We start from the raw sequence: 61,086 nt of genomic DNA on the forward strand, positions 1-61,086 counted from the left end.
CTGCTCCGCTGCACCAAAGGGGCTCCAAGAAGAGCTGGGCATCAAACAAACTGCTCCTCCGGCGCTCCCTGCTAACCACTGCTCTGCTGCGGCGGCACAAAGCCAACCTCTGGGGAGGCGCCAAGACACGCTCCTCCGACGGGGCGACAACAAGGACGCCTGCGCAACGGCACTAGCACGGGCTCCTCCAGCGCAAAGCAACAAATGGCTCCTCCAGGGCGCTGCCACCATCGGCTCCTCCTCGGCAGCGTAACAAAGGGCTGCTCCTCTGCGGCACGACGAGGGGCTCCCGAGGCGCTTTGCCACCAATCGCTCCCCTGCGGCGCTGCGCTACAGGGCTGCTCCGGGGCGGCGCCACTGGGGGCTCTCCAGGAGCAACGCTATCAGCATCTCCTCTGGGGTGGTGCGAGCGCAATGCAACACGACTCATACCACGCTGGAAAGAACAGACTTGAAATACAATACGTCATACCACGTATTACAAACAGCCCAGCAGAAAACACAAGACGTACCATAGGATACAAAATACAACCCTACGCACACCATACCCACTAGGCCGGAAATACAAGATACAGCTCAAGAGACCCTCAGTACAATAAGCACTAAACCACGCAAAACCAAAACAATACATACAGCACAAAATACAGTCCAGATCAGATCATGCAATACTCAGTAGGCACAGGACGACGCACTACGGAACACAAAACCAACTACAGTACGCTCCACCATGTACCCCCCGCCCTTGCTACAGCCCATCCCCGACAAAGGACATTGTACAGACCACTTAAGAGACACAGAAGATGCCGTACAATCAAATACACCAAACCAAACGCCATACAAAAGAGCAAACGCAATGATGCGGCGATGACAGGCTCCTCCGGTGACATCTGGCAAAGGGCTCCTCCGGGGTGCCGCCATTCAGGGCTCCTTCAGCGCGGGGCGACGAAAGGCTCCACAGAGACGGCCTGGGCTGTGTGATGAACATGTCCTCTGGGGCTGGCACGATGCAGGGCTCCCCAGGCTAAACAACCCCAGCTCCCTCAGCCTCTCCTCGAGACACACACCACCGAAGAAATCGCAGGAGCCAGTACATTACAAACCATAGCGCATGTCACAAGACACTTCCAGAAACAGCGCACAAAACCAGACGCAAAAGACAAGACAGGAAACAGAATCTGGGCGGGAAATACCTCAAAAGACAATACGTACCAGAAAATACAGGCAAAACAAGACAAAACCCAGTAAACGACACACAACAGAAGGTACTATGCAACACATATAACATACAACAGAAAACAAAACACGAATACATACCATCAAAATCATCCTGCACAATAAAAGACAGCACAAAGAATACACAGAATACTGAACAGACAGTAAAAAATACTCTACAGAAAACAAAATCCATCCCATGCAATGTATACCATACAGCACACACTGTACAAGAACTACGACTCCATACACACAATACATATGCTACAATACAAAATACAAGTACCACAGTAGAAAAATACAGGCCAACTACAATGCGACACCATCCCAGACCGGACAGGAGATACCACAGGCAGGGACCAGACCCACAGTACCTACCCTAGGGTACGTACCAAATCACCAGCGTCAGGAAGATCTCCCGTGGGGCACTGCGATGCAGGGCTCCTCCAACATAAGTTGACACAGGTGCCCTAGCAGGCCGCACGAGAAGCGGCTCCTGCGGGGCGGCACAAAGAAAGGCTCCTCCTGGGCTGCGCAACCAAGGACTCCTCCAGAGCGGAAAGACAAAAGGGCTCCTCTGCCGCCAAGCCATCAGGGGCTCCTCCAATGCTGCACCACCAAGGGCCCCACCAGCATGGCACCACCAACAGCTGCTCCGCTGCACCAAAGGGGCTCCAAGAAGAGCTGGGCATCAAACAAACTGCTCCTCCGGCGCTCCCTGCTAACCACTGCTCTGCTGCGGCGGCACAAAGCCAACCTCTGGGGAGGCGCCAAGACACGCTCCTCCGACGGGGCGACAACAAGGACGCCTGCGCAACGGCACTAGCACGGGCTCCTCCAGCGCAAAGCAACAAATGGCTCCTCCAGGGCGCTGCCACCATCGGCTCCTCCTCGGCAGCGTAACAAAGGGCTGCTCCTCTGCGGCACGACGAGGGGCTCCCGAGGCGCTTTGCCACCAATCGCTCCCCTGCGGCGCTGCGCTACAGGGCTGCTCCGGGGCGGCGCCACTGGGGGCTCTCCAGGAGCAACGCTATCAGCATCTCCTCTGGGGTGGTGCGAGCGCAATGCAACACGACTCATACCACGCTGGAAAGAACAGACTTGAAATACAATACGTCATACCACGTAGTACAAACAGCCCAGCAGAAAACACAAGACGTACCATAGGATACAAAATACAACCCTACGCACACCATACCCACTAGGCCGGAAATACAAGATACAGCTCAAGAGACCCTCAGTACAATAAGCACTAAACCACGCAAAACCAAAACAATACATACAGCACAAAATACAGTCCAGATCAGATCATGCAATACTCAGTAGGCACAGGACGACGCACTACGGAACACAAAACCAACTACAGTACGCTCCACCATGTACCCCCCGCCCTTGCTACAGCCCATCCCCGACAAAGGACATTGTACAGACCACTTAAGAGACACAGAAGATGCCGTACAATCAAATACACCAAACCAAACGCCATACAAAAGAGCAAACGCAATGATGCGGCAATGACAGGCTCCTCCGGTGACATCTGGCAAAGGGCTCCTCCGGGGTGCCGCCATTCAGGGCTCCTTCAGCGCGGGGCGACGAAAGGCTCCACAGAGACGGCCTGGGCTGTGTGATGAACATGTCCTCTGGGGCTGGCACGATGCAGGGCTCCCCAGGCTAAACAACCCCAGCTCCCTCAGCCTCTCCTCGAGACACACACCACCGAAGAAATCGCAGGAGCCAGTACATTACAAACCATAGCGCATGTCACAAGACACTTCCAGAAACAGCGCACAAAACCAGACGCAAAAGACAAGACAGGAAACAGAATCTGGGCGGGAAATACCTCAAAAGACAATACGTACCAGAAAATACAGGCAAAACAAGACAAAACCCAGTAAACGACACACAACAGAAGGTACTATGCAACACATATAACATACAACAGAAAACAAAACACGAATACATACCATCAAAATCATCCTGCACAATAAAAGACAGCACAAAGAATACACAGAATACTGAACAGACAGTAAAAAATACTCTACAGAAAACAAAATCCATCCCATGCAATGTATACCATACAGCACACACTGTACAAGAACTACGACTCCATACACACAATACATATGCTACAATACAAAATACAAGTACCACAGTAGAAAAATACAGGCCAACTACAATGCGACACCATCCCAGACCGGACAGGAGATACCACAGGCAGGGACCAGACCCACAGTACCTACCCTAGGGTACGTACCAAATCACCAGCGTCAGGAAGATCTCCCGTGGGGCACTGCGATGCAGGGCTCCTCCAACATAAGTTGACACAGGTGCCCTAGCAGGCCGCACGAGAAGCGGCTCCTGCGGGGCGGCACAAAGAAAGGCTCCTCCTGGGCTGCGCAACCAAGGACTCCTCCAGAGCGGAAAGACAAAAGGGCTCCTCTGCCGCCAAGCCATCAGGGGCTCCTCCAATGCTGCACCACCAAGGGCCCCACCAGCATGGCACCACCAACAGCTGCTCCGCTGCACCAAAGGGGCTCCAAGAAGAGCTGGGCATCAAACAAACTGCTCCTCCGGCGCTCCCTGCTAACCACTGCTCTGCTGCGGCGGCACAAAGCCAACCTCTGGGGAGGCGCCAAGACACGCTCCTCCGACGGGGCGACAACAAGGACGCCTGCGCAACGGCACTAGCACGGGCTCCTCCAGCGCAAAGCAACAAATGGCTCCTCCAGGGCGCTGCCACCATCGGCTCCTCCTCGGCAGCGTAACAAAGGGCTGCTCCTCTGCGGCACGACGAGGGGCTCCCGAGGCGCTTTGCCACCAATCACTCCCCTGCGGCGCTGCGCTACAGGGCTGCTCCGGGGCGGCGCCACTGGGGGCTCTCCAGGAGCAACGCTATCAGCATCTCCTCTGGGGTGGTGCGAGCGCAATGCAACACGACTCATACCACGCTGGAAAGAACAGACTTGAAATACAATACGTCATACCACGTATTACAAACAGCCCAGCAGAAAACACAAGACGTACCATAGGATACAAAATACAACCCTACGCACACCATACCCACTAGGCCGGAAATACAAGATACAGCTCAAGAGACCCTCAGTACAATAAGCACTAAACCACGCAAAACCAAAACAATACATACAGCACAAAATACAGTCCAGATCAGATCATGCAATACTCAGTAGACACAGGACGACGCACTATGGAACACAAAACCAACTACAGTATGCTCCACCATGTACCCCCCGCCCTTGCTACAGCCCATCCCCGACAAAGGACATTGTACAGACCACTTAAGAGACACAGAAGATGCCGTACAATCAAATACACCAAACCAAACGCCATACAAAAGAGCAAACGCAATGATGCGGCGATGACAGGCTCCTCCGGTGACATCTGGCAAAGGGCTCCTCCGGGGTGCCGCCATTCAGGGCTCCTTCAGCGCGGGGCGACGAAAGGCTCCACAGAGACGGCCTGGGCTGTGTGATGAACATGTCCTCTGGGGCTGGCACGATGCAGGGCTCCCCAGGCTAAACAACCCCAGCTCCCTCAGCCTCTCCTCGAGACACACACCACCGAAGAAATCGCAGGAGCCAGTACATTACAAACCATAGCGCATGTCACAAGACACTTCCAGAAACAGCGCAAAAGTTTTGTAACCAGACGCAAAAGACAAGACAGGAAACAGAATCTGGGCGGGAAATACCTCAAAAGACAATACGTACCAGAAAATACAGGCAAAACAAGACAAAACCCAGTAAACGACACACAACAGAAGGTACTATGCAATACATATAACATACAACAGAAAACAAAACACGAATACATACCATCAAAATCATCCTGCACAATAAAAGACAGCACAAAGAATACACAGAATACTGAACAGACAGTAAAAAATACTCTACAGAAAACAAAATCCATCCCATGCAATGTATACCATACAGCACACACTGTACAAGAACTACGACTCCATACACACAATACATATGCTACAATACAAAATACAAGTACCACAGTAGAAAAATACAGGCCAACTACAATGCGACACCATCCCAGACCGGACAGGAGATACCACAGGCAGGGACCAGACCCACAGTACCTACCCTAGGGTACGTACCAAATCACCAGCGTCAGGAAGATCTCCCGTGGGGCACTGCGATGCAGGGCTCCTCCACATAAGTTGACACAGGTGCCCTAGCAGGCCGCACGAGAAGCGGCTCCTGCGGGGCGGCACAAAGAAAGGCTCCTCCAGGGCTGCGCAACCAAGGACTCCTCCAGAGCGGAAAGACAAAAGGGCTCCTCTGCCGCCAAGCCATCAGGGGCTCCTCCAATGCTGCACCACCAAGGGCCCCACCAGCATAGCACCACCAACAGCTGCTCCGCTGCACCAAAGGGGCTCCAAGAAGAGCTGGGCATCAAACAAACTGCTCCTCCGGCGCTCCCTGCTAACCACTGCTCTGCTGCGGCGGCACAAAGCCAACCTCTGGGGAGGCGCCAAGACACGCTCCTCCGACGGGGCGACAACAAGGACGCCTGCGCAACGGCACTAGCACGGGCTCCTCCAGCGCAAAGCAACAAATGGCTCCTCCAGGGCGCTGCCACCATCGGCTCCTCCTCGGCAGCGTAACAAAGGGCTGCTCCTCTGCGGCACGACGAGGGGCTCCCGAGGCGCTTTGCCACCAATCGCTCCCCTGCGGCGCTGCGCTACAGGGCTGCTCCGGGGCGGCACCACTGGGGGCTCTCCAGGAGCAACGCTATCAGCATCTCCTCTGGGGTGGTGCGAGCGCAATGCAACACGACTCATACCACGCTGGAAAGAACAGACTTGAAATACAATACGTCATACCACGTATTACAAACAGCCCAGCAGAAAACACAAGACGTACCATAGGATACAAAATACAACCCTACGCACACCATACCCACTAGGCCGGAAATACAAGATACAGCTCAAGAGACCCTCAGTACAATAAGCACTAAACCACGCAAAACCAAAACAATACATACAGCACAAAATACAGTCCAGATCAGATCATGCAATACTCAGTAGACACAGGACGACGCACTACGGAACACAAAACCAACTACAGTACGCTCCACCATGTACCCCCCGCCCTTGCTACAACCCATCCCCGACAAAGGACATTGTACACACCACTTAAGAGACACAGAAGATGCCGTACAATCAAATACACCAAACCAAACGCCATACAAAAGAGCAAACGCAATGATGCGGCGATGACAGGCTCCTCCGGTGACATCTGGCAAAGGGCTCCTCCGGGGTGCCGCCATTCAGGGCTCCTTCAGCGCGGGGCGACGAAAGGCTCCACAGAGACGGCCTGGGCTGTGTGATGAACATGTCCTCTGGGGCTGGCACGATGCAGGGCTCCCCAGGCTAAACAACCCCAGCTCCCTCAGCCTCTCCTCGAGACACACACCACCGAAGAAATCGCAGGAGCCAGTACATTACAAACCATAGCGCATGTCACAAGACACTTCCAGAAACAGCGCACAAAACCAGACGCAAAAGACAAGACAGGAAACAGAATCTGGGCGGGAAATACCTCAAAAGACAATACGTACCAGAAAATACAGGCAAAACAAGACAAAACCCAGTAAACGACACACAACAGAAGGTACTATGCAATACATATAACATACAACAGAAAACAAAACACGAATACATACCATCAAAATCATCCTGCACAATAAAAGACAGCACAAAGAATACACAGAATACTGAACAGACAGTAAAAAATACTCTACAGAAAACAAAATCCATCCCATGCAATGTATACCATACAGCACACACTGTACAAGAACTACGACTCCATACACACAATACATATGCTACAATACAAAATACAAGTACCACAGTAGAAAAATACAGGCCAACTACAATGCGACACCATCCCAGACCGGACAGGAGATACCACAGGCAGGGACCAGACCCACAGTACCTACCCTAGGGTACGTACCAAATCACCAGCGTCAGGAAGATCTCCCGTGGGGCACTGCGATGCAGGGCTCCTCCAACATAAGTTGACACAGGTGCCCTAGCAGGCAGCACGAGAAGCGGCTCCTGCGGGGCGGCACAAAGAAAGGCTCCTCCAGGGCTGCGCAACCAAGGACTCCTCCAGAGCGGAAAGACAAAAGGGCTCCTCTGCCGCCAAGCCATCAGGGGCTCCTCCAATGCTGCACCACCAAGGGCCCCACCAGCATGGCACCACCAACAGCTGCTCCGCTGCACCAAAGGGGCTCCAAGAAGAGCCGGGCATCAAACAAACTGCTCCTCCGGCGCTCCCTGCTAACCACTGCTCTGCTGCGGCGGCACAAAGCCAACCTCTGGGGAGGCGCCAAGACACGCTCCTCCGACGGGGCGACAACAAGGACGCCTGCGCAACGGCACTAGCACGGGCTCCTCCAGCGCAAAGCAACAAATGGCTCCTCCAGGGCGCTGCCACCATCGGCTCCTCCTCGGCAGCGTAACAAAGGGCTGCTCCTCTGCGGCACGACGAGGGGCTCCCGAGGCGCTTTGCCACCAATCGCTCCCCTGCGGTGCTGCGCTACAGGGCTGCTCCGGGGCGGCGCCACTGGGGGCTCTCCAGGAGCAACGCTATCAGCATCTCCTCTGGGGTGGTGCGAGCGCAATGCAACACGACTCATACCACGCTGGAAAGAACAGACTTGAAATACAATACGTCATACCACGTAGTACAAACAGCCCAGCAGAAAACACAAGACGTACCATAGGATACAAAATACAACCCTACGCACACCATACCCACTAGGCCGGAAATACAAGATACAGCTCAAGAGACCCTCAGTACAATAAGCACTAAACCACGCAAAACCAAAACAATACATACAGCACAAAATACAGTCCAGATCAGATCATGCAATACTCAGTAGACACAGGACGACGCACTACGGAACACAAAACCAACTACAGTACGCTCCACCATGTACCCCCCACCCTTGCTACAACCCATCCCCGACAAAGGACATTGTACACACCACTTAAGAGACACAGAAGATGCCGTACAATCAAATACACCAAACCAAACGCCATACAAAAGAGCAAACGCAATGATGCGGCGATGACAGGCTCCTCCGGTGACATCTGGCAAAGGGCTCCTCCGGGGTGCCGCCATTCAGGGCTCCTTCAGCGCGGGGCGACGAAAGGCTCCACAGAGACGGCCTGGGCTGTGTGATGAACATGTCCTCTGGGGCTGGCACGATGCAGGGCTCCCCAGGCTAAACAACCCCAGCTCCCTCAGCCTCTCCTCGAGACACACACCACCGAAGAAATCGCAGGAGCCAGTACATTACAAACCATAGCGCATGTCACAAGACACTTCCAGAAACAGCGCACAAAACCAGACGCAAAAGACAAGACAGGAAACAGAATCTGGGCGGGAAATACCTCAAAAGACAATACGTACCAGAAAATACAGGCAAAACAAGACAAAACCCAGTAAACGACACACAACAGAAGGTACTATGCAATACATATAACATACAACAGAAAACAAAACACGAATACATACCATCAAAATCATCCTGCACAATAAAAGACAGCACAAAGAATACACAGAATACTGAACAGACAGTAAAAAATACTCTACAGAAAACAAAATCCATCCCATGCAATGTATACCATACAGCACACACTGTACAAGAACTACGACTCCATACACACAATACATATGCTACAATACAAAATACAAGTACCACAGTAGAAAAATACAGGCCAACTACAATGCGACACCATCCCAGACCGGACAGGAGATACCACAGGCAGGGACCAGACCCACAGTACCTACCCTAGGGTACGTACCAAATCACCAGCGTCAGGAAGATCTCCCGTGGGGCACTGCGATGCAGGGCTCCTCCAACATAAGTTGACACAGGTGCCCTAGCAGGCAGCACGAGAAGCGGCTCCTGCGGGGCGGCACAAAGAAAGGCTCCTCCAGGGCTGCGCAACCAAGGACTCCTCCAGAGCGGAAAGACAAAAGGGCTCCTCTGCCGCCAAGCCATCAGGGGCTCCTCCAATGCTGCACCACCAAGGGCCCCACCAGCATGGCACCACCAACAGCTGCTCCGCTGCACCAAAGGGGCTCCAAGAAGAGCTGGGCATCAAACAAACTGCTCCTCCGGCGCTCCCTGCTAACCACTGCTCTGCTGCGGCGGCACAAAGCCAACCTCTGGGGAGGCGCCAAGACACGCTCCTCCGACGGGGCGACAACAAGGACGCCTGCGCAACGGCACTAGCACGGGCTCCTCCAGCGCAAAGCAACAAATGGCTCCTCCAGGGCGCTGCCACCATCGGCTCCTCCGCGGCAGCGTAACAAAGGGCTGCTCCTCTGCGGCACGACGAGGGGCTCCCGAGGCGCTTTGCCACCAATCGCTCCCCTGCGGCGCTGCGCTACAGGGCTGCTCCGGGGCGGCGCCACTGGGGGCTCTCCAGGAGCAACGCTATCAGCATCTCCTCTGGGGTGGTGCGAGCGCAATGCAACACGACTCATACCACGCTGGAAAGAACAGACTTGAAATACAATACGTCATACCACGTATTACAAACAGCCCAGCAGAAAACACAAGACGTACCATAGGATACAAAATACAACCCTACGCACACCATACCCACTAGGCCGGAAATACAAGATACAGCTCAAGAGACCCTCAGTACAATAAGCACTAAACCACGCAAAACCAAAACAATACATACAGCACAAAATACAGTCCAGATCAGATCATGCAATACTCAGTAGACACAGGACGACGCACTACGGAACACAAAACCAACTACAGTACGCTCCACCATGTACCCCCCGCCCTTGCTACAACCCATCCCCGACAAAGGACATTGTACAGACCACTTAAGAGACACAGAAGATGCCGTACAATCAAATACACCAAACCAAACGCCATACAAAAGAGCAAACGCAATGATGCGGCGATGACAGGCTCCTCCGGTGACATCTGGCAAAGGGCTCCTCCGGGGTGCCGCCATTCAGGGCTCCTTCAGCGCGGGGCGACGAAAGGCTCCACAGAGACGGCCTGGGCTGTGTGATGAACATGTCCTCTGGGGCTGGCACGATGCAGGGCTCCCCAGGCTAAACAACCCCAGCTCCCTCAGCCTCTCCTCGAGACACACACCACCGAAGAAATCGCAGGAGCCAGTACATTACAAACCATAGCGCATGTCACAAGACACTTCCAGAAACAGCGCACAAAACCAGACGCAAAAGACAAGACAGGAAACAGAATCTGGGCGGGAAATACCTCAAAAGACAATACGTACCAGAAAATACAGGCAAAACAAGACAAAACCCAGTAAACGACACACAACAGAAGGTACTATGCAATACATATAACATACAACAGAAAACAAAACACGAATACATACCATCAAAATCATCCTGCACAATAAAAGACAGCACAAAGAATACACAGAATACTGAACAGACAGTAAAAAATACTCTACAGAAAACAAAATCCATCCCATGCAATGTATACCATACAGCACACACTGTACAAGAACTACGACTCCATACACACAATACATATGCTACAATACAAAATACAAGTACCACAGTAGAAAAATACAGGCCAACTACAATGCGACACCATCCCAGACCGGACAGGAGATACCACAGGCAGGGACCAGACCCACAGTACCTACCCTAGGGTACGTACCAAATCACCAGCGTCAGGAAGATCTCCCGTGGGGCACTGCGATGCAGGGCTCCTCCAACATAAGTTGACACAGGTGCCCTAGCAGGCAGCACGAGAAGCGGCTCCTGCGGGGCGGCACAAAGAAAGGCTCCTCCAGGGCTGCGCAACCAAGGACTCCTCCAGAGCGGAAAGACAAAAGGGCTCCTCTGCCGCCAAGCCATCAGGGGCTCCTCCAATGCTGCACCACCAAGGGCCCCACCAGCATGGCACCACCAACAGCTGCTCCGCTGCACCAAAGGGGCTCCAAGAAGAGCTGGGCATCAAACAAACTGCTCCTCCGGCGCTCCCTGCTAACCACTGCTCTGCTGCGGCGGCACAAAGCCAACCTCTGGGGAGGCGCCAAGACACGCTCCTCCGACGGGGCGACAACAAGGACGCCTGCGCAACGGCACTAGCACGGGCTCCTCCAGCGCAAAGCAACAAATGGCTCCTCCAGGGCGCTGCCACTATCGGCTCCTCCTCGGCAGCGTAACAAAGGGCTGCTCCTCTGCGGCACGACGAGGGGCTCCCGAGGCGCTTTGCCACCAATCGCTCCCCTGCGGCGCTGCGCTACAGGGCTGCTCCGGGGCGGCGCCACTGGGGGCTCTCCAGGAGCAACGCTATCAGCATCTCCTCTGGGGTGGTGCGAGCGCAATGCAACACGACTCATACCACGCTGGAAAGAACAGACTTGAAATACAATACGTCATACCACGTAGTACAAACAGCCCAGCAGAAAACACAAGACGTACCATAGGATACAAAATACAACCCTACGCACACCATACCCACTAGGCCGGAAATACAAGATACAGCTCAAGAGACCCTCAGTACAATAAGCACTAAACCACGCAAAACCAAAACAATACATACAGCACAAAATACAGTCCAGATCAGATCATGCAATACTCAGTAGACACAGGACGACGCACTACGGAACACAAAACCAACTACAGTACGCTCCACCATGTACCCCCCACCCTTGCTACAACCCATCCCCGACAAAGGACATTGTACACACCACTTAAGAGACACAGAAGATGCCGTACAATCAAATACACCAAACCAAACGCCATACAAAAGAGCAAACGCAATGATGCGGCGATGACAGGCTCCTCCGGTGACATCTGGCAAAGGGCTCCTCCGGGGTGCCGCCATTCAGGGCTCCTTCAGCGCGGGGCGACGAAAGGCTCCACAGAGACGGCCTGGGCTGTGTGATGAACATGTCCTCTGGGGCTGGCACGATGCAGGGCTCCCCAGGCTAAACAACCCCAGCTCCCTCAGCCTCTCCTCGAGACACACACCACCGAAGAAATCGCAGGAGCCAGTACATTACAAACCATAGCGCATGTCACAAGACACTTCCAGAAACAGCGCACAAAACCAGACGCAAAAGACAAGACAGGAAACAGAATCTGGGCGGGAAATACCTCAAAAGACAATACGTACCAGAAAATACAGGCAAAACAAGACAAAACCCAGTAAACGACACACAACAGAAGGTACTATGCAATACATATAACATACAACAGAAAACAAAACACGAATACATACCATCAAAATCATCCTGCACAATAAAAGACAGCACAAAGAATACACAGAATACTGAACAGACAGTAAAAAATACTCTACAGAAAACAAAATCCATCCCATGCAATGTATACCATACAGCACACACTGTACAAGAACTACGACTCCATACACACAATACATATGCTACAATACAAAATACAAGTACCACAGTAGAAAAATACAGGCCAACTACAATGCGACACCATCCCAGACCGGACAGGAGATACCACAGGCAGGGACCAGACCCACAGTACCTACCCTAGGGTACGTACCAAATCACCAGCGTCAGGAAGATCTCCCGTGGGGCACTGCGATGCAGGGCTCCTCCAACATAAGTTGACACAGGTGCCCTAGCAGGCAGCACGAGAAGCGGCTCCTGCGGGGCGGCACAAAGAAAGGCTCCTCCAGGGCTGCGCAACCAAGGACTCCTCCAGAGCGGAAAGACAAAAGGGCTCCTCTGCCGCCAAGCCATCAGGGGCTCCTCCAATGCTGCACCACCAAGGGCCCCACCAGCATGGCACCACCAACAGCTGCTCCGCTGCACCAAAGGGGCTCCAAGAAGAGCTGGGCATCAAACAAACTGCTCCTCCGGCGCTCCCTGCTAACCACTGCTCTGCTGCGGCGGCACAAAGCCAACCTCTGGGGAGGCGCCAAGACACGCTCCTCCGACGGGGCGACAACAAGGACGCCTGCGCAACGGCACTAGCACGGGCTCCTCCAGCGCAAAGCAACAAATGGCTCCTCCAGGGCGCTGCCACCATCGGCTCCTCCGCGGCAGCGTAACAAAGGGCTGCTCCTCTGCGGCACGACGAGGGGCTCCCGAGGCGCTTTGCCACCAATCGCTCCCCTGCGGCGCTGCGCTACAGGGCTGCTCCGGGGCGGCGCCACTGGGGGCTCTCCAGGAGCAACGCTATCAGCATCTCCTCTGGGGTGGTGCGAGCGCAATGCAACACGACTCATACCACGCTGGAAAGAACAGACTTGAAATACAATACGTCATACCACGTATTACAAACAGCCCAGCAGAAAACACAAGACGTACCATAGGATACAAAATACAACCCTACGCACACCATACCCACTAGGCCGGAAATACAAGATACAGCTCAAGAGACCCTCAGTACAATAAGCACTAAACCACGCAAAACCAAAACAATACATACAGCACAAAATACAGTCCAGATCAGATCATGCAATACTCAGTAGGCACAGGACGACGCACTACGGAACACAAAACCAACTACAGTACGCTCCACCATGTACCCCCCGCCCTTGCTACAACCCATCCCCGACAAAGGACATTGTACAGACCACTTAAGAGACACAGAAGATGCCGTACAATCAAATACACCAAACCAAACGCCATACAAAAGAGCAAACGCAATGATGCGGCGATGACAGGCTCCTCCGGTGACATCTGGCAAAGGGCTCCTCCGGGGTGCCGCCGTTCAGGGCTCCTTCAGCGCGGGGTGACGAAAGGCTCCACAGAGACGGCCTGGGCTGTGTGATGAACATGTCCTCTGGGGCTAGCACGATGCAGGGCTCCCCAGGCTAAACAACCCCAGCTCCCTCAGCCTCTCCTCGAGACACACACCACCGAAGAAATCGCAGGAGCCAGTACATTACAAACCATAGCGCATGTCACAAGACACTTCCAGAAACAGCGCACAAAACCAGACGCAAAAGACAAGACAGGAAACAGAATCTGGGCGGGAAATACCTCAAAAGACAATACGTACCAGAAAATACAGGCAAAACAAGACAAAACCCAGTAAACGACACACAACAGAAGGTACTATGCAATACATATAACATACAACAGAAAACAAAACACGAATACATACCATCAAAATCATCCTGCACAATAAAAGACAGCACAAAGAATACACAGAATACTGAACAGACAGTAAAAAATACTCTACAGAAAACAAAATCCATCCCATGCAATGTATACCATACAGCACACACTGTACAAGAACTACGACTCCATACACACAATACATATGCTACAATACAAAATACAAGTACCACAGTAGAAAAATACAGGCCAACTACAATGCGACACCATCCCAGACCGGACAGGAGATACCACAGGCAGGGACCAGACCCACAGTACCTACCCTAGGGTACGTACCAAATCACCAGCGTCAGGAAGATCTCCCGTGGGGCACTGCGATGCAGGGCTCCTCCAACATGAGTTGACACAGGTGCCCTAGCAGGCAGCACGAGAAGCGGCTCCTGCGGGACGGCACAAAGAAAGGCTCCTCCAGGGCTGCGCAACCAAGGACTCCTCCAGAGCGGAAAGACAAAAGGGCTCCTCTGCCGCCAAGCCATCAGGGGCTCCTCCAATGCTGCACCACCAAGGGCCCCACCAGCATGGCACCACCAACAGCTGCTCCGCTGCACCAAAGGGGCTCCAAGAAGAGCTGGGCATCAAACAAACTGCTCCTCCGGCGCTCCCTGCTAACCACTGCTCTGCTGCGGCGGCACAAAGCCAACCTCTGGGGAGGCGCCAAGACACGCTCCTCCGACGGGGCGACAACAAGGACGCCTGCGCAACGGCACTAGCACGGGCTCCTCCAGCGCAAAGCAACAAATGGCTCCTCCAGGGCGCTGCCACCATCGGCTCCTCCTCGGCAGCGTAACAAAGGGCTGCTCCTCTGCGGCACGACGAGGGGCTCCCGAGGCGCTTTGCCACCAATCGCTCCCCTGCGGTGCTGCGCTACAGGGCTGCTCCGGGGCGGCGCCACTGGGGGCTCTCCAGGAGCAACGCTATCAGCATCTCCTCTGGGGTGGTGCGAGCGCAATGCAACACGACTCATACCACGCTGGAAAGAACAGACTTGAAATACAATACGTCATACCACGTATTACAAACAGCCCAGCAGAAAACACAAGACGTACCATAGGATACAAAATACAACCCTACGCACACCATACCCACTAGGCCGGAAATACAAGATACAGCTCAAGAGACCCTCAGTACAATAAGCACTAAACCATGCTAAACCAAAACAATACATACAGCACAAAATACAGTCCAGATCAGATCATGCAATACTCAGTAGACACAGGACGACGCACTACGGAACACAAAACCAACTACAGTACGCTCCACCATGTACCCCCCACCCTTGCTACAACCCATCCCCGACAAAGGACATTGTACAGACCACTTAAGAGACACAGAAGATGCCGTACAATCAAATACACCAAACCAAACGCCATACAAAAGAGCAAACGCAATGATGCGGCGATGACAGGCTCCTCCGGTGACATCTGGCAAAGGGCTCCTCCGGGGTGCCGCCATTCAGGGCTCCTTCAGCGCGGGGCGACGAAAGGCTCCACAGAGACGGCCTGGGCTGTGTGATGAACATGTCCTCTGGGGCTGGCACGATGCAGGGCTCCCCAGGCTAAACAACCCCAGCTCCCTCAGCCTCTCCTCGAGACACACACCACCGAAGAAATCGCAGGAGCCAGTACATTACAAACCATAGCGCATGTCACAAGACACTTCCAGAAACAGCGCACAAAACCAGACGCAAAAGACAAGACAGGAAACAGAATCTGGGCGGGAAATACCTCAAAAGACAATACGTACCAGAAAATACAGGCAAAACAAGACAAAACCCAGTAAACGACACACAACAGAAGGTACTATGCAATACATATAACATACAACAGAAAACAAAACACGAATACATACCATCAAAATCATCCTGCACAATAAAAGACAGCACAAAGAATACACAGAATACTGAACAGACAGTAAAAAATACTCTACAGAAAACAAAATCCATCCCATGCAATGTATACCATACAGCACACACTGTACAAGAACTACGACTCCATACACACAATACATATGCTACAATACAAAATACAAGTACCACAGTAGAAAAATACAGGCCAACTACAATGCGACACCATCCCAGACCGGACAGGAGATACCACAGGCAGGGACCAGACCCACAGTACCTACCCTAGGGTACGTACCAAATCACCAGCGTCAGGAAGATCTCCCGTGGGGCACTGCGATGCAGGGCTCCTCCAACATAAGTTGACACAGGTGCCCTAGCAGGCAGCACGAGAAGCGGCTCCTGCGGGACGGCACAAAGAAAGGCTCCTCCAGGGCTGCGCAACCAAGGACTCCTCCAGAGCGGAAAGACAAAAGGGCTCCTCTGCCGCCAAGCCATCAGGGGCTCCTCCAATGCTGCACCACCAAGGGCCCCACCAGCATGGCACCACCAACAGCTGCTCCGCTGCACCAAAGGGGCTCCAAGAAGAGCTGGGCATCAAACAAACTGCTCCTCCGGCGCTCCCTGCTAACCACTGCTCTGCTGCGGCGGCACAAAGCCAACCTCTGGGGAGGCGCCAAGACACGCTCCTCCGACGGGGCGACAACAAGGACGCCTGCGCAACGGCACTAGCACGGGCTCCTCCAGCGCAAAGCAACAAATGGCTCCTCCAGGGCGCTGCCACCATCGGCTCCTCCTCGGCAGCGTAACAAAGGGCTGCTCCTCTGCGGCACGACGAGGGGCTCCCGAGGCGCTTTGCCACCAATCGCTCCCCTGCGGCGCTGCGCTACAGGGCTGCTCCGGGGCGGCGCCACTGGGGGCTCTCCAGGAGCAACGCTATCAGCATCTCCTCTGGGGTGGTGCGAGCGCAATGCAACACGACTCATACCACGCTGGAAAGAACAGACTTGAAATACAATACGTCATACCACGTATTACAAACAGCCCAGCAGAAAACACAAGACGTACCATAGGATACAAAATACAACCCTACGCACACCATACCCACTAGGCCGGAAATACAAGATACAGCTCAAGAGACCCTCAGTACAATAAGCACTAAACCATGCTAAACCAAAACAATACATACAGCACAAAATACAGTCCAGATCAGATCATGCAATACTCAGTAGACACAGGACGACGCACTACGGAACACAAAACCAACTACAGTACGCTCCACCATGTACCCCCCACCCTTGCTACAACCCATCCCCGACAAAGGACATTGTACAGACCACTTAAGAGACACAGAAGATGCCGTACAATCAAATACACCAAACCAAACGCCATACAAAAGAGCAAACGCAATGATGCGGCGATGACAGGCTCCTCCGGTGACATCTGGCAAAGGGCTCCTCCGGGGTGCCGCCATTCAGGGCTCCTTCAGCGCGGGGCGACGAAAGGCTCCACAGAGACGGCCTGGGCTGTGTGATGAACATGTCCTCTGGGGCTGGCACGATGCAGGGCTCCCCAGGCTAAACAACCCCAGCTCCCTCAGCCTCTCCTCGAGACACACACCACCGAAGAAATCGCAGGAGCCAGTACATTACAAACCATAGCGCATGTCACAAGACACTTCCAGAAACAGCGCACAAAACCAGACGCAAAAGACAAGACAGGAAACAGAATCTGGGCGGGAAATACCTCAAAAGACAATACGTACCAGAAAATACAGGCAAAACAAGACAAAACCCAGTAAACGACACACAACAGAAGGTACTATGCAATACATATAACATACAACAGAAAACAAAACACGAATACATACCATCAAAATCATCCTGCACAATAAAAGACAGCACAAAGAATACACAGAATACTGAACAGACAGTAAAAAATACTCTACAGAAAACAAAATCCATCCCATGCAATGTATACCATACAGCACACACTGTACAAGAACTACGACTCCATACACACAATACATATGCTACAATACAAAATACAAGTACCACAGTAGAAAAATACAGGCCAACTACAATGCGACACCATCCCAGACTGGACAGGAGATACCACAGGCAGGGACCAGACCCACAGTACCTACCCTAGGGTACGTACCAAATCACCAGCGTCAGGAAGATCTCCCGTGGGGCACTGCGATGCAGGGCTCCTCCAACATAAGTTGACACAGGTGCCCTAGCAGGCCGCACGAGAAGCGGCTCCTGCGGGGCGGCACAAAGAAAGGCTCCTCCAGGGCTGCGCAACCAAGGACTCCTCCAGAGCGGAAAGACAAAAGGGCTCCTCTGCCGCCAAGCCATCAGGGGCTCCTCCAATGCTGCACCACCAAGGGCCCCACCAGCATGGCACCACCAACAGCTGCTCCGCTGCACCAAAGGGGCTCCAAGAAGAGCTGGGCATCAAACAAACTGCTCCTCCGGCGCTCCCTGCTAACCACTGCTCTGCTGCGGCGGCACAAAGCCAACCTCTGGGGAGGCGCCAAGACACGCTCCTCCGACGGGGCGACAACAAGGACGCCTGCGCAACGGCACTAGCACGGGCTCCTCCAGCGCAAAGCAACAAATGGCTCCTCCAGGGCGCTGCCACCATCGGCTCCTCCTCGGCAGCGTAACAAAGGGCTGCTCCTCTGCGGCACGACGAGGGGCTCCCGAGGCGCTTTGCCACCAATCGCTCCCCTGCGGCGCTGCGCTACAGGGCTGCTCCGGGGCGGCGCCACTGGGGGCTCTCCAGGAGCAACGCTATCAGCATCTCCTCTGGGGTGGTGCGAGCGCAATGCAACACGACTCATACCACGCTGGAAAGAACAGACTTGAAATACAATACGTCATACCACGTATTACAAACAGCCCAGCAGAAAACACAAGACGTACCATAGGATACAAAATACAACCCTACGCACACCATACCCACTAGGCCGGAAATACAAGATACAGCTCAAGAGACCCTCAGTACAATAAGCACTAAACCACGCAAAACCAAAACAATACATACAGCACAAAATACAGTCCAGATCAGATCATGCAATACTCAGTAGACACAGGACGACGCACTACGGAACACAAAACCAACTACAGTACGCTCCACCATGTACCCCCCGCCCTTGCTACAACCCATCCCCGACAAAGGACATTGTACAGACCACTTAAGAGACACAGAAGATGCCGTACAATCAAATACACCAAACCAAACGCCATACAAAAGAGCAAACGCAATGATGCGGCGATGACAGGCTCCTCCGGTGACATCTGGCAAAGGGCTCCTCCGGGGTGCCGCCATTCAGGGCTCCTTCAGCGCGGGGCGACGAAAGGCTCCACAGAGACGGCCTGGGCTGTGTGATGAACATGTCCTCTGGGGCTGGCACGATGCAGGGCTCCCCAGGCTAAACAACCCCAGCTCCCTCAGCCTCTCCTCGAGACACACACCACCGAAGAAATCGCAGGAGCCAGTACATTACAAACCATAGCGCATGTCACAAGACACTTCCAGAAACAGCGCACAAAACCAGACGCAAAAGACAAGACAGGAAACAGAATCTGGGCGGGAAATACCTCAAAAGACAATACGTACCAGAAAATACAGGCAAAACAAGACAAAACCCAGTAAACGACACACAACAGAAGGTACTATGCAATACATATAACATACAACAGAAAACAAAACACGAATACATACCATCAAAATCATCCTGCACAATAAAAGACAGCACAAAGAATACACAGAATACTGAACAGACAGTAAAAAATACTCTACAGAAAACAAAATCCATTCCATGCAATGTATACCATACAGCACACACTGTACAAGAACTACGACTCCATACACACAATACATATGCTACAATACAAAATACAAGTACCACAGTAGAAAAATACAGGCCAACTACAATGCGACACCATCCCAGACCGGACAGGAGATACCACAGGCAGGGACCAGACCCACAGTACCTACCCTAGGGTACGTACCAAATCACCAGCGTCAGGAAGATCTCCCGTGGGGCACTGCGATGCAGGGCTCCTCCAACATAAGTTGACACAGGTGCCCTAGCAGGCCGCACGAGAAGCGGCTCCTGCGGGGCGGCACAAAGAAAGGCTCCTCCAGGGCTGCGCAACCAAGGACTCCTCCAGAGCGGAAAGACAAAAGGGCTCCTCTGCCGCCAAGCCATCAGGGGCTCCTCCAATGCTGCACCACCAAGGGCCCCACCAGCATGGCACCACCAACAGCTGCTCCGCTGCACCAAAGGGGCTCCAAGAAGAGCTGGGCATCAAACAAACTGCTCCTCCGGCGCTCCCTGCTAACCACTGCTCTGCTGCGGCGGCACAAAGCCAACCTCTGGGGAGGCGCCAAGACACGCTCCTCCGACGGGGCGACAACAAGGACGCCTGCGCAACGGCACTAGCACGGGCTCCTCCAGCGCAAAGCAACAAATGGCTCCTCCAGGGCGCTGCCACCATCGGCTCCTCCTCGGCAGCGTAACAAAGGGCTGCTCCTCTGCGGCACGACGAGGGGCTCCCGAGGCGCTTTGCCACCAATCGCTCCCCTGCGGCGCTGCGCTACAGGGCTGCTCCGGGGCGGCACCACTGGGGGCTCTCCAGGAGCAACGCTATCAGCATCTCCTCTGGGGTGGTGCGAGCGCAATGCAACACGACTCATACCACGCTGGAAAGAACAGACTTGAAATACAATACGTCATACCACGTATTACAAACAGCCCAGCAGAAAACACAAGACGTACCATAGGATACAAAATACAACCCTACGCACACCATACCCACTAGGCCGGAAATACAAGATACAGCTCAAGAGACCCTCAGTACAATAAGCACTAAACCACGCAAAACCAAAACAATACATACAGCACAAAATACAGTCCAGATCAGATCATGCAATACTCAGTAGGCACAGGACGACGCACTACGGAACACAAAACCAACTACAGTACGCTCCACCATGTACCCCCCGCCCTTGCTACAACCCATCCCCGACAAAGGACATTGTACAGACCACTTAAGAGACACAGAAGATGCCGTACAATCAAATACACCAAACCAAACGCCATACAAAAGAGCAAACGCAATGATGCGGCGATGACAGGCTCCTCCGGTGACATCTGGCAAAGGGCTCCTCCGGGGTGCCGCCATTCAGGGCTCCTTCAGCGCGGGGCGACGAAAGGCTCCACAGAGACGGCCTGGGCTGTGTGATGAACATGTCCTCTGGGGCTAGCACGATGCAGGGCTCCCCAGGCTAAACAACCCCAGCTCCCTCAGCCTCTCCTCGAGACACACACCACCGAAGAAAATCGCAGGAGCCAGTACATTACAAACCATAGCGCATGTCACAAGACACTTCCAGAAACAGCGCACAAAACCAGACGCAAAAGACAAGACAGGAAACAGAATCTGGGCGGGAAATACCTCAAAAGACAATACGTACCAGAAAATACAGGCAAAACAAGACAAAATCCAGTAAAAGACACACAACAGAAGGTACTATGCAATACATATAACATACAACAGAAAACAAAACACGAATACATACCATCAAAATCATCCTGCACAATAAAAGACAGCACAAAGAATACACAGAATACTGAACAGACAGTAAAAAATACTCTACAGAAAACAAAATCCATCCCATGCAATGTATACCATACAGCACACACTGTACAAGAACTACGACTCCATACACACCATACATATGCTACAATACAAAATACAAGTACCACAGTAGAAAAATACAGGCCAACTACAATGCGACACCATCCCAGACCGGACAGGAGATACCACAGGCAGGGACCAGACCCACAGTACCTACCCTAGGGTACGTACCAAATCACCAGCGTCAGGAAGATCTCCCGTGGGGCACTGCGATGCAGGGCTCCTCCAACATAAGTTGACACAGGTGCCCTAGCAGGCAGCACGAGAAGCGGCTCCTGCGGGGCGGCACAAAGAAAGGCTCCTCCAGGGCTGCGCAACCAAGGACTCCTCCAGAGCGGAAAGACAAAAGGGCTCCTCTGCCGCCAAGCCATCAGGGGCTCCTCCAATGCTGCACCACCAAGGGCCCCACCAGCATGGCACCACCAACAGCTGCTCCGCTGCACCAAAGGGGCTCCAAGAAGAGCTGGGCATCAAACAAACTGCTCCTCTGGCGCTCCCTGCTAACCACTGCTCTGCTGCGGCGGCACAAAGCCAACCTCTGGGGAGGCGCCAAGACACGCTCCTCCGACGGGGCGACAACAAGGACGCCTGCGCAACGGCACTAGCACGGGCTCCTCCAGCGCAAAGCAACAAATGGCTCCTCCAGGGCGCTGCCACCATCGGCTCCTCCGCGGCAGCGTAACAAAGGGCTGCTCCTCTGCGGCACGACGAGGGGCTCCCGAGGCGCTTTGCCACCAATCGCTCCCCTGCGGCGCTGCGCTACAGGGCTGCTCCGGGGCGGCACCACTGGGGGCTCTCCAGGAGCAACGCTATCAGCATCTCCTCTGGGGTGGTGCGAGCGCAATGCAACACGACTCATACCACGCTGGAAAGAACAGACTTGAAATACAATACGTCATACCACGTATTACAAACAGCCCAGCAGAAAACACAAGACGTACCATAGGATACAAAATACAACCCTACGCACACCATACCCACTAGGCCGGAAATACAAGATACAACTCAAGAGACCCTCAGTACAATAAGCACTAAACCACGCAAAACCAAAACAATACATACAGCACAAAATACAGTCCAGATCAGATCATGCAATACTCAGTAGACACAGGACGACGCACTACGGAACACAAAACCAACTACAGTACGCTCCACCATGTACCCCCCACCCTTGCTACAACCCATCCCCGACAAAGGACATTGTACAGACCACTTAAGAGACACAGAAGATGCCGTACAATCAAATACACCAAACCAAACGCCATACAAAAGAGCAAACGCAATGATGCGGCGATGACAGGCTCCTCCGGTGACATCTGGCAAAGGGCTCCTCCGGGGTGCCGCCATTCAGGGCTCCTTCAGCGCGGGGCGACGAAAGGCTCCACAGAGACGGCCTGGGCTGTGTGATGAACATGTCCTCTGGGGCTGGCACGATGCAGGGCTCCCCAGGCTAAACAACCCCAGCTCCCTCAGCCTCTCCTCGAGACACACACCACCGAAGAAATCGCAGGAGCCAGTACATTACAAACCATAGCGCATGTCACAAGACACTTCCAGAAACAGCGCACAAAACCAGACGCAAAAGACAAGACAGGAAACAGAATCTGGGCGGGAAATACCTCAAAAGACAATACGTACCAGAAAATACAGGCAAAACAAGACAAAACCCAGTAAACGACACACAACAGAAGGTACTATGCAATACACTATAAGTGCAATAAGCACTAAACCACGCAAAACCAAAACAATACAGCACAATATACAATTTTGACAAAGGTCGTGGAATACATACCCATGAACACAACACATTCTTTAGAATACACGCAAAACGCCATACAAAAACTACACTACACTACATTACATATGATGGAAGATATAATACAGGACATATACTACAGATTTCAAAATAAAATACTAAATACAGAATGCAATACGAAATACTACACATTGCATAAGATAAACAAGAGACTGTTATAAATCATTAGGGTAGAACACATTATTGCACAGTAAATACCATATTACACAGCATACAATAAAACTCACCCCACTCTACAAAGGACACATAGAACACAGGAAATACATTGCATAAAGAATTCTCTACAGAAAGCACAATCCATTCCATTGCATGGATACTACATAGTACATGCAGTACAAAACCTACAGTTCAATACACATAAGACATCCACTACAATACAAAATATAAATACAATAGAAAATACAATACATACAAAATGCAATACCTTACCATATGATACCATAGATACCGGACTTAGATTACATACCACACAATACATGCTAAGTTATACCACACCTGCTAAAAAAAAGGCATGCATACCATACATTACAATGCATACCATGCAATACATACCAGACCGTTCCCCACACCATCGCCTAAATACCACAGCATACCTGAAATACCCTGTAATAGCATACCATGCCATCCTACAGCATAAAAAAATGTACCTTCCCATACTAAAAAAACCCACCACTATACATACCATACTGCAAATACAGGAAAGGCAATACAAAATGCAATATCACGCTTAACGTAAAACAACGCAGACCACACAATACCATACCCAATGCCAAACCACATCCCACACTACAGCCAATGCTTCTGGGGCAGCACAGCGAAGGGCTGCAAGGAGGCCTGGGCAGCACGATGAACAGCTCTGAGAAGGAGGCAAAATATAGGGCTCCTCAGGCATGGGGCAACAACGGGCTCCTCCACGGCAGCGTGATGAAGATCTCCTCTGGGGCGGCGCAAGGAGGGGCTCCTCCCGTGCAAAGCTAATAAAGGCCTCCTCAAGGGCACTGCAATGAAGGGCTCCTCTGCGGGGGTGCAAGAACCAGCTCCTCCGCTACCAAGCGACTAGGGGCTCCTCCAGGGTCACATGAGGTCACATAATTCCACCGAGCTATACAACCCCACTTCCCTCTGCCGCTCCTCAGACAACTTGCAATACACACCCCAGATACAATACAAAACAAGATACACACCAGACATTCCATACCATACCCGACATACAAAACGTACAGTACAATTCCTAGAATAAACATAATAAATACCATACAACCTATAGAATACAAGAAAGCCAACAGATTACATACATAAATACCATACAATACAGAAAATACACGCTACAACACAAATAACCGCACACAAGATGGCACAAACTGAAGCACAATACAATACATATGAGACAATGCAAGAGCCCTACATAAAATACAGTACATACAAAACATACCAAACAACACAGGAAATCATACAGCACCACACATACCACACAATTTATGACAAACCACACCATACAAACCACAACACAATACACGTCATCCTAAAACACACATCACAACACAGAGAGAATACAACACTACACACAAGAGACGGGAAATACTAAGTGTCAAATACCATGCAGACAGGGCATTACAAACCATCCAACAGAAAATACAGGGCATACCCCAGAATACAAGACTATACTATACATACCATACACGCAACACACACAGAAGTGCATGACACACAACACAAAATACAATCTATGCAATACCAAACCATACAACGGGAAACGCATGCAACCCAAAATACAGTCCAATACAAAATACAACCCATACCACGCAATAAAATACAGACCACAAGAAACAATACATACATATTACTGTGCGTGTAATACTATGCCACACAACACAATGCATAGAATTCTGCACAACACAGGCAATACACAATACAATATACAATCCAAAACAACCTGCAGTACAATATGGTACATACTGTATGGTCTGTCTCACAGGGTATCTACTACACCGTACGTACCATGCAACACAATACAAGAAAACACAGAATACAAAACACAACACAGAATGGAAAAAGTAGTATACAATAGAACACAAAATACAATAAAACACACAAGAGAATACAGTACATCTAACAACAAAATTCCCACACAATACATACAATAAATATACAACACATACAGTAGAAGTACTACACAACACAATGCACTAACACACTAACAGAAAAAATATAAAAAGAGTACATACGATCCAATATGATACTACACATACAATACATACAGATACACACAACACAGTACATAAAACCAATACACAGAATACATACAGTGCAATACAAAATATAAATACCATACCATAGAATAGAAAATACAATACATACAATAGAAAATACCATACCGCACTATACCATACCATACAATGGATACCATACATGCAAGACATATTATATTCCATACAATACATGCCAAACAATACTATACATGCTGTACAATACAATGCATACCATGCGGTACATACCATATAACTAAACACCATACCCTAAACACTGTACACTAGCATAACCTACCATAGGCACAATACCATACCACACATACTATACCATACAAAATACACCTTACCATCCAAACCAAAACACCATACATACACTAACGGCAATACAAAATGCAACACAACGGTCAAAGTAATGCATAGAACACAGTACCACAGCCAGTTCCATACCATATCCCGTACCACACCAATACCTCTGGCACAGTATGCTGAAGGGCTCCAAGACCACCAAGAAACACAATGGAACTGTCAAAAAACACCAACTGGGGAATCACCCCAAAGAAACTAGGAAGAGAATGGCTCCTCCAGGGCCATGCAGCGAAGCCCCTCACCAGCGTTGTGTGGTGATGCACTCTAATAAAAGCTGGATGATGAAGCACTACTAAACAGATACACAGTGAATGAAGCTCCCCAGAAAATCCAGGTGGTGAACTCCCCAGGAAAGCCAGGCAGTGGAGGAACCCAACAAAGCCACTCTGTGAAGGACTAGCTGGGCATTCAAGCATCCTCCAGGACCTCATGCTGACGCACTCCTCACATGCTTCAAAACCCTTGTGAGCACTTCTAGAAAACAGCACTGAAATAGCTGTTCTTATCCTCAGTCAGAAATACCCAGCCAACAACCGTACAGAGATAATTCCTAGGAAGCTGCAGGAAAGTTCCTGAATGCATCCAAATTCATCACCTCCTAGGCCTTCCTGGGAAATTCCTCATTTCTCACTGGTTTTACTGTGCTAAAGAACTGCACTACACCATTCCCAGAATGGAAATGCTGCCTGCGTTTAGCCAGGCTACACCTCACAGGGACACAAATGCCGCATCTCTTCCCAGACCACTGCTGTTGCACAGGGATCAGTCAACTTTGTGGGCAACAGAGTTGAGAAGAAGCTATCCTCTTCAGTCTTTATGTTAAATATATACTACCTTTACAGGGGACATAGACATTCTCAAGGCCAAGGGAGGAAGGGCTTGTCCCTGCATGGCATTTAACAGTCTGTTCCAGAAGAAAAATAAAGTACCGAGATTAATTTCTGGGCCCCAACACCACAATCCAGCATATCCTGTAAATGCAGACTTAAAGGGAAAGCAGTGAGCAAGCCACTGCACTTTAGACACAATCCTGCAACACCTTCATGCATACGAGGGCAGGGGGGTCTCCCTGGCAGCGAGTTACCTCCTCCCCCTGCCAGCAGCAGGGACAGAAGAGCGACAAGCACTCACACCATAAGCAAAGACATGTTTCTGACACTGCTTGGAAAAGACCACTCCACACCACCTACTCACACACACGGAGCACCACAAAGCTGGGCAGCACTAAATTCAGCCTGCTCAGGCAGCTCCTGCTTGCCTCGGGGGTGATCCACATACCCTTCTCCCCACAGCCAGCACAGGAAGACTGGAGCTCCCTGAGCACAAAACCCTGGCATCGTTTCTACATGCACCCCAGGGTGTAGCGCAGGGCATGGGCCAGGCTTCATTTATTCCACATGAAGAACTGCCTGAAGAACAGGTTCTGAATGGACTGGTGCCCATGAACCATCTTAGCTGCCCCTCACGTCAACAGCACATCCATAACCAGCTCCGTTTAGTTTTCAAATGCCAAGGGGGGTGTGCGTTCAACGGCCTCTTTTGAGGTGGAAACTGGCAGCACCAGAGGTCCCCGGTCCCTATCTCCAGTGCTCAGCCTCTGAACCGCGGGGCCTGATGCTAAACCACCCGGCGTGACACAGCGCCACAGCCCGGCGCACACTCGGGGCCTGTCACCGTGCCGGCTCCTCACGGCAGGGCCGGGCACAGGCTCCAGACCCGCAGGCAGGCTGCCCGCCGCCCGCTCCGGGGGAAAAGCGCCTTTCTCCCCTCGCCAGTCCCGCCGGACAAGGTGTTGGCTCACCCGGCCGTCCTCCACGAAACTGCCGCCGCCGCCGCCGCCTCAGGGCGCTGCCGCCTCAGGGCGCCGCAGCCGCGTCCTAACGACAGCTCCGCGCGCGGCAGGACCCGCCCCTCGCACCGGCCGGTGCCGCCCGAAGTTTCCCGAAGCCGCGCGTGCTTCGCACCCACCAATGGGAGGGGAGGGGAGGGGAGGGGAGGGGAGGGTGCCGACAGCCCCGGCCGGAGGCCAGAGCAGCCCGCCCGCAGCTCTGGCGGGCCGAGGGAGGGGAGAGACAGCGGCGCCCGCGGCAGAGCCCGCCTGGCAGGGCTCGGCTCGCCCGCCCGCTCCTACCCAGCCCCCGTAACCCCGCACCTCAGCCCCGGCCCCGGCCGAACCCCACCTGAAGCCAAGCCTGGGGCGAGCCCCAGTCCCAAGCCGCAGACCAGCTCCTGCCTGTCCCGGGGAGGACTCGCTGAGGCGGCTCCGTCCCGACACAGCCCGGCTCCGATGCCTCGCTGCGGCAAGAGCTCTGGCCGCGGCAGCTCCCCGCCGAGGGCAGCTCCCCCCGCGGGCAGGGGCGGCTCGGCCACAGCGGCGGCAGCAGCGCCCGCCGGCCGCAGCCGCCCGCGGGGAGGCGCTGAGGCGCAGTGCCCTGGCAACAGGCAGACGCGCTCCGGGGAACCCCTCAGATTCCCTCTCCTGTGACAAGGCGCCACCCCATTGGCCGGCGGCCCCGACGCCTCTGGGCCCAGCCAATGGCGAGCGCCCTGGCCCCCCGCCCGCCCGCCCGCCCGCCGGCAGCCCCGGGCCCGGCCGGGCCCAGCACAGGCCCAGCGCGGGGGGCGGCAGGCTCAGGGCTGCGGAGGCCGCGCACAGCTCGGGGCGGGAGCAGAGGGGCCCCCTCAGGGCCCGGTTTGAGTCCCCCTCGACTCCTTCCCCGAGAGGAGCCTGGTCACAAGGGGACGGCCACACGAGCTGGTCAAAGAACACAGCAGGGGTGTTGCAGAGGGCACCGCGTCCACAGAGGCCTCCTCAGGCGGCCACAGGGAGGGCAGCGGGCCTTCACCCCACTGCAGGGAGAGGGGACTCAGCCAAGCCCTGTAACGTGCTTCCCTGTCAGCATCAACACCGCTCACGGTGACTCCCTTGAGCAAAACTATTGGGGGACAAACTTGGAAGAAACCTGCAATAAACTTTGTCAGAATCCACGGCTGAGCCTATGGAAAGCTCTTACTCCTTTGCTGTCTGCCCAGATGTCACGGCAGGATGGTAAAGAACTAAGAGGCAAGAAAAGCAGAGAAAAATCAAATTCAATTGAAAATAAATTCCTTTAGTTTAAAAATGAAATCACATTAGTTTAACTAAAGAACTCCTTTTCAGGTCCCACTCCAAGATTAAGTCATTATCCCAGAGTTACGTGTATTCGGGCCACCACAACAAAAAATGGCAATAAAGAGAGGACTGTGCAACAGGAGCAGCAGAGCAGCTCCCTCCTCTAAGCCCCTGTCAAGGGCAGGTACCTGGGCACGGACCCCAGACGGCCTCCGCGCCCCCTCACCTGCCATGCCCATGAACAGGCCAGCAGAGGTTTGTCTCTGCAATCACTGACCGTCGGTGGAAAACCCTTCCCAGGATCATGCCTGGGCTGGGGTCTCCTGTCATTCTCACCCGAAACAGTGTCTGTTTCTGAGGATCACTCTTCCAGAAAGACATAAGCCAAGGAGAAAGCAGCCAGAGGCTATGGTTAAGAAGGGTCAGGGCTTCAGGAAACAGGGTCTCACAGGATTAATCATAGGGTGAATGGACTTGTTTAACATCAGCATCTTCTTAACAGAAGAGCTGTCTAAGGGCCTTTAAATATTTAAAAGGATGCTACAAATCAAAAAGTAATTAACTTCTCCCCATGCTCTGGGTTGAGGGCACTCCGTGTTGACCAGGCTTTCAGTGAAGCAAAGGAAATGCATTTGAGGTGTTACAGAAGGAGAATTTGGGGGCAGTTTGAGAGCAGTCTGTAGCACCACAAGATAAAAGGAGGGAGGAGTTACGGTCTGCGCCCCATCACACAAGGAACAGAGGCTTGCACATCTTAGCCATATTATTAAAACAGATGGGTACCCTCTCAGGTGGCAGCTGGAGAGAAGCACTTCCTACTCACTTCATTTGAAGTACAGTATTTCAAAATGGATTTTCTGGGGAGGAGGCAGGGGGGTAAAGATTTCACCAGTTGCTTTTTTTCAGAGCAAATAAGCATGTATTACAGGGTAATGTGATGCAGAGTCTACGTGGTGAAACGTTACCCTCTGCCTTTCTGGGTAACTTGAAAATTTTCAGGGTCTCCTGAGTGCCCGGGTACTCTCATCTGTATCTCCAACAGAGTAGTTTCAATCAGTATTCCAGTATCCTGGAGTTACCAATTCATCCTGCCAGAAGAATAAAAATGCATCCTGCTCTTAAGGAAAGAATACAAGAACAGGGAAATGCACTTCAACAGAGAGAACTTCAACCTACCAGCACAGAGCAGCTCACAACGGCTTTGACTGTCCCAGTGTGCTGCTTTGGTCATACCCAAGTTTTTCAGTCCCGATGTATCAGTAATAAAACTTGATCTATCATGCAACATCAAAATTTACTTCCAAATGTGCTTTTGTGATTACAGATCTGACTGGGAGCCTCCAGCAATAAAAAGCTATTTCTGCTTTCAAAATAAAGGCTAGTAGCTCCTGTGAGCAGCTTAAATAGCCATTCACAGACTAATGCTGTGATACAGAATGCTTTAGCTTGAGGAAGGTTATGGTCACAGAAATCACTGTACAAAACACCAAATGGATTCTTTCTGTATGGAATAACTTGAGCAAACAGTAAGCCGTTGGCCAACAGAAGCTGATGTTCTCCAAATTCGCAGGAGTTCCCCATCATAAATGTTTGTATTTTTGACATCTACAATTTTTGAGAGAAGCTTCTGACACACAATTGGCAGAAGATGGTCCCCACATCCAAAAGCACCCAATGCCAGCTTGCAGCAACAGCCATTTCATTTTAAGCAGAGCACACTGAGCCACACAGCTGAAAAGCTTGAGCGTATTTGGATGTCTGTCTCCAGCTCCCAGGGGAGCCAGAGCCACACAAGAATAATTCCCCTGCAGAATTTCCAGATTTGGCACCTTTTTGGACACAATTCACATGGCTCCAGTCACCTGCCCTGAAACACACTAAAACTTTTACTTTCTTGAAAGCTCAGGCGTGCTGCAAACACACAGAAGGCAAGATCCTTCAACAGTCTTTAGAAATCACAGAGACACAGGCAAACGTTTTTCCCGCAGTATGTTACAAGTTTAATTGTGCAAAAATACAGTCATCAAGACTTAAGCTTTGTTGTAAACTGAATGTAATTCCAGTGAGGTACAGGCATGGAAAGAGGTCCTACTGTAATTACAGCAAATACACCATAGTCACTGTGTGTATGCGGTTCGATACACTGATATACTGTTCTCAAGTGATTTACACATTCTGTATTTAACTGTATTAATCTGTATTTAATCTGTATTAATCAAGAGAACCAAAGAAATGACACCAAAGAGGAAAGCCAGTAGCACTGCACTAACTCAAAAGAACGTTAACAAAATTTAGACAAACTCCCCAGTGATGGCCAAGAATTAATCTGTGATATGGCAGGTGGGCAGTGTAACTCCCCTTCATCCAACACAGTATATACTGTGCTTCAGCAAAAGAAAAGGCTTTCCTAATGCCAGCATTTATTTCAAGCACAGGAAGATGAAGCATTAACAACCTTTAAAACTGTGTTTCAAACCATGAAATACCAATGGTGTTGCATAAGAACATAAGAAATAGATGGGGGGGGGGGGGGGGGGGGCAGGAAACACAAAAAACTTTCAGAGCTCAGTTCTCTGGCTCCACCACTTAATAAGACAAAAAACCCATATGGAAAAGACAGACACTGCTGAATCCCCTCGCTGACTAAAATCCTCCTGCAGTGCCTACATCACTGAGGAAAAAATAGCTTTCAAAGCAATTCCCCTCCTTACACATTCATGTTTTAACATAACCAGCTTGGGCATTCGTAATGCTGTCCCCCTATGGCTACTTTTTGGTTCTAACAAATCTAGACGCTTCTTGCAAAAGCATTTCAACATCTTTGTTATCCTTGTCTTCTGAACTTGGTTCCCAGTCAGAGTCTTCATCGGTAGGTTTGCACACCTCTTCCTCATCATCTCTAAAGCCGCCATTAAGGTCATACTCATGTGGTTCATCTTTCTGCAGGAGCGGGCTGGAAACCAGGACCATGCATGGCAATCAGTTAGCTGAGGGGAATGTGCTCAAGCTTGTCTAGACAACAATTAACATGATGAGACGTGTTTACAGAGCACAGGGGAGTGGGAGACGGATGGCGCCAAGGATGGCGCCAAGGAAAGGTAACAGCTTGCTGTTAATTGATGGCAGTTAACCACCAGTCAGGGATTGCCTAGGATGCAATGCTTAGCTTCAAGAACCAATCTGTTTAAAACGCGCAGCTTCTGAAAGTGTATATAACCTCGTGCTTCTGTACAATAAACTGACATTTGCTTGCATCAAGCTGCGTCCCGTCTCTTCATTCGCCGCATCTTTCTCCACAGCCCTTTCTCCTGTAGGGACAAAAATGCCATATATTCATGAATAATAAATACAGAACGAAAGAGACCTTGCAGGGGCCATCTAGTTAGCCTCTCTCCTCAGCAGGAGAAAGGCTCAACTAAAGCACTCTATCCAATGCTGACAATTTTGTGTTTGACTTTCAAGACTCTCATGTAAAGCTGTACCATCCCTCTCTGACCACTACTGCAGGGCTTACCAGTCTGATCAATTAAGAAAGTTCTCCTTAGTGGCTTTTCTTCCAGCACTTGGAAAACAGTTGCCAGGCCTCTTCTGATAACATCTTCTGATATCAGAAGAAAACGGTATCAGATAACATCTTCTGACAACTCTCCTTTCCTGAAGGAGTGGCATACACAATTTTCCTGGTCATCTTCCTGCTACTTCTATACCTAAACAAGGCATCTTTCTTGCCCTTTAGCCCCTAGCTCTTGCTAGACAGCTATTCCGACTCTAAATTTTCTGCCTTCACCCACCCATATTTACTTAGGGCTACTTTATACTCTTGCTCTTTGGAATCTGACATGGCTTTGAATTCCCATTCACTTCTTTCCTGAGCTTCAGGTCAGCAAAGACAATCTGCTAGATCACTCACCTCCTACGTTCTCAACTTCGATCTGTGCTGTGTAGTCTGTGCTTCCTTTCTGAACACACGTTAAGGAAACAACAAATGCTGAACACTTCTTTCCTGAGCTGGATGCAGCCTACCCCTTTCCCAGTTCAGTCTGTTCTATCGCGCTGCTGTCCAATCTGCTGCCTATCCATCTTCTGCACAGCTCACACTTTGTGATTAAATTGCCTTCTCTCTTCCCAGTATGTCACAATACTCTACATTGGCAGGAGTCAAAACTTGGAAACCTCTATTCACAAGAAATGGATGCTGCTCGCTGCATGTTCCTAAACTTTTTTAGGCAGCTTGTCTTGCAGTAGTCTTTTAATTGCTCAAATATGTTGACATATATAAACCAGTTCCCAGAGACAGGGCAAGCCTGATTTTTGAAGAAGCCTTATCTACCTGACTTGGTAGCATCGATGCAAAGCTGCTGCCATAGCAGCATTGCATTCTCCTTTTACTTATCGGTAGCTGTGAACCTTTAACAAGTTTATTTCCACTGCTTTGGGACTTTGGCAGATGTGCACGACCATTGCTCTACCAGCCTACGCTACCTCCCTTTTTCTTACAGGCCCACAATTCCTAACTAGCCACAGTCTGTTAATATTCCAGTCATGGTATGCTGCCCTTAAGTCACACCCCCGAGTAAAGCTGTATTTGTTCCTTTTCTTCCCAGCCTCCAGTTTCTGCATTCTTACCTCATTTGGAGATAACCTGTCAATGATCTCATAATGATTTATCTGTTGAGCAGTTCTTATCATCTTTTATATGAAACTAGAAATGTGTCTTCTCAGCTACACAACCCAGTCCAAATCATCCATGTTTATATTAACCTCAGGTATTTCTTAGCAGCTTCTTGAAACCTCAGGTCAGAGCTCCAGACACTCAAGCTGTGCGTGTGGTGAACAAGCAAGAACACCAGCGCCTGGTGTAGTCAGATCACATCCTCTGTCAGTTACATTTTTCTGCTAGTGGGAATGTTACTATTCCAGAATCATCTTATGGTCTGATTAACATTTTATACTCTATAGCAAGGTTTTCAAAAGCACTTACAGCAGCAGTCAATTCCCTCAAAGGTACACAATTTTATGGGTGAACTGTGCTACAGAGGCACCCAATGACTTCCTAGAATAAAGTCAGCCATGCGTGACACAGCCAATACTACAACTGAGAAATATCCTATGGCTAGCAACCTATATAGCACCTAGCAGAAAATCCTGAAAATATCAGCTGTCAATTTCGGCTGTAATCCCATCCCATATGATGCTTGCTAGTTTACTGTTTACCAGACTTTAGAGGAAAGTAATTATGCCCATGTTTACCCATAACAGCAGAATTTTTTCTAAGAATCACAGACTATAGTCGTGCAGAAGGAATTATGTCTGGAGGGAGAAGTCGAAACAAAGATTCTAAATACCTTAAGAACAAAATCTCTCTTCTCAGCCTAAGCCTGTGAGAATAATAAACCCAAGACCGGATTAACAAAGAAAAACTGCTCTTCACTTTCACAGCACTGCAGGTGGTATTTTACAACAGAAATAGGAATTCTGGAAAAATACTGATTACTTCCATATTTCTCCTACAAATGTATGAGGAACATACGATGTTGGTTTTCGTCCACCAGTGTTTTTAGATTTCAGCAGTGAATGATGCACTTCCTTCCATGTCTTCCCACTCCTCTCTTTCTGCTATAGTTTAATTCAGCTCCACAGCCCCTGAAGCTGCTCATTAAGCACAATTCTGCCTTTCCCCTAGTACCATATTTATAAATATGACCTTGAAACATTCCCTGGAAGTATCTCCTTCACATGGGGAGAAAAAGCTTGCTGACCACCCCTTTACAAAGGGTTATGTTTGGAAGTGAGCCGATCAGCTTGCTAGAAAACATACACAGAAGCGTGCAGGAGAACTCTCAGACTCCATAGCCACAGCAGGTCATTCATCTAAGTAGCAACAAGGCAGTGAAGTCATTCACTAGTGACAATTTAATGACAACACACATTCCAGCCTTTCTTTTTTTTTCCCCTTCCTCCCTTACAGCTATTTCCCCAGTAATTAGCCTTAGACTGTTTCTCAGAACATAGACCACATTCTCTATTGGCAATTTGTAATCCATCTCGCAGCAATTAGACTATCAATGTTAAAAACTAAACATGGCAAATGTCATGTAGATAGCACCCTTCTTTTCTTGGCTGGTGGAGTTTCAGTGCACTTGAACAGAAATTAATCCTGCTGTGCTTAACAGTGCAGTTGTGCCAAACAGCACGAAATAAAGGCTAATGGAACCTTGCCTGTGTGATCTTGCATGGCTCGGTACGACTGCCTCAGACGTGAGCTTGCTGAGTGCAACCTTTTACAAGCTTTGCCCTCAAGAGAACGAAGCAAGCCAGTCAACAAGATATTGAGGGGAAAAAAGAAATTTAAACAATCATTAAATATGAACAGAACTTTAATTAATGAATTCCCTTCTTCCCACTGTGCATGGAATATCATTTTTTCCCTGGTTCGTTCTTAGGATGAGGAGTTGAATTTAACAGATTGAATTTCACTTCCATGTCAAAGATTTACACATTTACAAGAGAAGCACTTTTCCATCCATAGCCATGCCTGGCTGACCACCTGCCATGAGCTGCACACACAGGATCTACCATTCTGGTAAGGAAGGTCCTCTTATGAAAGACACAGCTACAATTTTAAACCTTCAAGATTAGCTTTAAACTTCAGATATGCACACAGTCCAGCTTGCTTCATTATTAAAATTTTAACCGCTCGCTGCACTTACAACGCTGCTTACAACTCTTGCCACTCTTTAATGCACATTTCTGCAAGGGAGCGGTGATCAAGATGGGGCTCATACTTGCATCATGGGATGTGGCAAAGCGTACAGCTAACAAATATGCCTCAAAATATGCTAGTGCACAGATACACCCATATCAAGCATTCAGTGACAGCAGAAGTACACACACATGATAAGGAAATGGGATGGGAAAGACATTCCCGAGTGGAAAGTAGGTCGCAGAACAGAATGGAGGCCAAAACACTTTGTCTAGAAAACTACAGCTATTTGCACTTTACTTTCTCTAGAAGGCAGATCTCTGTTTTGAAGATTTCTGTAGGAAATGCCCAGCCACACCTTGGTGATCTCAAAGAAGACAAGTCAGTTCCCACCTCCACTCGAGATGCAGCAGTTCCACATCCTCATGCCTTGTTCAGGCCAGTGAAAGTAAAGATGGCATATCATCAGGCTTTCAGACTGCTCTTCAACGCTCACTTTTAAATTATTTTAGAAATAACAGGAAGCTTCACATTTGGAAGCCAAACTGAGATACAAGAGATGCCTTGAAACAGAGCTAAAGGATATTTAAAACTGGAGCCCATGCACCTGCCACATGTAAGTTAATATTATTGGCAGCAGCAAAGCAAGCTAGGTGTACTACTGGTAAATGGAGGAGATACTCATACACAGTATTACAGGTTACATTATCAAGAGAGACTACAGCTTGCCTGTGATACTACACAATCCTCACTGATTTCTAGAAACTAAAGTTCGAAGGATACATACATAGTTCACAGGGAACACTGCCCCAGCTGAAAGGCATTACCCTTCTTCGACACTTCAGTCCTAACAAGCCTGTAACATCAATACCTCAGAGTAAATATAAGAAAAGCTCATCACCACATCCGCAGATATCTTTTGACATTTATTTAGAGGTCAATGCAATGCAGAAGGAGTATCTCAATGTTTCAAGAGCAATCAGTCTTCATGGGGTAACCTTAACTAGCTGTGGATGAACTATTGGCTCCTTTCATCCTATTATGAACCCTGTTCAAGGAAGGAAGAATTGACTTGGTCACACATGTCTCTCAAAACATTTGTTTGTTTCGCTGCCTGCTTCCAGGGAAGGACAGGTGTGCTCAGCACACAGGAATTCAATTCCAGCACTATTACTTGCAAAAAAGGAAGCAGAGTTTTACTAAAATAATGACTACCTTCTTCTCAGGTAAGTATTATCAAGCATCTCCAGCACCACTAAATGCCCCAAAACCCAAAGCAGATCAGTTGCATCCCATGCTGATGGGCCCATTCATAACATCAGAACATACCATTTTTTGAAGTTTTTGTCGTGTTCTTCTTTCAGGTACTAAAGAAAGAAATGTTATTAGCCAGGACAGAGTACAACCTAGCAATAAGGTTATTCGGAGAGGTTGCTACAACAGAAGACTGACTTATTAAAAGAAATGCTGCAATGGTTGTGCTGTATTTACAAGTATAAAAACTACTCTGCTGCCCCCAAAAACCTTTTTTTTTGTATTAAATGATTCTTGAAAGATTACCCAGATGAACTGTTCTTACAATTATGAACCATGCCATCTGTAGACAAACATCATCGGTACTGTTTGGGGTTTTTACAGCAGACAATTGCAGTATTTCAAAGCATTTAAATATTTTACGCCATTGTTTCCATAAATGCAATTTCTCCTTAATAACCATAGAATCATAGAATGGTTTGGGTTGGAAGGGACCTTAAAGGTCATCTAGTTCCACCCCTCCTGCCATGGGCAGGGGTAATGTCATAATCCTGATTTTTTGAAGTAAAATGCATTATCATTACATTTCCCTAACTGTTCTGCTCTAAAGTATTGTCTTTTTGCATTGGGAATTAAATTGGGGAAAAAAACCCCTCCAAGTCCAATAATTAAGAAAAAGCACAAAAAGAATGCAAAGTACATCTTTGAATTCTCTAAGAACAGACAAAATATAAACAGTATATTCCCCTGTGTTTTTCAACAAGTCTAGTTACTGGAATACAAAAAGACTTTTAGAATAGAATCTCAGATTCAGTTTTAATTATATTCCCTCCAAGCCTCAACAGAACATACATGCTATAGGGATATACACATTTTGCTGTGGGGATGGGAAAAAAAGCTACAGAAAAAATTTACTGCAGTATCCATTTGAAATGTTGAGAAATACTTCAGTATATTCCCTGTTTTCACTGTAATACTCCAGCTCCAAATGGAGGAAGCAGAATAGAGAGATCTGGTAAGACCATGCTATACCATGCTTAGTTTTCAATAAAACCTGTTAAACTCATGAAAACAGCCACTTGCCACCTGGCATTTTTGTCAAATCCTAAGATACAAAGCATACAAACTATGTCAGCGGTGTCTGACCCAGACCATCTTGTTTCAGTTGAAAAACATTTGAAAAAGTGAATGTAAGTGTGCAGCGGCCAAGCAGCCTTACCTTCCTTATCACAGACAACGGCAACACCGCATGCTCAAGAAGAGCAAGGGTGCAGGGCAATACAGAGCAAGCTGCAAATGCAATGTTACTTTCTCACTTAAAGCATTTTATTCCAAGGTGTTGGCATCCATTACTGGGTTTGGGGGTTTTTTCCCCCCACTTTGAGCTATACTGAACAACTTGGCTTACCTGGAGGTGCACTGTGCTTGTATTCTAGTTTATGCTGTGGATTCTTCCTGCAAAGAAAACAGTAAAAGCTTGATTTGCCACCTTGTTCCACACCTAACAAGAACCTAACAAGTTCCCAGAACTCCTCTGTATTTTGTGAATAATTTTCACTTCTTTTTAAAATAAAATTCTGTGACCAGTGCCTTACTGCAGTGTCTCAGCTTACGTAATGTAGGGTGGAAGAAAAAAAGGGTTCCATAAGAGTTCCTTTTGTTTCAGCCTTTTAAAAAAAAATAAAAAAGACAGCTGACCAAAACCAAGAGATGAGATAGTTTCCAAACTTGTAAGATGAGATGCATTTGTTCAGCATAATAAGAACTGATCCAATTATTTACTCTCACTAAAACCAAAACCAGAACATAACCTCTGGTGCACAAAGTGCAATGCACACACAGTGCATCACAAGTCTGAGATACCCAGCCGTAACTTCCATATTCTGCAACATAAGGCTAAAAATCAAATAGTTTGGGAAAATTAAAGAAATTGAAAAGAATTGCCTGTCTCAAAGTATCACAGGGAAAGGCCAAAGAAGGACTGTTAAGAGAGTTTACTCATTTCTGCAATATGCTGCTGCAATCTGGGAAGTTCAATATACAAGTGTGTATGTCTTCTATTAAAAAACAGCATCAATGCAATGAAAATTAAAAATTTAAAGTCAACTTACTCTTTGATCTGCAATAAATGCTCCCCTCATTCAGGCTGCGATCCAGGTCATGAACACACTGATTTATCCCACCCCCTAAAGCAGTTATCCAATGCTGTTCTAATGTTTTAACTTGGTCCCACTTACACCGTGCTGATCTGTTGTGTTAGTGTATTAGAGCGGCACGTTAAAATTGTTTCAGCTCAATTTACTTCTGTGCAGAAAATTAAAATTAAAAAAAATTCTAACTTTGGAAGAAAACTGGTTCAGTTGTCCTAATTTCTCCTTCTGAAAAAGAATCAACAATTAAAGCCCACTATTTAAGAATGACATACCATTTGACATTGCTTGAAACACAAGATTAATTTCTATAACTGCAGAATTTTTTTGATATTTTACAAAATACCCTTGCTGTGAAGACTGCCTTGTAAAACTAGTTGCTTATGTTTTCTTATTCTTCAAAAACAGAATACTCTTCAGTAAGAAAATCTTATTTTTACATCAAATAACTTGTTACACATTCACATACTTGAAGCTGATTTACAGTTTTATAGCTACTGCTATCCCAAAGTGCATTTCATGTGCATTAGAAGGGATAGTTATCTGAATAAAAACATGCAAGTACAGCTTTCTATTAAATACCGTACTGAAACAGAACAGTTGCTTAATCCAGTGTTTTGCAAGTGTTGGTAGCATCAGAGCATTTGATCCCAACTCAAGGCACAACATTTAGATAACTCAATTATGTATTCCAGTAGTAGCCAACAGATAAAGACAACAAAAATAACATCCAAATCCTTCAAATGACACCTGTTGCTTTGTGGAAAGAATTATCATTGCTTTGTGGGTGCCTCCTTTCTTCTACCCCAAAAAGAATGAAACGCTGTTTAAGAAATGATCAACTAATACAGCACAGGAGTTGACTTATCTGCAAGGAGAGACAGTTTTAGTTTTGGACAGTGTCCATTGTACTCCTGAAAAGTATGTTGGCAATTTCAGGAGCGGTATAAACCTAGATTTCGCATCCTGAGATGAGAAATTCATCTCACAGATGGTTTTTGAGAAAAGAAACACTTCTTCTGCATTAGTTGAACATAAGATGGCTTTTCCTTAAAAGTTACTCCCATTTTGTTACACTTTATAAAGAACACGCTCTTTAGGATCATCACGCTTCCAGGGAGAGAGAGAGAAAATGTTTCTGCTCAAGCACAATCTTTAACAGCAGCTGTTAGTTTCAATATGCCCCCACAGAAGGGCTGTTGTCTCAAAATATATCCTTTTGTCCATTGCATCAATTACAAAGCAGTCCTTACACTCTGCTAAATACAAGTGTAAAACCTAGATATTAAGAAACAAATGGAACAAAAGGATCTTTTGAAGAAAATCAACAGCTGCTAAAAGAAACAGCAGTCAGCCATAAACTGGATTTTCTTGCTGGTACCTAAATTATGCTTTCTAACAAATCAAATACTGACTAAAATAGAGGGTTTGTACAAAATCTTAACAAATATTTTGTCAAAATCTGAACTAAAAGTTACATATCAAGAAGAACATGTAACAATAAATTATTGTTTCTATACAAGAACAGTTTACTTCAGGTTGAAAAATGAGAAAGTTTTGATCTCTAGGCCACTGAACAGGTTCCAAAAGTCAAGGCTTCATGTTCACCAGCTGAAATCACAAATACTTTGCACAGACCTTGGAGGCATAAAGGTAGCAGTCTGGCGCCAGTAAATTTGGAAAGCCACAGTCAAGATTTAACATCACTATCCTACTGTCAATTTGCAACTCCAGGGGAGAACATTCTTAACCTGTAAAACAAGAAAAGCCATTTTGTACAGTGCTTCTTACCTATAACAAGCCGTTCCATACAGACATTCAGGCCGGTTATCATTGTTATCCTGAGTTACGATCTCTGTTTCATGATTGTCATCGTCATTAGGGTGACTAAACTGCTGAAAGTGAATGGGATTCTTCCTGCAAAAGACAAATATAGATCAAGAACTGACTATTCCATTTAAACAGGAGAAGTGGAGGTAAGAAAGGTGTTACTGAATCAGTGACATTTTCAGCGGTTACAGAAAGAGAAGCTTTTAACGTTTAACTTGGTGCAGAATGTAAGACCTGCTTTCAGGATAACTGAAGAAAAGTTTTGTTTCAGCAGAGGCCGCAAGAGGTTAAAACATGAATTCTCCTATTTGCCATCATCAGCTTTACGTTTCAGGCCTCCAACACATACACAATCTACTGATGTAGTCCCATAGCATGAATCTCGCTCCGTGGCTTGCTCTGTCATGACTCCCTCTGGAGTTACCAAGTGCTACACAAACCTCTCGCAAAGTCTGAGCTCAAGCTGCGAGGGCCAACCCATGGCAGCCGAGCAACTGCAGTCCTGAAGCCTTCCCACGCTCTCGGGTGATCACCTGTGAGCTTCAGGCAGCATGTCTCAATCATTACTTCTGTTCCATATGCAAGTTACTACTCACTTGAACACTTCAAATGCCAGCGTATTATTCCAGAGGGATGAAGTGCTGGGGCCTGAGCAGCAGGCCCTGAGCCGAAGCTGACCTCCAGAAGAACCCGCCAACCCAACCTTAAATATATGTATTTAGTATCCAATCATTAGCGAAATATGCACGGTCATTAGTGAACCATGTATGGCCATTAGCAAAAGATGCACCTTGGATAAACTACAATCATGAGAGAAGAGACAGCACATCCTTCCTTGCTTAGAGGCAGGCGGCCAAAGCCATGAATCCAGCTGTTTGGCCTTGTCTGGAAACCGGTGGTTAAAATCCAGTCGATAAAGGGAACTCCCTCGGTTCCTCCCAACCCCTGGCCAGGCTTTGGTGGCATCTGACAGGAGAGTGAAACCAGATGTTTCCACGTTTGGAATTACGTGAGCTTGTTTATTAATAGTATAAAAGCTGAACCCTCTTGCAGCGACGTTGCAGACCTCACCTACCAGGAGATGCCCTGCGCAGGACTTCCCAGCTGCCGGGACAGGCTCTCCAGATCCTCGTGCAACAGGGGCTCCCCAGCGACTGCGGAGCTGGAGGATGGCAACCTGTTAGGGCAACGGGTGATGTATCTTTCTGAACCACTACAGCTAGCTGTGAATAGTAACGATTAGGTGCATTGCCTTGCTTATCTGTTTTATTGTTTGAATCAGGGTATCGTAGGCTAATCCTTCTGTATGTGCATATTGCCTTATTTTCTGCATTAATTTGAAACAAACAGTGCATCAAGGGTATCTTCTGTATTGGTTTCTGTGTGCTATCTATTGACCCCATCAACTGGCAAAACAATGGAGCAGTCTCCTGGACATTACATTGATTATGCTCTCAGGTTTGCCTTGGCTACCGTGGCATTTTATTTGAAATACCAAATCACAACGATGACATGAAGTTGTACCCTAAGACATAACGCTGTGTGTAGCTGAGCCACACCGATGTTAGTGATGAGAGCACCATACAAGACAAGGCAGCTATAAACAACATCACTTTGTGAAGAAGTGATGTTAAAAAGAACACAGAAAAATACATTATGACTTCAGGAGAAATTCATGGGGCAGATCAAAAGACACTACAAAAAATTATGTCATAGTGAACATACTGTACTAAAAGCAAATCTACTTTTTCCCTCTGATTTCTTTTAGAGACACTTTTTTTCAAGCATATTTGAAAGCAAGAAAAGTGAGATGTTTTAATAAATGATTTTCCAAAAGATATACACAAAATACTTCAGTGATTTACCACTAATCCCCAGTGTACATAATCAACATCTTTGTGCAAACTGTAAAAGTGAACTGCTTGCCTCAAGCAAGAGCAATGATAACTTTAAACTGCAGAGGGATTACTGCTGTCATTTGCACTTGTTACAGCTGCATTTAGAAACACCAAGCCAGAAGCACGTATGCAGCTAGCGACATACACAGCAGCTTCCTCACTGACCACAACGGGCTCTTATGAACTTTCTAGGGAACAGTCAGTATTATTTTCAGCATTTCAACCAACACCGTAAGAGAAAAAGCGTTTGTTATAGCTTTTGCAAAATGATTACTTAAGCACCGTGAGCCCCACTAACCATTCAGGCCTCCTTTCAGGCACCGAAAACAGATTAGATAGTTAGTATTAATACTTTTACATCTCCACCTGCTTGGTATCTTTCACTCGGGAAACTCAGCAAGCAAGCTACAGATAAACTCTTCCAGGAGCTACTTATCAGAGATCCAGTGTCCCTTAGTCCTATTTACACAGGTGACAGACGCCTTGTTCTGGTTCTGGTCTTTTCTGTTGATTTCTGCAGACTGTAGGGTAAGTAAATACTGTTTCACTAGATATCATTGCAAGGCTGCATTTACCAGTCTTTTATTCTACAAGTTCTCAGAAAACATCACTTCTAACCCCACATTCAGGCTGGCTGCCTACTTCTTTTGCCATTTAAAAATAAATGGGATGAAACCAAGTCATTTTAGAGGCTACTTGCTTTGTTTTCTAAATGCACGGAGCTAACGTACTAGCAATATTAGCCAGAATTTGAGTTCAGTCATTTGAAACACAATTCATCTTCTCAAAGGGACACAGAAGCAGCTAATGCTCTGTGAAATCATTTTAATACTTATTCCTACAATAAGATACATGCAGCATCATAGTCATGAAGGAAAGAAGGCCTAAGAGCTGCCAGTTAGCTAACCTATTCTGTTTTAGGTGATAGCCAGTTCCTTTCATGAATTTACTTCAAAAGCTATTTGGCCAATACCAAAGAGCCTTTATTGCAGGAGAGAAAAAAGAAAAAAAAAATTGTATAGGAGGAAGCAAGAAAAAGGGAAGGGTCTTGAGGTACGCACCCTATCACTGGGCCTCAGGATTCTTTGGGCCAGTGGATGATGCTCCTCAAATTATTCATCACCTGTGAAGCACCTTAAACATGTCCTATTTCAGATGCTCAGGACTAGTAACAACATCATAGTTTCTCTTACCTTTATGTGGATAATTTATACTTACTCCATTTCTAGATGTTGTGCAACGATATCCAGCAAAATAAATAGAAGCAGAGAAATGCACAGCTAATATTAAGTACACATTATCCCTTCTTGCAAAAATCTTCTTCCTTTTATTAAGAGTTTGGGTTGTTTGAGGGTTTGTTTGGGTTTTTTTGAATACAAGAGATCTGAGTTGTAAGAGCACAGCACCCTTCATGCTGGAAGCTGCACTCCAAAGTTAGTTTTACAACAAAACCTTGCTGCACAGGAATACGTTATTAATTTGATCAAAACAAAATCATTAAGCTTTACTCGCACAAAAAATAACCAATTAAAAGCCTATTTTAAGAATAAAGTTTTAGGAGAGTTGCCTTCTCATACACAGAAGCTCTGAATTTGTGGCAGAAAATTATGCAAATAAAAATTATGCAAGTAACACTTACAAAGTTCTTCAGAATCAATGCAGTCATCTCCAGCAGCAGCTGAGCATCGCTCAGTGAAATACTCAAGACAGTTTTCATCTATGCAGCTCCCAAAAGCATCTTAAAAGCTTTTTCTAAAACAAATTTAAGTGGTAAGGTCAGAATCCCTGGCTCTTCTTAATCACATGCAGGAGACCCCTGTCATCTCAAGGGCTTATTTTCTCAGCCTACTAAAGAAACTGGTAAGGAAAACGTAATGACTCACCAGCACTAGTTATAAAGCCATAGTATTCAAGCCTGAAGTTAACGCCACAAGTGCGTGTAAGATGTTTATAAGTTCTAAACTCTAAGTCTTACTAGAAAACAGGTCTCATAAAAAGACAGATGCAAGTCTGTAGCTGCCAGATTTACAAGCTGAAGGTGAAATGAAAAATACTTCTTTTCATAAACAAAGAGCACAGTATTTAGAAGAATGCACATACAAATCCAAAGGCTGGTTGAGCATGCCCTGCTTTGACAGTTACAGGAAAGATTCACACACACCCAGTCAGCACAGAACTGTACCACAGGCTAGCCAAAGGACAGAATTGTGGACAAAAATTGTGAAATTACAGTTTCAGAGATGAGAGTTCAGCTGTACCACACCCCTACTATGCAACTCGAAATGGGGGTTGGGTTTGAATTTGTTTTTGTTTTTAAATCCCTATTCTTCTAACTTCTGAAAAGCGAGCAGCAGACAAGAAAATGAACACAAGACAGTATTCAAAGAGTAAGTTCCTTGACAACAAATATAGTCAGATATAACACAGACAGAGCACTTGCCTCCTAGTGGTAACAGCAGTTTCTTTCGATTTGGAAAAAGCTTCAGACTGCCACAGGAAGAGAATCTCACACTGACGGAGGATAAGAAGAAGAATCTCTGCAGAGAGAAGTGTGAATCAAGCTTGACTCTTTCAAAAAGCAGCGTTTTCAAATTCATAAATGAAGAAACTGAGCTATGGGTTACAAAGTTATTTCCTAAACATTTCAGCTATGTGTTAGAGACATCTAATAAAATCAACTAAACTAACATTTCATCTTTTCCATTTGTGCTGTTCAACCACGCACCCACCAAAGGTGCCTGTCATATGCAGAAGACAAGTATCTCTTACTAGGAGTTTATAAAATACGGATTAGAAAACTGAAGGGCATTCAGTTATTGGAAAAATGACATTTTATATGAAACCTCACCTAGAAAGAACACTGTAAGGAAATGTTATGGTTACCAAAGCAGTCCTCATTTAAGACGTTGACTCCTACAGCACATTGTGCTAGAAGACACCTTTCATAAGGTTAATGGAAGGAGACAAAAACCAGCTACTCATCGTACTCAAAAGAGCACTCAAAGCAGCTCCTCTTCCTTAGCAACTCTAAAAAACAGGTTTTGCTCAAGGAGAACACTACACAATCAAAAACTGAATACGCTATCAGTGCGTTCCTTCAAAGCGTCCATTCACATCACACTTATATACACTTCTGTCAAGAATATGGGTAACTGCAATGGCTTGCTTTACTGCAACATAGCTATCTCATTGATGCAGAATGACTACTTGGTGGTCTTGCATTAAAAGCACATACAGGACAGACGATAAAGCACCTTTCTTTGCAAACAAGCAGGTTTAGTCTCATCACATTTCCTGAAGATCAAAGCTGATGGTTTTGATACTTCCTATTTACAAATTTCTCCAACAAAATAAGATTTCGTTATGTGCTATTTCAGAGCATTCTTTTCTTCTTACAAAGCAACACTTCCCAAAAGTACTGCTGCCAAATGTTTTAGAATAAAGACCCAAGAAGAAACGTGCACATGCAGACTCCTATTGCATGTTACCTGTAACTAAAACTTGCCTTCCAAAACATTAGGAATCCTTCAGCGTGTCAGAGCACTGAATCAGCTTCACCCCCACAGAGGGGAAAACTTGTCTGAGCAAAATGAAAAGTAGCTGGAGCAAACTAAAGGCTGCATTTGTACTACTGGATCAGCTTGGCTGCCTAATGAACCATGTCCTCCTCATAATCATGAAGGGCAAAAACTGAGATATGCGAAGGAATGCTACATGAAAACTGGAAGTCTGATGTGCTCATGAACACAACAGCTTTACGCAGTTATCTGCAGCAACAGGCACACCAAACATACACAAGAACCCATTTACTTGTGCTTGCTTGTTTGCTGAACAACCTAAGCTTTTACTGTCACTCAAGCCCCTTGGGGGAAGAGGTAAAAAATACAAAAATAGTAACAGTGATAATATTTAAAAAAAAAAAAAAAATCACAGGACCTCCTGTTTCCTGGATTAGCCTTATCTTTTGTGCTTACAATGTACATAGATTTATGTAGTGCTCAAAATCTTCTCCTAAAGGCAGTTCTCAGGTCACTGGTCACTTGCTACCCTCAGGAACACCTCTAGACGCCTATCTTCTCTTCAATATATTAACACATGGCATTACAGATCTTTTCTGGGCAGAAAGAACTAGCAGGAGACCAGGCACTCAGCACTGGGGTTTTTGGGATCTTGCTGGAACATTTGTATCGCACAAAACATTTGTATGACAGATTGTGAATTGAGAGGATATGAGTAGCAGAAAAAAAAATAAAAATCATCCCTCAATTGAAGTATCGCCAAAGACACTGACCAGATAAGGGTTCACAGGGAGTTTATAAGTGTGACTTGTTCTGGTTTTAAGAGGGGACTGAATGCTTAAAAAAAAAAAAAATAAATAAAAAAAAAAAATGGTGCAGATTGGCCAAGTTACAACAGAAGTAATTCTCCATTGTTTAGGGATAACAAATAATAAGCATTTTAAATAGTCAGATCACAAAGCATACAATAACTTCATCTTTCATAAAAGTTTCAGCTGCAAATAAAATAAGCCTACAGGGTCTATGTTGGGCATTTCAATCATTTACATCTCTTCTCCCTGCCGGTACATGTACTGTACACACAGGGGGGTTTATTTCTTTCCTTTTTAAAGTGGACCTTTGTTTCTTATTTCCTAGAACTCTGCATCGTTTAATCTGCTGAAGTACATCATCCCTTGTTTAGGTTATATTGAAAGTTAGCAAGACATCCTGGCTCCTCCTTTTATACTTTTAAAATTCTTGCTATGCCATTGGTTTCTCATCAGTCCCCATTTACCAAAAGATTTCTTTCAAATCAAAGCTTGTAACGACTTTACTGTTTTTGGTAGCTAATACAGTACTTCTTAATAACAAGCTAGCTTAAGCTGGGTTTATTTTTGCTTCACCTGTAACAGCCTGTTCCATACACGCAAGGTGTCCTCTTACGCTTGTTCTGTTTGGAGCTTTCTGAAGTATCTGCACTTCTGGTTGAATCAGAAATCTGTCTTGTAATCCAGATTTGCATCAGGCTCAAGAGTCCCTTCCTGGGCACCAAAAGATCAGGAAGTCCTGCCCAGTGAGCCTGTTGGCTTGCAGAACCAGTCATCTGCTCTTTGTTTACTGTTTCCTCAATTCTATTTCCTTTACTGGAGATCTGACCTACTCTTTTAGACAATTTACTATGCTGCTGCCTAGCTTTTCTTCCCACAGAACTTCCAGGGGTTTTTGTTCCAGTCTTGCCATTCCCTGCCATGTTTCTCATGGTATTCTCAAGAGGAAATCCAGAGCATTCTGTGGAACAAGGTTCCATTTTGAAGGACCTGAAAATGTACATTCTTCAGAACTAAAAGCTTTAAGGTCAAACTCTGCCTCATCATTCCTGTTTTCAAAGTGAGAGAATCATAGTAGAGCCCAGGCTGGAAAGGACCTTGATAGAGATTAAAACCAGCCCCGTGGGCACATATTAGCTTGGGGCTCATCGTTAGCCAGCAGATGTGTTACACTTGAACAAAAGGTTAGATGATGGAAGTGTAAAGAACTCTAGTAGGTAACAGAAACTAAACAACAGACTGCTAATGTATGCAAAGGTAAGCAGGAAATTTAGGTAACTGCCCAATAAGATGAAAAGTACATCCTGAAGAGGCGCCAGAGGGAGGAGGTTATGATAATGAATTTTTGGAAACCTTACGTATTTGCATGACTTTGTATAATAAATATCTGTCGGCTTGTTGAAACAGCGTGCAAGTTAGGAGTAGCGATCCCCCTTGCACCCAACGCTGCAATAAACATACCTCTTTGTAACTGCCCTCGAGTTGTACAGTTCGATTCCACATGTCAGTTTGGTGACCCAGGTGAGACCCTCTCTGTCCGGCTGTAGGACCTGCTGAGGACAGGACTCCTCTGGGTGCCCCCAGGGTTTCTCAGGAGGACTCCCCTACTCACCTAGATGACTGCGAGGACAGACAGGGACCATCGTCGGTGGACCAGGTATGTTGCAGTTGGGTTGGGGATACCTGTAAGTTGTGAGGAGACGTCCTACGTGAGGTAAAGAGCGCTGGTGCTTGCCCCTGGAAAGGCTGGGGGTGGGAATTCGGGTGCTCTCCTCGCTGCGGTAGCGGGAAGGGGCCTCTCGAGGGGTAACAGGTTTTCTCCCAAGTGGTGTGTTTTGGCCAATTTGGGTTCTCTTCAAGAATGTCTTTTGGCCATTTTGTCATCTGTTGTAAAATTCGGTACCGTGTATTAGTTGAGACCTCTTGTTGATATTTGACGTTCTGGGGTGGCATAACGGTGTTTGAGGTCGGAACGTCCATCATAAAATGGTATTGTTGCTATCTATCTGAGTAGCAGAGTGAGTGTGTAACGGGCCCTTTTGTGCGAGTGTTTTGTGCAACTGAGACGTAGCTCAGCTACAAAGCGAGTGCTGAAACCTGCAACTTGTGATAATTTGTATTATTTACTGTATTGCATAAAGGTGAAATGGGAGGTCAACAGAGTGGGGAAAGAGTGAACATGAGCCCTTTGGGTTGTATTTTGGCTCACTGGAAGAATACAGGAGGACCACAGGGTGGGAGTGTGAGGGAAAGGGTTAAAGAAGTTTTAGTAGGTCTAATTGCTTAACGATTACCTAGATTGTTGTTGATAAATAATGCTTTGTTTTACTAACTATTGTGTAAATTAACTGAAGCAAGGAGTCTACAGCTCCTCCTGAAGGACAGTTTGTGATGAGAACTAGCTAAAACCAACTCTATAGTCTGGACAAAGACCAAGGAGCAACTGAGTCTGGCAAAGAGAGAAGGTTCAGAGTGAGAAAGACTACCAAGCCTTCATCCCCATGACCCCCATGACCAGCAAGAGGCACTACGCAAACGCAGTTGGGAGGGACATATGGAAATGACTTCTTGGAACTAATTTTAATATGAAGCAGGGCTAGGTTATGAATATGTATCGGTATATTTGGAAATCTTATGTATATGCAACATTTGATTATATAAATTGAGACAAGTTGTTGCCCCTGGCGCACACGGCTTTGGTGGGACTACCCCTGGTGCTGCCCAGCGCTGAATAAACATACCTACTTTACAATCTGATAAAGATTGTGGAGTCTGATTCCACACGTCAAGCAAACATTGATAAAATATTATAACCAATGGTGGCCTTTATGTATCTTAGAAGATCAGGAAACTGTAACACCTCGCTACAGTTAATGCTATTTTTAAGATGACAAGGGAAATGGGACGACACATGCAGATTTGTTTTTCACATTGAGAAGCCATACAGAGTGTGGCAGAAGGAGCGTGGGATTAATATAGCACCACCTGATCCTTTGACTTTGGCTCTAGAAAAGGACAAGGAAAAACTGAGACCTAAACTAGAAAGATGCTCTTGTTGAAGTTTTTTGTGTAATATAGGATCGCTGTGTTTTGTAAAGACAGAGCCTCAGGCTGTGGCTCCTCCTGGGGTGAAGCGTATTGGGAGATAAAAACTTGCACTAATGTAGGACCTGAGGCGGGGGAGTCAAGGACCCCAGGGAAGGGTTAAAGTCTTGGGGTGAGTTTGTACAAAGCCCCACACCCGCTGGGAGGTGCGGCTGAGCCAGGCTGGACGCGTGGCAGGCTGGTTGCTGGTTGCTGGCAAAGGCACCACAGGTAAGGACACAGACTTAAAGCAGCACAGAGCAGATCTGCGTTCAGGGTTCGAAAGGGTTAAAGCAGGGGTGCTGTTGCAGAGGCAGGCACTTGTGCCTGCTGCAGAGCAGGGAGCATCTCCTGCCCGGAATCCTTCCAGTGCGAGGAGGCGGGGGTCGCTGTTGCTGACACCAGAGCTGAAGGACCTGACAATGTCACCCCAAGGGCCGCAGCATTTGCAGCACGACAGGACCGGGAACTGGCCCCTTCAGGGCACGCAGTGGGGGCGGGGGGCGGGCGGGAATAAAGGCGAATCTGTGATGGGAGATTTAGATGCTTGGAAGTCGGTTGTGAAAGACTATCAGGATGACCCAACAGGAGTAGAAAAAGGGTTGACTGTTACTGGGTAATCGCCATGTAGAGAAGCTGACAGAAGCAGCACGGCACAAGCACAGCAGGTCAGAGAAGAAAAGCTGAGTCGTGCTGTAGTCACAGCTACGGCGGCGGCTTCGGGAAAAGTGAAAACTGGCAGAGGGACTAAGGTGAGAAGACGAGGCAGAGGCAGAGGAGGGATGCCTGGCAGAGGTGAAAGAGCGAACCCTGCCCTGCGGGCCCAGATCAGTGGGCACATCGTAGGGAAGTGGGCACGGGCAGCCAGATTGCCCAAAGCTGAAGAACCATCAGGGGGTTCCGGTGACTGCATCAGAACCAGACTGAGAGGCCTGGGGAATCCGCCCTAGCGGATCCACTGGTTAAATTAAAGCTGGGGACTAGAGAAAAAGGAGGTGGGATTTTTAGTGAATACAAAACCAACTTATTTGGTGTTAAACTTCAGCGAGAAAAGAATTTATTACAGTTGTGGGAGCTACTGGCCGCCAGGAAAAAGCATTGTGAAACCTCTGAAGTACAAATTAAGAAAAAAAAATCAGAATGCCATTTCACCAAAATATTTAACCAGGTATATCTGGGAGTAAACTCCAGGCAAGGCGAAAAATGCTTTACCTGTTACAGCAGAAATGAAAAGGGGGGCCTGCCCAGTTCGGGTAAAACAGTATCCCTTGGTCAGCAGGGCTGTGGGGGATATTGGCACAAAAACTGAAATAAAACGCACTGTGTAGTGGTTCTACTACCAATGTAAATCTGTGTGTTTTGCCATGGCAGCGACTTGTTATGGGATGCGCAGATGAAACTCTGCATTGACAACAAAGTACAAGGAATAAGGTTGGTCAAGTGCCTCCTACCGTAGTCAAGGGCAAGACTGGGTTGGCCTCTGTGTTTGCCACCAAGAAGAATCTTGAATTCTGCTGTTGGCTGCAAGCCAGTAGGTGCCGAGTGGTGGGAACATGTGCCATGCCAGACCTTGATGTGAGGAATGGCCCCCGCTGTTGTAAGAGGGTCACCCAGGAAGGAAGAACGTCACAAGACCCATTGGGGCACTGACTCATAGTATAAATATTTAGACTGACAAAATTGTAGGGAGAACATGAATCAAATGGGGACAATTGGAGAAGAAAAATATCCAGGGCAACCATGACAAACTGATTTCTCAGAACTCCCAAGAAAAGGGGGGTCTTGATACCTGCTGGTCATGACGGATGCCTTTTTAGGGTGGCCAGAAACACACCCTTGCTGAACCAATAAAGCCAAAGCAGTAACCAAAGCACTATTATAAGAAATAGTACCGTGATTTGGGGTTCCAGCAGTAATCTCATCAGACTGGGGGCATTAGCAAAAAAGGTTGCACTTGCTATCCAATACTCAGCAGTGGATACAATCTGTAACCACAGGAATGTTAAGGGAAGGTGTCCCCTACAAGAAATGGGTTTCTGCCTTGAACTAGCAAACATCTCTGTGCTTAAAGAGAAGCCTTTTTGCCTTGATGGAGATAATTTACTCTGTATTCTGTATTTATGCTGTATTCTGAATGTGGAAATTGGCTGGGACTAGGAGGCTGGCTTAAAGGCATTTTGCAAACAGGATTATTATTTTTGATCATTATTGTAATAATAGTTTTTTGATCAAAACCAGCCAAAATTATTTGTAAGCATTAGGCATATCTGAAGAGAATGCCTTTATTTGAATCAGCAGTTAAGGTGTAGTTTAGTCTGATGCTGTGGTTTTATCTGCTTCTGGTGAATTTTTGAAGTGATGAAATCAGAGATACTAAGAGTTATGAGGTAGTAAGGTAATAATCTAAGTAAGGGTGCTGTCTTTTATATCCACAAGTGCAATATGCTTTTATGTAGCAGAGAGAAACTTTGACAATAATGTTGCTTGAGCAAGATGTGCATGTGACAACTTGGGAAAAGGGATATCACAACTGGAGCGCAACAGTGTTTCTATGTCTGGCAGAGTGAAATCTTTCAAGACCTGAGTTTAGACAGTCTAAAATAAATTGTCAGTATTCAAAAAACCCATCTTAAGCCTCTTTTGCTTACATAGTGTTATGGAAGTCAACTGCTATTGTAGATAATTAATGATTTTTTAATACATATTAACAAATACTACTATTTTAACTTGAGGCAGTTGAGTGAGAAATACTCACGTGTAGCATTTGAGGGAATGTCAGCATAAATCACACTTACAGTAAGACTGCATTTTTAATTACTGTACTCATTAAGATTCAATGATGCCATAAGGCTAAGGCCTTATATCACAGATTGGTTCTGAACTAAAAGGTGTGTGCACATGTAGTTACGCACATTTGTGTTATTTTCCTTAATTGGCTACAAAATAATATAATTAGGTTGGGGACTAGATCTTGGGAATTTACCTATTATACTTCTGTTTGTTAAGGAACGTGCATAACACAGAACCCATGTAGGCTTGGCTTGTGGCACAGTTGTCAAATTTAGCATAGACATTCAGACAGATAAGCAACGTACTCTTCTTGTGTGTATCACCTACAAGCCATTATGGCTTAGTGTGTAAATCTGTACGCAACTATTGAAAAATCCCCTTATGAATGTATATAGCTTAGAACTAATTTTTTCCCTTTGTTAATTCTTTGATATCAATGAGGAATTCTTCAGAAAATGTATGGATTGGTTGGTTGCATAAGGGCAGTTGTTATTTGGACAGAAAATTGTTAATGGTCAGGGATTTTCCACTAAAATATTTGCAAATATTCCTAGTCAAACATCAGTTTGGTTTCTTTTTGGGTTTTGAGCTTGCATTAGTCCATGTTCAGAACTTTAAAATTACCTTTGAATTTTTTAAACTTTTTATATCACTGGAACAGAAAGAGCATCTAAATTAAAGCTTCAAGCTAACTTTATTTTTCAAGTATTTCAGGAATTATACTTCTGAACTGAGATTTTATAAGTTGGCTGTGTATTTTCCTGTGTTAAAATGCTGTTATTGAAAATGGTCAACCAAGCCTATGTCGCCCAAAATAAAAACGGGGGAATTGTGGATAACTGGCTAGCTGAAAAGGGTCACATAGACATAGTCCAGCTGGCTGAACAAAAGTGCGCATCGCTCTCAGCTTATCTGAAGTAAAGCAAAATACACTGTCTTTGGCTGTCCTTGTTACACAGTAACAGGAAGATTTTGGTGGGAAAAGAATGTTGCAGGTGGGAACAGAAAACTACAGAAGAGAAACAAGGGGCGGGCTTGGTATTTAGGCAACTAACCAATAATGAGCTTAACTTTTGTAATATGTATGAGCTAATTATAACAAGGCATAAAAGGTGACTGTAAGGGACAATAAACGAAGTCTGCTGATCACTCATATTGAGTGACTGTGTCTTCCCTCCGTCGCAACAGGAAGGAACATCAGGAATACTATCTCAAGAAATAAGGGAAATAATAGGCAAAACCAGCCTCACCACTCAGTTTGAAAAACATCACCAGGCTTGGTGACAACTAGTAAACTTCACCTACAACCCACAACAGGAGCAAACTGAAGCATATGTGCTCCCAATTAGTGCAGCAAAAGAACAGGCAATCTTTCCCGTTGCGACACTAGGAGCCATACACCAGAAAGTCACTGTCAGACCCCTAGGCCATAATGTTTGGGCAAGTTATGGTCAGACCAAAGGCAAGTGGCAGTCAATGAACATGGAATGAACATGTTCCCCAGGGAACAACTGGGATACATCTGTGAAAACGCAGTAATAAGAGAATGAAGATCTGTGTTTAGATATCAAAAAGGCTATGCGTGCTTTTGAAATGTTTCCACATATTAAAGCCCAGCCACAAATATTTTATGTAGGAAATGGATGCACATGTGTTACAACTTCTTCTGGTAACAAGAGTATTGATAATTGTCATGAAATGGCAAATGGTACTAAATTTTGTATGTATAATTTTACTAGAATTGTAGGCTGTGACTTTGGTTATGTTGTTCCTGTAACTACCAGACAGTTAATTGGAACTGATTATACCCTGTATCATGATATACCTAAATTAAAAATAGGCATGAACATTAGCCTCTTCAAAGCAATGCTTAGACACCCCAACATAGAAAGACTGGTCCAAGAAATAAACAGAACGGCCCAACACATGCTTCGACAGGAGAAACGTGACTCTGAAAATATAAAATCCATCTTTAGCCGATGCAGAACAAGTTGGAGAACATCACTGGTGGGACACCTTTGCAGGCCATTCCCCCAAAGCAACACAAGTATTCTACTATTTAATACATCCCATGTTAAATCATGTTGGAAGGAATGATCCTGTTATCTCTCTTAAACGTCTGTCTGTGGTATAAACTAAGTATCATAGTCAGAAGAACACAAATAATGTGATCAATGATGCATGTCTACCAAAACCCTTTGTCTTCAGAACTTGACAAAAGACTTCCCAAGTCCTAAGAAAAAGGGGGAATGAAACAGAGCAAGGTCTTGAAAGATTATTCGGGATGAGTTTGGTACCATGCTCTGGGGGATGCTCTGTTTATGTTGAGATATAACAGAGACGGCACGGCCTGTTCTGTTCTGCTGATGCTACTGAAGTAAGAGACAGGAGAAATGTACTCTGAGCAATCTAGCAGTCATAAATAAAGATAAGGTGGGCATTTGAAGGAGATGAGAAGGCCATGAGTCAGGAGGCTTTGCAAGCTCCAGCCAAAGAACGGAACGACCACCCAAAAATCTCCCCAAAAAGACAATTCTAGAAGACTCCACTTCAAGCTCCGCCTAAACCCCATCTATTATGAATATGATGATTAGATGTCAAAATCAAATGAATATGTATGTAAAGATGTTGTAACCTCTCGTGAAAACTGTATAAATTACCTGACTTTTCACTGAAAACTTTGGGGCTAGTTTGTCTGGTGCAAACTGGCTAGCTCCCCAGCATTGCACGAAATAAATACCTTTGCTGCTTAAAGACAAAATTCATCTCTGAGCAGTTACTCTGTGCCGTTTTGGCATCACCCTCCTAGAGAACTGCAGAGCTGTGGACTTTCAGAAACACCGGGGCACAACGCTTGGCCAGCCTGAAATGTTCAGGAGGCTCTCAGCAGTAAGAAGAAACCGTTCTGACTTTACAGCAAGGCTGACCACACTTGCGAGTTTTCTTTTGCATGCTCACACCTGCAAGCCAAACCAGAACAGCTGCACACACAGCAGAGCAATTGCTCAGCACATCTACACCAACAGAGCTCTCCTAAAGCACACCTGGAGCCACTCATACCCCAAGTCAACATCTACAGCGGAACCTGGCCACAAGCTTTGACACAATGTCATTTTGGGGTCAAACTGATGCACACCAAAAAATTAGTAAAACACACCTCCTTCTCTGCCACGTCAGGTATCGTGCTCCTTCAGTTGAGCTGTAACTGTTACATTATTTCCCAAATGCAAAGCCAAACAGAGAAAATATAACCAAGCATGCTCCTTAAAAAGCACAGGCAACTGTTCATTGTGTGTGACCAAGGGATGATGTGACCACGGCCCTTCAAACTTGCGGGATGCCTAGGCGGGACTAAACAGTGCTTGCAAACAAAGAACATGCCTGCTCGTTAAGACAGGCTGGTCAAGTTTTACCACCAAAACTCTACATCACCATTTGCCAACCCTGTCCAGCTTTGGGTCGCCAGAGCCACACTCAGTTCACTTGAAAGCATCTCCTAGTAGCAGTATCAAGCTCAGAACTGTACCTCCCAGATGCCTACGTGGAAGAAAACTCAAACTGTGCCCCCTTCTCCTTAAGCTGGGTTACAGCTTGTGACAGGAATTTCATCCCACTGCTTGGAAAAGCTCCAAGGCTGCAGCTGAAGGGAACTGGAGTTCCCTGCGTCTCAGAGTAATTCTAGAGCTAAAGTGGTGACAGACATCAGCTCTAGATCAGACGATACATGCCAGCACTCACCACTGACCCAGGGTGGCAACCTCCTTCTGTCCTACCCAAAGGTTTCAAACCCAACACACTGTCTTCCTACGGCAGGAAGCTTTTAATTTTTTACTTTTAATTTTTTTACAAATTTATAATTCGTAACACCGTTAACGCATTCCTTGAGACGGGACTACAGATACATTATGCAGACCACCAACCTGCCGTTTGGAAGCACTGGAGCTTTATGGTGAGAAATTTTTTCTACAACAGAGCGAGCAATGGTGAATAAATAAGACTGAGACAGGGTCCTTTTCCTCGAGGGAAAAGCACGCAACACATCAGCGATTGTTGAACAGACGGGCAGAATTCTCAGAAAAAGCAACCCCTAACTCTTAACAAGAAAAAGAAGGTCATTCCTCTTAATAAAAGCACAGCTGTGCTGAAACAAGTCAACACAATGTACTCACCTGTCCTCCTCCCAGATGAAGGCATATAAGCAACATGTTTCTCTGGAAATGACACGCTTAGGGCATCAGGTTTTCTTACCCCATCCTTTCATGGCATCACCTTTAAAAAACACCAAGAAAAGGTCAGTTGTGGTGTTGGCTTGGGAGATTCCCATGCCTGGGGGGAGTCAGGAATTCCACAGTAGTAAGTGCCTCTTTGGACACAGACTTTCCTGAGGTGCTCCCCACCTCCAGACAACTCCCTGGACCCCGAGTGGCACGTACAGGTGCAAGGAGGAAAAGAACGTCAGGGAACAGACCAGAGGCGTTAGGGAAAGGCGGGGGGGGGGGCGGGGGGGGGGCGGGGGGGGGGGGCGGGGGGGGGGGCGGGGCGGGGGGAAGAGAAGAAGAAAACCTAAAAAGAGACAGGGATACAGATGAGGACAGAGATGTAAAGGGAAAACCAGCCCTGGGCTGCAGGACAGAGGCGGAGGATGAAGAAAAGGGGAGAATGAGAGGGAGTGGGACACAAGCAGAGAGAGTAAAAGAGAAGGGAGCAGCAGAATGAGAAAGACAGAAGGGAAGAGGGAGCAGGACAGAAGAATAGGATGGAGAGCTACAGGGAATCAAAACACGATGGGTTTGTATGGCAAGGTTTGGGGAGGAGGAGGAAAAGGAGGAGAAAGAAGAAGAAACAACTGTGTGATCAACTGACCGCAGCTGCCGTTCCCCATCCCCCTGCGGGGAGGAGACAGGGAAATCGGCAGTAAAGTTAAGCCCCGTAGAAATGGGGGCTGGAGGGAAGGTGTTCTGAAGATTTGCTTTTCCGGCACGTTCTCCTGCTCTGACTTGACTGCTAATCAATCGCGCTGATTTCCCCAGGTTCAGTCTGTTTCGCCCACGGAGGTAATGGCGGAGTGACCTCCCCATCCTTGTGCCCACTCGTGAGCTTTTTTTTATATTCTGTCCCCCCTGTCCAGCGGAGGAGGGGGAGCGGTAAGAGCAGCTTCGGTCCAGCCCGGGTCACCCCCACACAAAATCACAGCGGCACAGGGAAGGGGAGGGGGGGCAGAGGAGGGGCAGGGGGCGCCTGGGGCACACAAGAGGGGAGACAGGGTCCCACGGACCAGGACTCACCACAGCTCTCGCTTTGGTACCGCTGCGAAAATGTGCCAGTTCAGACGCGCCTTTCCCCCTCTCCCCTCCCTCCCTCCCTCCCGCAGAACGCCGGCCGCTCGGCTCCCCCACCCCCGGTAACCCCCGGGTGTCTCACAGCTGTTCCTCGCAAGACGCGGCCTCCCGGACACGGCGCGTCGCTCCCTCGCGCACCGGGGGCCGCCCCAGGCTGTGGGTGACACACGGACCCCGCGGGTGACACACGGACCCCGCTGTGCACGCTGGCACCCGGCTGCTGCGGGGCTGGTCCCCCCCCCACCGCAGGGCCAGGCCCTCTGTGCCCGCAGCAGGAGGCAGCTGCTGCCCGCCTGCCCTCGGGTTCCTTCTCCTTCGCCTCGCCCCGGCCGGCCCGGCTCCTGCCCACACCGGGCCGTGCCCCCGCTGCCCTCCCGCACCCGCGCCGCGGGGGGCGAGGCCGGGCAGGGACAAACCCCGCCAGCCCGAGGCGGCGCGGCCCCCGGCGGAGGGACAGAAGCGCAGGGGGCCGTGACCGGCGCCGCTCGGCCCCGCCCGGAGCCGCTCCTGCCGCAGGCCCTTCCCGAGCGGCAGCGGGGGGCCGGCTGGCCGCCGCCACGGCAGCGCCGGGGGCACCTGGGGCTGGGGCCCGGCTGCGGGGGAGATGCTGCAGCGGGGGGCAGCGGCGCGGGGCGAGCGGGGGCCGCGGCAGGCTCGGGGGTCTGGCGAGCTGGGGAGGCGCCGGCGCCCGGGGGGCGGCCTCCTGCTTCCCCGCCTCCCCCCCCCTCAGCCCCCGGACCCTCCGGGGCTCCCGCACCCGGCTCGCGGTCGGCTGGAGTCCCCCGTGCCGCCCCCCGAGGCGGCCGGCGGGCAGGAGACACCCCCACGCCCCCCGCAGGGTCCGCTCGCCTCCCCTGCGCCCCCGCACCCCCCCGCCGGGCTCGCCCCCCGCAGCAAAGCGCCCCCCGCGCCGCGCCGGCAGCCCGGGCCCCGCCGCTCCGGCCCGCAGCGCCGCCAGCCCCCGGCACGGCCCGGGCAGCGCGGCCGCAGCCCAGTGCCGGCAGCCGGCACCGCCCGGCGCTCCCGGCACAGCGCGGCCGCCCCCCCGGCAGCGCAGCCCCCGGCCCCCCCGCGCAGCCCCGCGCCCCCCAGCGCGGCTCCGGCCCCGCTCCCCGCCCCGGCCCGGGCCCCGCCGCCCCCCCCGGCGCTCTCCCCCGCGCCCGCCGCTCGCCGCCCCGGCCCCCGCTCACCTGCCCCGGCGCGGCCGCGGCCCGGCGGCGCTCAGCGGCCGCTCCGCTCCCCGCCCCGGCCCCGCCGCCGGCAGCCGCCCCGCTACAGGGAGGGGCCGCCGCCGCCGGCCCCGCTGCCCGCCCCGGGGTCCCCCCGCCCCGGCCCTCAGCCGGAGCCCCGCGGGGAAAGGGGCCCTGGCCCGACCCCTCCCCCGGGCTCCTCGCAGCCCCTCGCCCGGCGCCGGGGGGTTACTCGGGGCACGGGGAGCGAGCCCCGGGAGCGAGCCCGCTGCGGGGCTGGGGGCCCCCGCGCCCCCCCCTGCCCCGGGACGCCTCGGCCGGCGTTCCCCGAGCCGCGCTCGCCGTTCCGGGGGGCTCTGCGACGCTCCCCTCCGTGCCCGCGCCGGGACGGGCTCCCCAGGGCACGGACCCCCCCCGGCATGTGGGCACATGAAGGAGACCCCAGCGGGGTGCGGAGGGGCTGGGGCGGGTGCGGGGCGGGTGCGGGGCAGGGGGCAGCTGAGCTGAAGGGGGAGCCGGGAGCCAGGTGAACTCCTGAAATCCCCGTGGGGCCGCGGGACAAGGTGGCACCGTCATCGCAATCCAGGCTCACCGACCCCAAAAGGGGGGTCCTAATATAATACCTGCTGGTCATGCAGGAGGTATTGAGGATGCCTTTTCAGGGTGGCCCGAAGCATGCCCTTGCCGAACCAACAAAGCTAAAGAAGTAACCAAAGTACTATTACAAGAAAGAGTACAGAGATTTGGGGTTCCAGCAGTAATCTCATCCGACTGGGGGCCACACTTCATTGAAAAAGTCATTCTGCAAGTTATTAAATTTTTAGGAATAGACTGGCAGTTACACACCCCATATAATCCACAAGCAAGTGGTCAAGTGGAAAATGAACCACCTAATTAAGCCGCAAATTGTAAAACCTGGACAGGAGGCTGGTTTATCTTGACCTCAGTCATTGCCTCTGACACGCCTGAGAATTAGAACCAAGCCCAGAGCTAAAGAAGGGCTAAGTTCTTTTGAGATATTGTATAGGAGACCTTATAGTATACAAACAGGAGCAG

At 48.4% G+C, this 61,086-nt stretch overlaps 1 protein-coding gene and 1 non-coding gene across 8 annotated transcripts; both read right to left on the reverse strand.

Annotated features, from left to right (window-relative positions):
- Nucleotides 1–31,995: 31,995 nt before the first annotated feature.
- Nucleotides 31,996–60,246, reverse strand: LOC130156990 (aprataxin and PNK-like factor). Of its 7 annotated transcripts, none has more exons than XM_056356124.1 (7): nt 58,787–59,210; nt 57,671–57,770; nt 45,737–45,837; nt 41,364–41,485; nt 38,831–38,877; nt 37,498–37,535; nt 31,996–32,773 (listed from the first exon to the last, which is right to left on the reverse strand). In XM_056356124.1, the coding sequence occupies exons 2-7, from the start codon at nt 57,693–57,695 to the stop codon at nt 32,720–32,722; spliced, it is 387 nt and encodes a 128-aa protein (XP_056212099.1). In that variant the 5' UTR covers nt 57,696–57,770; nt 58,787–59,210; the 3' UTR covers nt 31,996–32,719. The 7 variants fall into 7 exon arrangements, 5 of the variants coding, with proteins under 5 accessions (XP_056212099.1, XP_056212100.1, XP_056212097.1 ...); XM_056356125.1 differs by lacking the exon at nt 37,498–37,535 and adding an exon at nt 36,956–37,024 and having other exon boundaries at nt 58,787–59,208; XM_056356122.1 differs by lacking the exons at nt 37,498–37,535; nt 58,787–59,210 and adding an exon at nt 60,031–60,246.
- On the reverse strand, nt 57,163–57,247 carry LOC130157298 (small nucleolar RNA SNORD45). Its single transcript, XR_008824780.1, has one exon. It is a non-coding gene; the product is annotated as a small nucleolar RNA SNORD45 (small nucleolar RNA).
- Nucleotides 60,247–61,086: the final 840 nt, after the last annotated feature.

The sequence above is a fragment of the Falco biarmicus genome, chromosome 11 (genome assembly GCF_023638135.1).
Source record: "Falco biarmicus isolate bFalBia1 chromosome 11, bFalBia1.pri, whole genome shotgun sequence".
Taxonomy (NCBI): domain Eukaryota; kingdom Metazoa; phylum Chordata; class Aves; order Falconiformes; family Falconidae; genus Falco; species Falco biarmicus.

Bases quoted from the DNA above. Each gene is read 5' to 3' on its own strand.
- LOC130156990 (XM_056356122.1), bottom strand. From the start codon at position 57,695: ATGCCTTCATCTGGGAGGAGGACAG. The intron at 45,838-57,670 runs GTGAGTACATTG...TTCTCTCTGCAG, and splicing joins TTCATCTGGGAGGAGGACAG to AGATTCTTCTTCTTATCCTC. The intron at 38,878-41,363 runs GTAAGAAGCACT...TTTTCTTTGCAG, and splicing joins TATGGAACGGCTTGTTATAG to GAAGAATCCACAGCATAAAC.